The following is a 72,089-nucleotide window of genomic DNA, read 5'->3' on the forward strand; positions in this document are numbered from 1 at the left end:
CTACATATTCTCCAATAGAATGCATTACAGTTTGATGAATAGCCTAGGGATAATTTTTTATTATCCCACCTTTAGTAACATAATCAGAAATATTATATAGTTGTACTGGTCACTCATTTCTTAGCTTCATTTGCAGCAAGCTTCATCTATACACGCATTCTGATTAATGAAACAAAAGTAGCACCATAAATAACTGGAAAAGTATCCATTCAACATATGAAGCATATCTTTCTTCAGCTTTCAAATTAGAGCAACTCAGAGACCATCTTGGACTATTAAGTAGATGTATGAGGACAATGGCAAGAATTCAGGATCTCAAATGGATTTGTTAATCTGTCCTCCTTGTGTCAGATTTCATGCCTACTAATCAAATGTTATTATTTATTAATTTTATTCATTATATTTTTAGATTATATGTATATGGTATAGCTTATTACTAGAGTGTTTGCCCAGCATGCATGAGACCATGGTTTCAATTCCCAGGACTACATAACCAGGCATGGAGGTACACATCTGTAATCTTAGCACTCAGGGAATGAAGAAAGGAGAATAAAAAGTTCAAAGTCAACCACATCTTTGTAACACGTTTGAGGCCAAACTTGTATACTGGAGCTTGTCTCAAAAATATATTTGTCTCAAAAATAGATAGATATATGATGGATGGATGGATGGATAGATAGATAGTAGATAGATTGATAGATAGATGGATGGCTAAAGGTAGATGATATAATATTTGAGAGAGATCATACTACAGATAAATCTACATGAAGGAGAAAACAATTTTCAAAGAAAACATGATTATTGTACTTTTAATATTCAGCCTATAAGGACCAAGTAAAGCATCTAACCAAGAATTTTTATCTATTTTATCTATTTTAATACATGTAAAATCAGAAAAAAAGAAAGCAATGATACCACTATAGATTGGTATCTTCTGATGGAGCCACATGTATGTGAAAGACCTCTTGAATTACTAACTACAATTTCTTGATTGTGGGGAGATGTAGTATTGAAGATTAAGAGAAAGATATCTCATTATATTTACATTTCTTTTTTATTTAAAAGGTTATTTTTCAATTTACATACAAACCCCAGTTTTCCCTCAATTCCCACCCTCCTCCCCCTCTCCCACCCTCCTCTTCATAGAGTGTAAGACCTTCCTTGGGAAGTCAATAAAGTCTGGCAAACCAAGTTGAGGCAGGACTGAGTCCCCCCACCTCGCATCAAGGCTGAGCAAGGTAAACCTCCATAATGAATGGGCTCCAAAAAGCCAGTTCATGCCCTTGGGATGGGTCCTGGTGTCATTGCCAGCCCCCCCCAACAGATCAAGTCATGTAACTGTCACCCAAATTCAAAGTGTTTTGTTCGGTCCCATGAAGGTTCCCAGCTGTCAGTGCATAGTCCCTGAGCTCCCACTAGCTCTAGTCAACTGTCTCTGTGGTTTTACCCATTATGGTCTTGACCCCCCCTTGTTCATATGATTCCTCCTCCCTCTCTTCAACTAAACTCCAGGAGCTCAGCCCAGTGCTTGGCTGTAGGTCACTGCATCTATTTCCATCAGTTACTGGATGTAGTAATAGCTATTTATTGCCAAGCTCTATAGAATGTCTAATATTTTTGTGATTAATAATTTTTTGAAATGTACTGTTAGACAACATACACTAGTCTTTACTAACCCTACAGCTAAAAGTATTGTAAGATAACATCTGAAATGAATTGAAAATATTCCCCTGCTCTGCTTCAGGCCACCTACCTTGTGCTTCACCAATGTATTATGAAACTTTTTATTTACAGTTCTTTGTTGTTTTGTGACATTAAAAGTACATGTAACTTCTTCCAGTATGTACTATGTGGCAGAATATATTCCATTGGTTAAGTTGCCTGTTTACATCACCTAGTAACTCTTCCTTTAAGTCATGTCTTGATCATTCTAATTTACCTTCAGGATTAATACTAAAATTCTATGTCATTTGTAAATTTCATACCAGATACAGAAGGAGAAAAACACAGACCTGGAGTTTGTTGGCTAACAGCTCTGATATGATACAGATCAAGGGATATATTCTTCAATGTCTCTAGCTGCTATTTCTTCTCAGAGGACTAATTTCCTGAAAATGCAGTCTCCTCTTTCTGAGATCATATGAATGAGTCTTCCATACACATCATTTGGTCTCCACAAGCACAAAAAAATGATGCTCAGAGCTGGAGAGGTGGCTCTGTGACATAGTGTTCTTGCTGCTCTTTCAAAGGACCTGGGTCCAATTCCCAGCATCCTCGTAGTGGCTTACATCCATCTTGTAACTACAATTCAAGGGATTCTGATACTGTCTTCTAACTTCTATAACACCAGGCACATACATGGTTCACATACATCCATTCAGAAAAAAATACCCGTACACTTAAAATAAATACATCTTTTTTAAATGTGTACTTGGACTAAAGGACGAACTATGGACCGAATTTCTCTGTGTTTAAAATTCCGATTATTTATTTTTGACAAGAACATTATGACTATGGAGAGTAGGAGTGTTGCAGACCAAATTAAAAATTACATTGAACTATCATTACTCTCTTTGATAGCCATTTACTACTAACTTCTGTATCTAACTAAATACTCTTATTACCAATAAACTTCTGAAGTGTGCTATAAAACATAGCAGAGCTCTGCCTTCCCCTAATTCTAAAGTTAAGCGAGTTATAACTTACTATAATCTGTTAGCAATGATTTTCAAGTAGCCGAGGGTTGCAAGTGCACACCTGAGATTATTTAACCTCTGGTAGTTCATGTAAGGAATCACAATTATTAGGTTGAGAAGTCATTCTAAAAGTGGACAGCACCAGTCCCTGTGCTGCATAGAAGCGGAAAACCTAGCTGAGTACCAGCATTCATAACCCACTACATTCCAGATTACAATGCATTGTGACCAATTGCTTCAAGCTCCTGATGCATTTGCTTCTCTACCACAAGGGACTGTATCTTGAAAATTGAGCCAAAACAAACCTTAAGCTGTTCCAAACAACAGAAAAGCAACCAAGACACATATGAAACCTACAAAAGACATTTTACTCTCCACTGCAGCCAACCTACCTGAATCTCCACAATGTATTTTGATAAATATATTGATTTATGAGTTTTCTCTTGTTATGTGGCAAAAAGTTTTCCACAGTGAAACATGATCCCATTGCTGGGCCATGCTCACTCATATTTGGCTCAGAATAAACTATCTCTTATTATTTCTGGAGCTAAAGCTATGTTTTGCATTGAAAATTTTGGAGCCCAATATTTGATATTCATAAGTTATTTCTTTTGAGCACTAAGCTAAAAGTCCTGGGCAATAAACCAGGAAATTAGTAAGAAAAAGTATACTTTAATTGAAATTTTATAGCATCCAAGAAAAATGATAGCGATGTTCACTTATAAAAACTTTGTTTTGGAGATTACTAAAATGTTACAAAGATGTGAGAATAAGAAATTAATTTTAAAAATTTAGAGGTTGCATCAAACTACAGATAAATACTAATTTTCTAAAATCCCTGCTCCCATCTACACTCTGTGCTTGTCTTCTTCATGAAAAAATGGTTTGTGCATTCTCCTGTGCCACAATCCCCTCCTACTCTCTTCTCTAGCATTTACCAAAGGTGAAGTTTCATAAAAAATGGAAATATTGTTATGACCTCATTTAAGATAAAACCTAAAGGAACAGGAGAGCCTTGTACTGGCTATGTTCTCTAAACAAAAGAGTGGCGAGAGTTTATGGGGTTTTCTGATTTTTTACAGGACCTACTTGTGTTTTCCAAAATAGATAGGAACATCTTTCTGACTCATGAGCAATGATTTGCTGACTTATATAAGTTACTACAGCTATTGGCTTCAGGAAACAATGCTTAGGATTGGCCCTGCTTAGGAAAGTGTAGAAAGACTGAAAGTACTTAAACAAAAATTGATGTGAATGGTAAAAACTGCCTACAAAACACTAAGATAAGATACTTACTCTGCACTCTGGTACCAAAAATATACCCAGAAGCTACTCATGAGGTCAGATAGATTGTAAGATAAGGCCAAGAGAAACTATAACCTACTTGCCAATGTCCTTTGATTGTTTTATATGAGACTTTTGCACACATGTATGTCTGTGTACTCTGTGGATACCTGGTGCTGGCAAAGGCCAGAGGTCAGACAGACTTGGCTAGAAAGAAGACAGGGTTGGGCATTATAAGTAAGAAAAATAATATTTTAATATCAATTGTTTTAATTTTTATTTTAATATTAATATATTTTATTGATTAGCAGTAAAATTTAATAATTAGCAGAAAAACAGCTAAGCTGTCAGGAAAATGGACCTACAGGTGATTTCAATACCAAAAGTTATTTATTCATAACTGTTATAGAAAAGCTGGCCCATCCAAGAAAGATTTGTGAAGCTAACTTAATTAAGTGCTGTTCTGAATTGAACAATAGACCTGTGAGTGAAAATTTGAGTAAAAGGAAAGGACAAAATATGGCCACTCTGGAGTAACTTGGGAATGTATTCCTTTCCTTCTTAATAGCATCTCAGGAAAAAGAATTTTTTAACCAGGAGGTAAGAAAAGTCCTAGTGGGTACATGGGCAATATTTTACATCCCACCAATTTGGAGCTGGAGATGTGGTCTATATATAGTATGGCACTTGTCTCCCCTGAGCAACACGCTAGGTTCAATTCCCATTACTGGAAAAAGAAAGAAAGAAAGAAAGAAAGAAAGGAAGGAAGGAAGGAAGGAAGGAAGGAAGAAAAACTTCCAATCATAAGCATAAGACACAAGCTCTAGACTAGCCTGTGCTTATCTCTAAGAACATTTCTTAAAGTAGCAAAAAATATATATATATATCCTAATGTGCTTTAAAAACTCCTCCATTAAAGATAGAACTAGAAGGAAACCATCCTGAGTGACATAACCCAGTCACAAAAAGACAAACACAGTATGTACTCACTCATATATGGTTTTTAGACATAGAGCAAAGGATCACCAGCCTACAATCCACACTGCCAGAGAAGCTAGGAAACAAGGAGGGCCCTAAGAGAGACATGCATGGTCCCCTGGAGAAAGGGAAACAGACAAAATCTCCCAAGCAAATTGGGAGCATGGGAGGAAGGAGGGAGTTAGGAGGAAGAGGAGGGGAGAGGTGGGCAAGAGGGAACAGGATGATTGAGTCAGGGAAAGAATATAGGAGAGCAATAAAAGAGATACCATAATATAGGGAGCCATTATAGGTTTTAAGAGAAATCTGGCACTAGGGAAATGCCCAGATATCTACAAGGATGGCCCCAACTAACAATCTAAGCAATAGTGGAGAGGCTACTTTAAATGCCCTTCCACTATAACGGGATTGATGACTACCTTATATGCCATCCTAGAGCTTTGATGCAGTAGCTGATGGAAGCAAAAGCAGACACCCACAGCTAAACACTGAGCCAAACTCTTGGAATCCAGTTGCAGACAGGGAGGAGCAAAGAGGTCAAGACCAGGCTGGACAAACCCACAGAAACTGGGGAGGTCATGGACTCCAGTCTGATAGCTGGGAAACCAGCATAGGACAGACCCAAATTCACTAAATGTGGTGTTAGTTGGGAGGACTGGGCAGTCTATGTGGCCTCTGGTAGTGGATCAGTATTTATTCCTAGTATATGAATGGATTAATGGATTTTGGAAGCCCATTCCACATAGAGAGACACTCCCTCAGCCAAGACACATGGGGAAGGGCCTGGGCCCTGCTCCAAATGATAAGACAGACTCTGAAGACTCCCTATGGAAGGCTTCACCCTCCCTGGGGAGCAGAAAGGGGATGGGATGGGGGTTGGCGGGTGGAACAGGGGAGGACAGGAGGGTGTGGGAACTGGGATTGACATGTAAAACAAGCTTGTTTCAAATTTGAATAAAAAATACTAAAAATCTCCTCTATTAAAAGAGCAATTCAAATGGTAGGAAATCATACTCACATACAGCTGTTTTTAAAAGAAAGTAACATCTTAATTTGATGAAACTGTCGGATATCATATTTTTCTAATTATATAATACCATTTAGTTATTGGAGAGTGACATTTTGGAAACAAAGATTAAAATTTCCCTCTTTCAAAAGACAGAAATAGGAACTGGAATGATATTCTGTTTTGAAATATTAGTTTAAGATGTGCTATATTTGTTTATGCTGTGGGGCATTTGTTTAATGATGCATTCTTTTATATTTCTTTAACTTATTTCTGTGAAGCTTTGTTACTTTGCCTACCTAAAACACCTGATTGGACTAATAAAGAGATGAATGATCAGTAGCTAGGCAGGGCAGAAGAGAGGATAAATGGGGCTGCCAGGCAGAGAGAATAAATAGGAGGAGAAACCTAGAGTAGGGTGAGGAAAGAGAAGAAGAAAAGGAGAGAAGAACACCAGGGGCCAGCTACAGAGTAAGGAAGGAAGGCAGGCAGGCAGGCAGGCAGACAGACAGACCGACAGACATAGAATAAGGAAAGATAAATAGCCCAGAGGAAAAATGTACTTAAAGAGAAACAGGATAATTTAAGTTAGAAAAGCTGTCTAGAAATAAGCCCAGCTGAGGCCAGGCATTCATTAGTAAAAATAAGTCTCCATGTCTTTATTTTAGGATCTCAGTAGTGGGCCCCCAAAGAGGAAAACAAAACAGAACAAAAAAATAACTACAATGCTCAGTGATTGAAAACACTGGCTGTTCTTCCAAATGAAACAAGTTTGTTCCCAGGCACCCATAAAAAGACTACCTACCTGTAATTCCAGTCACAGAGGTTCAGACACTCTCTTCTGGCCTCCATGGTTACCAGGTACACATGTGGTGCACATATATATCTATATCTATATATACATATACTATACATATACATATACATGCAGGCAAAACACTCACATACATAAAATAACTACAAACTACATAAAACAATAATATTAGAAAGAAAACACAGCATTGGAGATACTTAGTATCTACAGCTAGCAATATATTCGCTGCCTTTTACAAAGGAGTTAAAAAATGACAACACAAGCAAATATCAAGAGAGTCTGTCACCAGTAAAACATGAGGAAAAGACATTGGTACCTAAGCACATTGTTATGCCATTTTAGCATTCTATTCTAATTATGGTACTTTTATATTATAGCTCTATATGAGTAACTATGATTCTTTCAGTTCTCCTCCCTTCTCAAGGCTACTATCAATATCTGGGGTCTTCTCTGACTTCATGTGAACTCTAGGTTGTTTTTCACTTTTATATGAAAAATGTTTCGGAATTTTTTATTTATTCTATGAATTGGCTTGTGAAGTATTGATATTTTAACAATCCAAAGTCTCCTAACCCATGAACACAGAATATATTTCCATTTGTGTGTGTGTTTATGTGAAAATGTACAAATACATCCCTTTTACATTCCCCTACCTTGTTCTCTTCTAATATCCACAATATCAGACATAGCATATTATTTATTTTTAGCAGCTATATTTTACATGTATGAGTATTTTCCTGCATGTCTGTATGTGTACCAGCCTTTCATTTGTCAAGGTTTCTGACATTTACATATCATTTTAACATGAGATAAAGAATGAGATCATCACTAAATGCTTTCTTAAGGAATAGATAGTTGGGAAACCACATATTCCATGCAGTTATCAAGTTGAACTCACATTGTTGGAAACCCAGAGAAGGGTCACCGAAACTGAAACCTGAAAAGCACCATTACTTACTTTGGGGCATATAAGATAATACTTAAACTGTGCATAGAAATGGGAAAAGTCACCATCAGGCAAATGTTTAAGCAAAGTTGACAACATGTGAAATTATCAAGCCTGAGAAGTAAAGTTTTTTTCAAAACACACACACACAACCTAATACATTTGTGCTACACCCCCAAGAGATCCAAAATAAGACAGGAATACAAGGAGTAGGAAGACAATTTGACAGGAATTCCCAGACCAGATTTAAGAAAAGATACAAATTTCCAAGTTCCTAACTTGAATGACTATGAAGTAAAAAAAAAGCAAAAGATATAAACATTACAGTATTTTGAAAATAAAATAAAGAGAAATGTAATAGTAGCAAGCATTATATGCAAATACCCCAGAAAGTTTATTTCTTCTTTATATAATTTTTTATTTAAATTTGAAACAACCTTATTTTACATATTAATCCCAGTTCTCAATGTTCCCCCCACCAATCCCCACCCCATCCCCTTTCTGCCCCCCAGGGAAGGTGAGGCCTTCTATGGTGAGTCTTCAAAGTCTATCATATCATTTGGAGCAGGAACAGAGCCCAGGCCTTCCCCAAAATCAATGCAATCCCCATCAAAATTCCAGCACAATTATTTGCTGACCTTGAAACTTTATATGGAAACTTTATATGGAAAAACAAAAGACCCAGGATAGCCAAAACAACCCTGTACAATAAAGGAACTTCAGGAGGCATCACCGTCCATGAATTCAAGCTCTACTATAGAGCTATAATCCTGAAAACAGCTTGATATTGGCACAAAAATAGACAGGTAGACCAATGGAATAGAATTGAAAACCCTGATATTACTCACACACCTATGAACACCTCATTTTTGACAAAGAAACTAAAATTATACAATGGAAAAAAGAAAGCATCTTCCACAAATGGTGCTCACATAACTGGATGCTGCCGATAGATCCATATCTATTGACATGCACAAAACTTAAGTTCAAATGGATCAAAGACCTCAACGTAAATCCAGCCACACCGAATCCCTTAGAAGAGAAAGTGAGAGATACCCTTGAACAAATTGTTACAGGAGACCGCTTCCTGAACATAACACCAGTAGCACAGACACTGAGATCGACAATTAATAAATGGAACCCCCTGAAACAGAAAATCTTCTGTAAGGGAAAGCACACAGTCAATAAGACAAAACAGCAGTCCACAGAATGGGAAAAGATCTTCACCAACCCTACATCTGACAGAGAACTGATCTCCATAATATACAAAGAACTCAAGAATCTAGTTACCAAAACACCAAATAATCCGATTAAAAAGTGGGATATGGAACTAAATAGAAAGTTTTTTTCTAAGGTGGTACCTCAAAGATTAGAAGATACTGAGATAATATATTTAAAGTGCCAAAAGACATGGTCCACTGAAAATCATGTATTCAGGAAAAAAAAGTATTTAAATTAAAGAGTACCAAACATGGTAGCAAATGCCCAAACATGGTAGCAAATGCCCTTAATCCCAGCACTTGAGAAACAGAGGCAGGCCAATTTTCTGTGAGTTCAAGGCCAGGCTTGTCAACATAGTAAGTTCCAGCTTAACTAGAGATACATAGTAAGACTTATTCTTAAAAATAAAATGAAATAAAGAAATAAAGACGTTTTCAGATTTTAACAAAGTCAAATTATTTAATTACCACAAGACTTGGCCTGCATGAACTACCCTGAGTTGAAATCAAAGGCCACTGGACAGTAATTTACAACATGAAAACAATAAAGTAGTTTGATAAAAGTAAATAGATGAGCAAGAATAAAAAATACAAATTTAGTTTGTGTATCTTTTATTTTCTTTGCACTACAGTATTTTTAAAAAGACACAAGTACAAAATACCTTTATGTTAGCTATATGTGGTAACTTGAATTTAATTGGTCACCATAATCTCATAAGAAGTGGCACTATTAGGACATGTAGGAAGGGGTATGGCCTTAGTGAAGAAGGTGTGTCATTGTGAGGGTAGGCTTTTAGGTTTCCTATGCTCGGGATACTGTCCAGTGTCTCAGTCAACTTCCTGTTGTATACAAGAAGTAAGATAGGACTCCAGCACCCTGTCTGCCTGCATACTACCATGCTCCCTGTCGTGATGATAATGGATTGAACCTCTGAAACAATAAGCAAGGCACTCCAATTAAATGTTTTCTTTATAAGAGTTGTCATGGTTATGGTGTCTTTTCACAGCAATAGAAACCCTAAGACAACATATATATATATATATATATATATATATATATATATATGCATTTATGGCATTAACAATATAAAGAAAGGTTAAAGAATCTCTAAAGTAATCTATTTATTTATGTACTTAAGAAGTAATGAAGTTGGAGATATTGCTCAGTGGTTGAATGCTGCTCATCTAGGAGAACAGAGGTTGTTTCCCAGCAACATTTGACAGTGCACTACCACCTGGAACTCCAGGAGAACCAGTGTCCACTGTGGGCGGGCACACACACACACACACACACACACACACACACACACACACAGGGGTGGGGGGAAGACAGAGAGAAAGAGAGAGGAAGGAGTCCTTAGAGTTGGAGAGATGACTTGGGAGTTTAGAGCATTGATTTCACTTTGATTGGGCCTGGGATCAGTTCTCAGCACCGACATGGCAACTAACAATAGGCTGTAACTCGAGTTCCAGGAGATCTGGTCCTTCTTGATTCCTGGAACACTAAGCATGTGTATGCTACACACACATATATGCAGACAATCAATTATACATACACCTACAATATTTTGTATAAATTCAAAATTTAAAAATTGAAATTTTAAAAAAAAGCAATGAACGCATGCCATATTTTCATCTACTTCTGAATGGATAATAAAATATACTAAATATACATAATGAGATTTTACACAGCTATAATGAAAAATGAAACAATGAAATGGATGACACTGAGAGAAAGAAAACAATTTGCTGAGCAAGGAAACACCTGCCTAATGACAAATGTTGGATGTTCTAGCTCATATGTCAATCCAGCTTTGACACTTTGATTGTGGTTTTTTAACACAATGTACTTGTGTTAAAAAAAAAAGTTGGGAAAGAGATATGAGGAGACTGCCTTAAGTAGAGGTGTACAGTAGAACATAGGTGAAAGGAAAGAGACAGAATAGCGATGGGGAATAGGCTTTAAGCAGAAAGGGAGGTAGGAGTATTGAGAAGAAAAGTCTGCAAAAAGAGGGAGGATTAATAAGGACAAAGGTAGTGTAAAGAAGCCAAGAGGAAGCCCACTGTCTTGTAACCCAAATAAAAAATATAAAAGAGAGATTGAAGATAGTCACCCAGCATGACTTGATGGCAATGCTCCTAGATAATACGGATTACTGAACATAGTTCCCAGATATCATATACCTCCACAGGAGTGGGTCAAGGAAGCCACAGACGCTCTCAAAACAATACAAGCTCTTGCCAATCCTCTTGGCTACCCACCAGAAATAAAGGATAAGATCACATTATGGAAGAGACCACATATCTTGGTTGTAAGATACAGAGAAAACCGGCTGGCACTGAGCTATAAACTTCCTCCATGTTGGCTAGCAGTCAAACTACCTGGGGGTACTGAGTAGGCAGCTGAGGGAAAAGACACCATTGGTTTTGATGAGCTATGAACTCTTTGAACCAGAATTACAGCCAGCTGGGCAAGATATGGCCACCTGAATGAGAGGGTTGACTGTGGTGAGTATAGCGAATGGCCCTCTAATTGGCTTTAAGACCCACTCCATGGCAGAGTAGGGCAGGCAGCACATGTCTGGTACTCTGAGCCCTGGAATTAATCAAAGCCTTGGCAGGTTTTAGGCCCAGAAAGGGAACTTATTACTTGATATTTAACAGAGTCAACAAAGAAAAAAAAACTGCTTTCATTTTTTCTTCTTACTTATGCAATACATTCTGACCACAGGTTCCCCTTCCTCCATTCCTCCCACCCCACCCCACCTAACATCTGTCTCCCCAGATCCACTGCTTCTTGTGTTTCCCTTCAGAAAGGAGCAGGTCTCCCAGTGATATCAACTGAACACAGAATAACAATATACAATAAGACTAGGCACAAACCCTCATATCAAGGCTGGGCAAGGCAACCCAGCAGGAGATAAAGGGTCCTAAGACTAGGCAAAAGGGTCATTCCCACTGTTAGGAGTCTCACAAAAACTCCAAGATAAATAACCACAGTATCTATGTACAGATCCATGTAGACTCTGTGATGGCTACTTCAGTCTCTGTGAGCCTCCATGAGAACTGCTTAGTTGATTCTGTGGGCCATGTTCCCCTGGTGTTCTCGACCCCTCTGGCTCCTACAATCCATCCACCCCCTCTTCTGTGGGGTTCACTGAGCTCCACCTAATGTCTGGGTGTGGACCTCTGCTTTTGCTTCATCTGTTGCTGGGAGAAGCCTTCTTGATAATGACTGGACTAAACCCTAAGCTGTGTAAAGAATATTTTTAAGAATAATTTTATTGATTTTGGGGGGGGTTTGGTTCTACCCTAGGTCTCTAAGCCATCTAGCTTCCAGTTCTTGGCCCTCCAGACAAAGTGGGGCATGGGCTCCCTCTAATGGAATGGGCCTCAAGTGAGACCAATCAAGTTGGACACTTCCACAAGCGGAGCCACCATTAAGACTCATTGATCTCCCTGGGAGAGGGAAAAAGAGTAGACTTTACTAGCAGACTAGGACAAGATAGTGTCAGAAGGAGGAATCAGGTGAGCAGATATGAGGGTGAGAGACAGCTGGAACTGGGGAAGCATTTGGGGGGTAGTGTGGAAACCTAATGCAGTGGAAAATTCCCTTAAATCTATGATGGTGGTCCTAGTGAACACTCTTAGTAATAGGGGGATAGAGAGTATCAATTGGCCATCTCTTGTAGTTAGGCAAGGCTTCCTAACGGGTCTGGGTTGCGTTCAATTGAGTTGTTGGTCAAGGGGGTCCCATGAAAATCCCCAACACATCCCAGACTGTCGCTAAATCAGTGGGTTTCTCTCTGTAAATTGACAGAGGGGCCCCATTGCTGAGGATATCGCCTACACAACTCATTGAACATAGAGTGCTTCTTAAAAACAACAACAACAACAAAAAACAGCTTATTCAGCAAGGGCAAGCATCTTTAAAGAACAAAGGAGCAATGAATGCTTTATATTTCACACATTTGATGGATCTGCTTATAAACTCGGCATCGTTCTAATGAAATTCCACGCCTGTTCTCTCTTTCCCTCTAGCGGAACAACCTAATCCAACACCCAGTCAAGCAGTGCCCAGGGCGTTTCCCTTTCCTGCCGGCCAGAATGGTTCTGCCAGAGGGGATTATGGGGTCACAATAAAGAATGCTGAAGTCACCTTCAGCATATAAGGCAGGGCTGCGGGCAACTCAGGCCAGTTATCACTAAGCGGTGTAAAGAAGAGAGCTCTTGAGCCTTGACTCCCACCACCTTGCCTGACAGTTTCAGGGCAATTGCTCCCTCTGCTGAGGCAGACACCAGGGAACGGCCATGAACATCGTATTCATCCTCGTGAGCAGTGTTATAGTCGCTTTTGTTCTTTCAGTGTTGAAAATACTATACCAGGTAAGCCGACTAAGATTAGACTGCCCTAAGATTAAACTAGCTGGATATGTGGATGGGCATGTGATTGTAAGACTATAAAAAGAGGAAAAGAAACGAGGGGAGAGGATCAATCGCCACTTGCTGTCTCTATAGAGTTCTGGCATTGCTTGTCCCATGCATGAGTTTCCTTCCCAAGTGCTTGCCGTTTTATTCCATGGTTATGGTCAGTTAGAAGATAGACATAGGTCGCTAATGATTTTGTCAACTCTCCAGGGAACCTCTCACTAACCACAAGAGAACAAGAGAGCTGTTAAGTGCCAGTTCCCTACCATCACCATCTCTTGTTAAAAAAATGGCCCCTTCTCCCAGTGGAATGGGGGGGATGGGAGGGTGGTGGTGAGGCATGGAAGGGAGGGAGAGGGGGAGGGAAGGAAGGGAGGGAAGGAAAGGAAGGAGGGAGGAAGGGAGGGAGGGAAGGAAAGGAAGGAGGGAGGGAAGGAGGGAGAGAAGAAAGGAAGGAGGGAGGGAAGGAGGGGGAGGGAGGAAAGGAAGGAGGGAGGGAAGGAGGGAGGGAGGAAAGGAAGGAGGGAGGAAGGAAGGGAGGGAAGGAAGGGAGGGAGGGAAGGAGGGAGGGGAGGAAAAGGAGGGCTTAAGGAAGAGAGGAAAGGAAGGAGGGAGGGAGGAAAGGAAGGAGGGAGGAAGGGAGGGAGGGAAAGGAGAAAGGGAGGGAGGGAAGGAAGAAGGAGGAAGGGAGGGAGGGAAGGAAAGGAAGGAGGGAGGGGAGGGAAGAAAAGGAAGGGAGGGAGGGAGGAAAAGGAGGGAGTAAGGGAGAGAGGGAGGGAAGGAGGGAAGAAAGGAGGGAGGGAGGGAAGGAAAGGAAGGAGGGAGGGAGGAAAAGGAGGGAGTAAGGGAGAGAGGAAAGGAAGGAGGGGGGAGGGAAGGAGAGAAGAAATGAGGGAGGGAGGGAAGGAAAGGATGGAGGGAGAGAAGGAGGGAGGGAAGAAAAGAAGGAGGAAGGGAGAGAGGAAAAGAAGGAGGGAGGGAGGGAGGGAAGAAAGGAGGTAAGAAAGGAGGGAGGGAAGGAAAGGAAGGAGGGAGGGAGGGAAGGAAGAAAGGAGGGAGGAAAGGAAGGAGGGAAGGAGGGAGGGGGAAGGAAAAAAGAAGGGAGGGAGAAAGGAAGGGAGGGGTAACTGGGATCAATGCACAAAATAAGAAAAAAAAAACGAAAGGAAGGAAGGAAGGAAGAAAGAAAGAAAAGAAATTGGCCCCTTCTTTTCCTCAGCTTCACCCCTTGCATCTTATACCATCCCACTGGGAACTTTATGGGGGCTCACAATTATTTCTTGTTTACACTCGAGTGTTCTGGTATTTAAAATCTAAAGTAATGTGTTTTCAGGGAGGATTAGTGACAGGGACAGAGGCAACTACCATACTGCCCAAGACAAAAACAAAGCTCTTTTGGCTTTCTAAGGTGACCTCCGCGTATTTTTCCTTGACTCTGAACCTGCACAAAACACACTTGTTAATCAGTTTCCTTTCAACATATTTCTCTGTTTTCATTTTTATTTATTTGACACCCAGACCACAGTTTCCCCACCCTCGTCTCCTCACACTCCCTCTCCCCACCTCCTCCCTCAATCCATTCCTCTCTTTTCAGAAAGGGGCAGGGCCTCCCATGGGTATCAGCAAAGCATAGCACATCAAGTTATGGTAAGACTAAGCACCTCCCCTTGTGTTCAGGTTGGGCAAGGCGATCCAGGATGAGGAATAGATTCTCAAGAGCCAGCCAAAGGACCAGGGGCAGCCCTGCTCCTTTTGCCAGGAATCCCGCAACTAGGCCATACGTCACAATGGTCACATGGATACAGAGGGCCTAGATCTTGGGCCGCGTCACCGCTGCACTCATCCCCCGCAGCCATGTCATAAGTGTAGCCTGCGTAGGTCGCTAGAAGCTGTGGACACCTGTCAATCACAGACAAACAAGCGGTCGTGAGGCCAGAGACAGGAATACATATTCCCTGGTTGTTTGTTCAGACTCTGTGAGGTCCCATGAGCCAGATTAGTTGTTTCTGCTGGTTTCCTTGCCATGTTCTTGACCACTGTGGCTCCTACAATCCTTCTTCCCTCTCTTTAGCAAGATTTCCCAAGCTGGCCCTAGTGCTTGGCTCTGGGTCTCTGCATCTGTTTCCATCAGTTATTGGATGAAGGCCCACTGATGGAGTAGTTACCAATTTGATCACAGGAAATGACCAGTTCATACTACTTATCCACTACTACTAGGAGTGCTAGTTGGGGTCATTTGAATATATTTCTAATCTCTAGGTGTTAGCAGGAGGGAACCTGTGAATTTGCCTAACTAGATTATCATGAGGTAGAATTTGGAACTTTCCTGGCTGCAGTAAACTATTTAGTATAATAAATAAATGACTTATCTATAATTTCCTTTATAGATAACCATATATGAAACCACCACTGGCCCATTTATTTTATTTTTTATAACAATATGAAAAGTATTGGGTATCATTATGTCATTTTCAAACAAAGCGTGTTACAGTTATTTGGTTCTCCTTGGGTATCTCTTCATTATCCCCATCTCCTTCTTGCCTACCTTCTTGAACCCCCCCCCACCCTCATTTTCAGCTTTTCAGTCATATATATTCTCTATGCTTCCCTCTACTGGGGAATCTCAATTTCCTATCTGTTCTGTTCTTTCTAGATGCATTGACTTTGCCTATGTTTATACCCATTTTTAGGTATGCATGTACAGATTACATACTAAAGTCTGCTTGTGAGAAAGAATATGCCATTTTTGTCTTTCAGAATTTGGGTCACTTTAGTTAGTATTAAAACGTCTAGATACATCCATTTGCATGCAAATTTCATTTTTCCTTACATCTGAGTGAAATTTCATTGCATATATGTACCAACTTTTCACTACCCATTTATTTCTTAGTGGAAATCTATGCTGGTTCCATTTCTTAGCTATTGTGAATAAAGAGCAAAATTCATGAATGTGCAATAATCTTCTTGGTAAGATATGGAGACCTTTTGGAAGTATGCTAAAGAATGGCAAATCTAGGTAACATGAAACTTTAAGTTTTAGAGAAATCTCAATATTGATTTTTGTATTTACTAGTTTTCATGCCCACCAGCAGTGACTATGGGTCACTCTTTCCCTACATCTTAGGCAATTCTGTTCTCATTTGTTTTATTGATGGTAGCCATTCTCACTGGCCTGAGAGTCTTTCTAACTTGCATTGCCTTAATGATTAGGGGAATGAACTACTTTTGAAAATGTTTATTGGCCAATAATTCTTTTGAAAACTATATATTCCACTGGCCTGTTTGTTGCTTCACAGGAGACTTTAGCAGCTCCAATTTGGAAGTTCTTTGTAAAACCTGGAAATTAGTTCCATCTTTGACATATATTGCTGGAAAAGATTTCCTCCCATTCTGCAAGCTATTTGTCCCACTGATAATGTACTTCCTATGCAAAAACATTTCCACTCCATGTAGTCTGTTAATACTTGGAGCTCTTCCCTGTTCTGTTGCAGTCTCACTTCAGAAGGTTCCTGCCTATACCCATATCTTGAAGTATATTTCCTAGCTTTTACCATGACCAAATATTAATCCAAAGTGGACCAACTATCTTAATTTAAAACCACAATTTCGTTTCAGGAATCAACCCCTTTCTTAGTTCATTTTTTTTCTATTTCACTCTAAGCCACCCCATCCCATGGCTAAGTTACTGTTTTCTTTTTCTTCTGCCAAGCCTCCATTAAATTATGCAAGTGTAATTACCTTTACAGGCAACTGCATGAATGGCCACCATGATTCCATTTATTTTACTTTTTATTAGCTTGCTAAGTGGGAACATTATGTATATTCAGCTATTTCAGGTCTAAATGTGGATCTCTTGGTCTTTAAAGTTTCAAGTGAAGTACTTTAACATAAAAGACAAGGGAATGGATGGAGGCTACTACTGGACTTCAGAAGATTTCTAAGTACAGCACTTTAGTATTACATGACAACTTCTGTGGCCTTTTCCCCCTCAGTCTGTACATAAGCCAAACATACTTGTGAATCAAGGTCACCCTTCAAAACATTTTTAATCTCTAGCTCTTAGGGTGAATCAGTTGGTTTATATAATTAAATTGGTATGAGGTAAGATCCAGAAATTGCCATGCTCTGATAAACCACAATGGTAAAATTTCTTTTACAGTTAATTACATATAAAAAGCCACCCAAGACTTCTCATCCCGAATGGAGAAATACTGCTTCATCCTTCAAGAACAACAAAATGTACATTCCAGTCAACGCCTTCAACCACAATATTTTAACTGCTTCCACTCAAACAACTGCTGATGAACAGAAAATTTTCCTCAATATGAAAATAATGGAATACCAGCACAACAAACTTGATAACACCGTTTTCATCAGGGGTTTATATGGTTGTGTTAAAATCCTGAAAATTCCCACTGTACAAGTTCTGAATGATGACAGTGATACTAATGAATAAAATCATGATTGGATTCAGCTGATTATGTCTTGAAAAAGAGATTTTATTTAAAGGAGTGGGCATGTCAAGTACAGATTCCACACACTTACTGCTTTGCTTACATTTTATTTTAAGACTCAATTACATGGCCAATATAGATTACAGAAGAGGGATGTAGAAGTACAGAAAAGGAAAGGCAGTTCAAAAGTTTATAGCTGACATAAAAAGCAATGATATCTTCATTTAAGTTTGAAATCTAATGGCTTGCAGCCTAATACTGCAATTGTCTACAAGTTTAATCAAAGTGAGAAGAATTACATGGAGCTGTTTATTATGCAGATGACTGCTTACTATTAGTATGAAATCTTTATAATATAAAGATCATTTGCCACCTTGCAACATAAGTTTTTCCATAAATTAAGATGGTGATTAAGATCTATTTTTCTTCACACTTGATAGTAGTGATACAAGTCTTTCAGCTTTTGAAAAAAAATTCTCTCTGCCCAAATTTTCTCTACAGATTCCAAATGTCACCTAAAATTTGCATGCATATATTTAATTAGTGCAAACCCCAACCCTCAAATATGTGGGAGAATGTTTCAATACAGTTTGAATTTCAATGAAAATTTTTTTCCAAATTTTAGTCCATCATCTGGCTCACATAGTATACTATAAAAACATTAACTGAGACTTAGGTTCTTTAATCTGGCTCACAGCATTGAATTTATCCACAAAGATAGCCTTCAAAGTATCAAGACAAGTTCATCTTATATGTGAATCATTGAGACAAGTTACTTATAGGTCTATTGTGATGCCTTCATGCCACCTCTTTTCCAAATCACTCACTTCTACTAATTAAAGAGATACATTAACCAGTTTGCTCATTTGATCTTTGATCAAAAGAAAAAGGAAGGAGAAGATTTGATGCATGAAAAAAAGGAGTTCCTTCTTGGTACACAGTTGCCAAGTACAAATTAGGTGGCAGTACATGGTTAAGTTTCTTTCTTGAGTTACAAGTTCCTTTGACATTTTCATGAAAACAATGGACTCACTCTCTCCCCCCAAATGCAAATCTACATCCAAAGAAAATGATACAGTTTTAGTCTTGTGAGCTCCTAAAGCTCAGCATGACTCTTGAAATGTTCCCTACTTAAGGTAAGTTTCATTATCCTAAGCTGTGATTTTAAATTATATGTCAAAAATATATAATAAAGCACAAGGTGTCATCATTTGTGAGGAAACAAGAGTATAAACTTTTTATTAGTGACAACTAATTAACAATTAACATTAATATATAAATGTTTTATTACTCTTAGGCAAAAAGGAATCCATAAAAGAATATTATTACTCTTGAACTGTTAGGCATATATCATTATCAAAATGCCAGATCAATAAGAATTTCATCCAAATTCTATATATAATTGAATCTATAATTCAGAGAATGTAATGAAATACTTATTTTTTTGAAACTCAATAGAAATTTAATGAGTGGTTTTTATTCCAAATACAACCTAAAGAGTAAAGTTTACATAGAAAATCTGAATCATAATAAGTGAATGACATGTTTAGACATATTTGGATCATAGGTATTATACAGTCCTCATATCATATACAGCCCCTCTCCCTACATGTTTGTTATATGTCTTTTTTTTAAAAAGATATTCATTTTTATTTTCTGTGTATAGGTGTTTTGCCTGCATGTATGTAAACCATATGCATTCAGTGTCATGGGGGTCAGAAGAAGACATTGGATGCCTTAGAACTGGAGTTACAGATAGTATTAGTCACTATGAGGATGCTGAGAATTGAACCTACATCCTCTGCCAGATCTCTTAACCATTGAGCAATCTTTCCAAGCCCCATTTGTGACTTTTATACATGATACTTCACTCGTGTAACACTTGCCTGTAACTACACTGACTCATTGTTTGCCCATCCTATGAATCAGAAAAGTGCATTAAGACTAGTGAAACAAATGTTGTTTAAATCGCCAAGTACAAAGCATCACTACTTCACAGGAAACCAGTATACTAAAAAAAAAAAAAAAAGAAATGTTAGTAATATTTACAAAATGTCATTGTAAAACAGAACTGGGTATATGTATTAACAAATAGCTAATCCTTAAGGGAAACAAGCACATTATTAAACATTCATAAATTCACATTTTTATATTTCATTCTTGATTGGATAAAAAAGTACTTAACAACTCTATACTGAGTGTGACATGTATATTTACCTGCTTGATTGACACACAAATAAATAAAAAAATCCCCTACTCTACAAATCACATTGTATAACAATCAGATATTTTCAATAGGGATATCTTATTCTGGTTTTCTACTGCCACTAATAGTAGGTATTTCGTGGTCAGTTTCCTTTGCAGGTTCAACCATGTTTTTGTATCTCTCCCCACGATGTTTTTCCAGGTATGGGCCCCAATTAGATGCTGGTCTACAGCAGCTTATGATACGCTGAAATGCAACAACAAAATCTTGTGTTAGAATTTAATTGCTATCATTGGTTTATAAAAGCAAATATTAAACTACACTTTTATTGTGATGTAACAACCACAAAAATATAAAGAAGTGATAACCTAAACAACGCCACTGAACAAATTGTCAAATAAATTGTTGTTAATTGTTAATTGTTCTACTAAACCAAAACTAGTGATTTCAAAAGAAAGGTGTCTGAGGCCATGCTGTCACTCTAGGCAGCTTTCCTGAATTCATTTTAGTCCCTATTTCAGAAGGTCAGATTGAGAGGTAAACTATTGTGCATTTGAATATGGAAAACCACAGAGACAGCTGAACCAAGGTGTGAATTGACAGTTGGAGAACCTGCATGGTACCACACTAGACAATCTAAATGTGGGTGAAAGTTATATGTCTTGGTCTGTTTGGTGGCTTCCTGGCAGTGTCACCAAGATGTATCCCAGGGGCAAGAACTGGCATTTTGGAGCCCATTCCCTATGGTGGGATGCTTCACTCAGTCTTGATACAGGGAAGAGGGACTTGGTCCTGCCTCAACTTGGTATGCCAGACTAGTTGACTCCTCAAGGAAGGCCTTATTCTCTCTGAGGAGTGGATGGGGGATGAGAAATGGGCAGGTGGGGGAGAAGGGGAAGGAGGGGGAACTGGAGTTGGTATGTAGAATGAAAAACAAATTTTTTAAATAAAAAAATAGTGAGATAAGGGACTTCCAGGTGCCAAACAATTTATTTGGATCTGTTCTTAGTTATACACAGGAATTTACTGAAATAGAGTCTCCTAAGCCTACCTTGTCATTGCTCTAGTATGAAGACTTAAGTCTATCACCCTAAGCCTCTGCAGAAGAAAGATGATTCAAGGGCTATAAGGGATGCAAGACAATTTAAGCTCCTTCAGTTTAGATACACTTAGGATTTGCATTATACCCAGATGAGGATTCAAAAGAGATTACATATAGAAAAAACAAATGAGTCATATGATTTTTGACAGAGATCACAATTGTTACATGCTGAAGAGTATAATAGTGCCTGAAGATACAGTAACGAACTTTAAAAAAAAAAAACTTATAATGAAATACAATATATATAACAGAAATAATATTGGGTATAGAAGCAGTCAGAGGGAAGGGTGGTTATTTTCATCCCATGTACTCTCTTATCTCTTCCTACACACCTGCATTTTATCACAAATGCTTATACAAAATAAGAATTGAATATGCTTACCTGCAGGATGTTTCCTTCAGCCTGAACTATTTTTATGATTGCCATAATTGGTATCCAAACAATGCAGAAAATAATCATACACCAGCCTAGAGCAACCCCCCAGTCAGGATATGGGATGTCAGCATACTTAGGTCTGTGAAATTTCACCAGTGACCAGACTAGAATGGCCTAAGAAAGCAACACAAGGAAAAGATCATGTTAGACTAAAGGATTAGACTTGGTATTAACAGTAAGTCATAGTTTGAAATTTATCAAGCAATAAAATGGGGACCTAAGATAAATTGGTAACAAGACAGAAGACAGCAATATAATGTGAACCAAATTTCTATTTTTATTTTGAAGAAATTCTGAAAACTTTAAAACCTCCACTTATTTATAAAAGAACTATTTACTCAACCTATATTCAAAACCCTTGATTATACATGAATAAAGTAAATTTGAGGTGTGTTTTAATGCCAAGCCGTTGATGTGTTTTCTTTTGTGTTATTTCATGTGTGTGAATGTTTTGCCTGCATGTATGTCTGTGCACCATGTGCATGCCTGGTGACCACAGATACCAGAAGAGGACAACAGAGGCCATGTAACTCGATTTGCAGTTGTAAGCTGCTGTGTGCATGCTGGGAATGTAACCTAGTTCTTTTGAAAAAGCAGGAAGTGCTTTTACCCAATGGGTCATCTCTCTAGTCTAACTTTTTTCTTTTGTTTTTGGAAATAGGTTTCTCCTGTATATCCCTGGCTGGCCTGGATGTAGACCAGGCTGGCCTTAACTCAAAAACCTATTTCTGCTTCTGGCATTTGAGTGCTGGGATTAAATATGTCTACCACTGTGCCTGGCCACTTCCTTTTTAACAGATAATCAAAAGTATAAAACTTGACATAAGTGTGGTACCATATTATATTTTCAAATGTGAACATGCTATATAGTATGTATACCAGGCTAAATACTTACTTTCTCAAACTTTATCCTTTATGGCAACTTTCATAGCTCCTTCTCCTATTATAAAGTTTGAAATTATGTAGGACATTATTGTCCATTTTTGCTCCTATTAAATTATATAGCAGAGTTCCTTATTCCAATTGAACTGTAACTTAGTATGTACTCTCCAGACCCCACCACCAGTGTTCAAGATTTCTGATTATTGTCATTCTATTTTCACTTCAACCAGATAACTTATTTATGTTCCTCATCTGAGTGAATTTCTGAAGTATTACTTGTACTATGCCTGGCTCGCTCCACTTAATATCCTTCCCTTCAATTCATGTCAAAATTGTAAAGATTTATTCATTATATTGCTGAATAGAATTCAGTGTATACATACATGTACCACATTTGCTTTTTTTTTTTACTTTTGTCTGTTTCTTTTTTTTATTTAAATTTGCAACAAGCTTGTTTTACAAGTTAAGTCCAGTTCCCTCACCTCTCCTCCTCCCTTTTGTTTTGCTATGTAGTCTAACTCTACAGCTCAGGCTGGTCTTGACCTTACTCTGAAACCATGGAACCCATTCTGTATTAATTTTCTGAATGTTTTCTGTGCCAGTATGGACAACCATGCCTGGTATCTATACTAAGTTTCTCGTTGGCTTCATATAGTCATCATTTGGCAGACAGGTCAGCTCTTTTCATTCCTTGGCTGGTAGTGAACACTGAAGTACACATAGCTTTACAACATATTGACTTAATATCTTTGAATATATCCAATAGTGGAACTGTTTACATGGCTGTGGAATAAAGAGAACTCTTGCATACTATTTTTCAGAATGTAAATTACTACAATCACTATAGAAAACATTATAGAGTTGTTTATTCATCACCCCTCTTGTGGGTACATATACAAGAAGATTGAACAGTTAGCATGGCTTCATTCTATACCATAAGCTTGCCAACATATACATTAAAAATTCAGTAAGAATGAACATACACTAAAGAGATACATTTCTGACCTTCCTTAACAACTGCTTATTATGCCACCCATTCAAATTTAAACACATAGTACTGGCACATGTTTACCAAGGCAAATTCCCTCCTAGCCTCTTCTTGACCAAAAAAGTTTGATGATGTAAGTTCAAGTAGTGTGGAAAAATAAAGTGAGATTGATCTGAAATCTCAGCGTTGAAATGATGGAGGCAGGAGGAGGATCAGGAGTTCAAAGTAATGCTCAGCTACATTCTGATTTCAAGGCCAGCCTGAAATACAGAAGACCCTGTCTCAAAAAAAAAAAGGTGATAAAATTCAATAATCACTTCTCAACCAGTAGGTTGTAACCCTTTGGGAGTCAATTGACCCTTTCACGGGAGTCACCTAAGACCATTGGAAAACAGAGATATTTACAGTACTATTCATAAAAGTAGCAAAATTACAATTATGACGTAGTGATGAAAATAATTTTTTGTTTGGGAGGTCACCACAACATAAGGAATGATATTAAATGGTTACAGCATTAGGAACTTTGAAAAATACTGTTTAAATGATTTTAGATAGGTTTTTAAATTAATTTTTATTTAAATTAAAAACAATCTTATTTTACATACCAATCTCATTTCCCTATCTCTTCCCATCACCCCACTTCCCATCATGTCCCTTTACCCCCTCCATCCACACCCCAGGGAGGGTGAGGCCTCCCATGGGGGAATCATCAAAGTCTGAAACATCATTTGGGGCAGGATCTAGGCTCTCCCCCATGTATCTAGACTGAGAGAGTATCCCTCCATAGGATACTTTTCAAAATTCACTAAAAGTAAGGCATTTAGGAGATTCTCTTGGAGCTAATATTTGACTTATACTATTCTTTTCCCAAAATAAACATATTTCACTACTGAACTGATACACACACACACACACACACACACACACACACACACACACACACACACATGCAATCCACACTTACATATAGGAAAAGAAGATATTCAGTTGGAGCTGGTAAGGGAATTATTGAGAACAAATAAAATCATACACGTATACACACATAGGAAGATTCATGTATTTACTAACAAAATTAATTTTGAAAAGCTACCAATCAGGCCTTATATGGGGGGAAATCCATTAATCCCAGCATTCAGGAGGTAGGAGCATGCAGATACTTGAGCTTTCAAGGCCAGCCTGATGTACATAATGAATGCCAGACCAGTCAGAGATACATAGTAATACTCTGTCTCGAAAAACAAACACAACCTGTTATCAACCTTTACTCAAGGAGTACTAATAATATGTTTTATTTCTTTGCTTTGGTCTATTTTGATTCCCACCCAAGGAGAATGTGTCAAAGATTCAGTTCTTTAACTTTCAGAGATACTTCCACTATGAGAGACTAGAGTCTAACTTCTATGAGTCTGAGGTGTATCTTTATTGTGAGCACATCTGCAGTTTTGGGGCATCAGTTGGGAAGCTGAGATAAATCTCTGTTGCAAGTTTTTTCAGTGCCATATAAAGTGGCTAAATAGAATAGTAATTAAATAAAAAGAGTAGGTTAGTAATGAATATACTCTATTCTAAAGAGAGGGAGATTGAAAGGTTATCATAAAATTTAAAAAGGAAGGGAGCTTGACACAAAGACTGAGGACATGAGTTCAATCCCTAGAACCTGCAAGGAGAAAAGAGAGAAGTGACTCTCACATGTTGTCCTCTGACCAAGAGTGCTTCCCCCCTCTCTCTGTAGTTTAAGAAATAAGTGCTAGAACAGCTGGGAAATGTAGGGAAGCAGAAGATGACATGGTGAAATGGAGTGGGCTATACATAGCTAGCCAGTGTGGGGAAGAGAAACAGAAGCCCAATCTAAGTGGCAAACCACATAACTCTGATGAAAATGTTTGGCAATCCTAATTATATCACATGCCAACAGTTCTCACAAGTCTTGGATCTATTTACAGCATTTGATGAAACAGTGACTCATCCTGTGTCAGCATTGGAGAGGAAATCCATTTTGTTACTCCCCATGTCTGGTAGGGCTATGACTATGAACCATCTAGACTTAATATGCCCACCAAAGTGTCACACTTGATAATTGCAGACACAGCCTCAAGCCAAGTTTAAGTGAACAGCCCAATGGCTGTCTGCCACCTGGGTCACTACAAGCAAAGAGGAAAGCTTCCTCAATCCGGGTTTTCATCCTCTACTGCTTTCTCAACATTCCCTAAGGTGTTTGAAGTTTAGCAGGATTTCATAGCACACAAGCTTGAGTATACAAACTAGAGATTATGGTCCATGGCTAGATCTGCCAATGGTATACAAAGCTAAGTGTAGCTAGCAGAGATTCCTGGTATACAAAGAAGGGAAACTCATAAAAATAAGAAGTACTGCTAGATATTTGACCCTGAACTAGCTAAGGATAAGCCCACAAGGTAAGAAAGACCAGAGACTCATTGAACCCACACCTCCATATAGCAGACTACAGATAAAAGAAAACCAGAAAGAAAGGGTGTTCTAATACTTGGTAATCTTTTGTGGTAAATACAAACAATAGAGTTTTATTAAGTCATAATGAAGAACAAAATTACAATATTTGTGGAAAATAAGTATAATTGGAGATCGTTGTGCTAAGCAAAATAAAGTGGGCTCAGAAACATCAAATTTCCCATCATGAAGAAGGGAATACCACTCAGTGGTAGACTTCTTCCTTAGATAAGAAAAGTCCTAGTTGCAATCACCAGTAGGATCAGAAAAGAAAAGGTTAAGAAGTCTATTTAGACTTTGTAAGTTTACAGGATGATTATTTTACTGAAAAAAAAAACTTTTCAAATAAGGACAATGATATTCAGTGGCACTTCCAAAGACATCTAGCAAGTCTATGAAGCATACAAATGTTTAGATTCTTCATATATATTCTACTCACTACCTAAAATGATATCAAAATGTTAAATACAAAATCTAGCACATCTAAAAACAATCAAATATTATGCCATGAAAGTGAATCAAATGTAACTATTTCATGGTGTTCTCTAGGAAGTCCTTCCTTTGACTGTCATGATTGTAATAACACATCTTCAAAACTTTGCTACTCTCTACCTGTGTGATTAACTTGGGACCATAGTAATTGTCCATCTTGAGAACTGTTCAATTTTGGCACTTGGAAACTAATTTACTGGACTGATCTTTGAAGATCTTAGATCTATGTGTCAAAGAAGCCATTGTTCACTTTTCTCAGCTCCTATGTAGTGTCAATCATTAAATTTTGTATATAAACCATTATACATACTGACAAAAGTGAGCTTCTTTTTGTAATTTCAGATAATAAATACCTCAGCAATCAACTAAAAAGTACAAACTAATATTTTAATGTTATTTTTTAAACATTTTATTTATTTAAAGACCTCATTTGGCTGAGCAGTAGTAGCACACTTGGGAGGGAGAAATAGGCAGATTTCTGTTAATTTCAGGCCAGCCTGTGCTACAGAACAAGTTCCAGGACAGCCAGAACTACACAGACATATCTCAAAAACCCAAAACAATAAAAAAATAACAAAATAAAGACATCATCTGATTCTTCTCTGGCTTTGTAGTTTCTGGCAGAGAAGTTAATAAATATCTCACCATATCTTTCAGATAATGATTAAATTTATGATTTTCTTTTATTTATCTTACTGATATTTTTATCCTATTGGTCATTTTTAGTTGCTGATATCTTTAATTTTATAGAGAGCTCTTTATTGTCTCAAAAGGGCAATGTTCAAACCCATGGCCTCAAAAATAATACTGCAAGAGCATTTTAATTCAGTCAGTGTGAAGACACCTGCAGTAAAAACTACAAATTTGAAAATGACTTGTCCCCCAAATTAGTTACTTATTTTCTCAATGGGAATTGTTCTCCGAGTTCCTTACTAACATCTAAAGATATGAGTTATATTGGCTATATCAAATTCATTGTATAATGCTACTTACAGACAACAATATAGGTGTGATGACAAACCAGCAAGCTTTCCACCAGAGCCAGAATATCCATCTCTTTGCTCCAATCATCATTTCTATGTCTTCAATGAATCTATTCCCTCCTAAAGAAAACAATTTCAGACTATGAGCCCTTTCATATAGGGTTCCATTGAGATTATCATAAGTATTTTCTTCCTTCATTTAAACACATTGCTAAACAGCAACAGTGAATCATACACCTGGAACTCCATTTCATTCATAATGCATTTTGCTCAACAGGTCACATTTTACTATTATATGTGTAATTACAATTGAATGACTACATAATCTTAATGAAAAGAAAAGCAAATGATGTTGTATAAGTCTTATAAACAAATGTGCGATCAACACTTACCATAAATCCAGATGATTCCTGCAATTTCCAAGATAGCTGCAATCAAAATCCCCCATCCAGCACAGAAGTGATCAATCAAGTTAACCCAATAAATTCCAGCCTGCAAGAAAACAAAACAAAAAAAGAAAACCAAACTCACACCAGTTTTTCACAATCATATTTTAACTATTTTTTCATTTTTGTGAAGTATTTAAGTAGAATACATTTAAACAATACATGAAAAGTATGTTTCATGTATAAACTTAGATATGGGTTTAATTACCTAAAATAAGTTTTTTTCTAATATACTACAACATTAACAAAATGTAAGCATTTAGAAAAGTTAATATAAATGGCCTATAGTAGCTATGATCTCTGTATCTATAGTATCTATGAGTATCTATAGTACTTACAGTATGTAGGTATTACATACTATATACTATACTATGAATTCTGTAAAAGCCACCAAGAAAAATACAGTTTATAATCATTTTGTTATTTGGAAAAATGTTACTATTGGACCTCCTCCTCCTCTGAGAAACATGTACTAGAAAAGATACAAAGGAGAGAAACCAGCATTGGACTGACTCAGACCCCCTGAACAAGGGTCTCAGTTAGAAGGCCTGGACAGTCTAAGGAACCTCTGACAGTGGAACCAGGATGTATCCCTGGTGCACAAAAGGACTTTGGGAGCATATTCCCCATGGAGGGACACTCCCTTAACCTAGAGGCAGGAGGGAGGGCCTAGTCCCTACTCCAAATGACTTGACAGATTTTGTTGATACTTCCTGGAAGGCACCACCCTCCTTGTGGAGTGGGGGGGGGATTGAATGGAAGGGTGGTCAGGAGGCATGAAAGGGAGGGAAAGGGAACTGGGACCAATTAGAACAAGAAGAAGAAGAGGAGACATATATATATATATATATATATATATATATATATATATATATGTTAAGTGAATATATATATATATATATACATACACACACACACACACACACACACACACACACACACACACATATATATATATATATATATATATATATATATGAAAAAAGATACAAAGGAGAAAATATCCTGGATAGAAATACACTTGTCACAAAACACCCCCTTGAACCTTAACATATTTTTATTTAAAAGTATATTCCAAATAATATCTGTCTACAGAAGTTAAACATTATACTGTACCTGAGTCACACAGACAAGACCAAGAAGAAACAGAATCAAGCAGCAACCCAAAGTGATAGGAACCCTCATGCGTTTCATTGCTTTGGGAAACAAATCTTGAATTGTTGTTGTAATTGTTTCTAGAGGAGATGGAATGAGTTGTTACGTTTCAATGAAGTAAGACTGGTCACAGAACTCAGTATCTATTAATGAAATTTACACATATGAACTGGAAGTATACTCTGGGAATTACTCTTTTCTAACAGTCAAGAAGGTTCTCTCTCTATTCTTCCCCACCCCTTACCCCTTGTGTGTGTGTGTGTGTGTGTGTGTGTGTGTGTGTGTGTGTGTGTGTGTGTTCAGCCTCAAATGGGACATCTGTAGCACATACACACACAGACACACAGACAAACACACACACACACACCAAGATTTAGGGACCATCACAGAAGAGAGAACAGAAAGGTTTGATCATGACAGAAGCAATGAGCTGACAGCAGCTATGCCTGTCTACAAAAGATCAAGTCAATCAACATTCCGGCCCAGAGGGAGAGAGAGTTAAGAGTTTTCTGTAAAGGTATGGCAGTTGGTGGGTCATCAGTACTCAGATTATGTATATGGGCAGGACAAATTGGACTTAGTACCTTATTAAAGAAAAACAAAGATGTGAAATCCAGAAGGATATAGAAGTGAGGGTTGATTTGGGATGAGTTGGATTTTCATTTGATCTAATACATTGTATGAAATACTCAAATATAAAAATAAAATAATAAACTTGTTTTAAATTTTCTAGTTGTAAACCTTCAGGAAATATCTTTTGTACACATAGAACCATATTTTTATTGCGTTTATTGTGTGAAGTGTGTGTGTGTGTGTGTGTGTGTGTGTGTGTGTACAAGCATATATGTAGTGGTGCATGTACACCAGTGTGTTCCATGTAAGTAGGCAGAGGTCGATCTCATTTGTTGTTTCTCAAGTGCTTTTTGAGGCAGTTTTTCACTGAACCTATAGCTCACAAATGGACTCTACTAGCTAACTAGTGACCACACCCCTAAGGGCTGCTCCTGTCTCCATCTCTCCAGGATTGGGATTACAGGGATGTGCCACATTACCCAGATTTTATAAGTATACTGGACATTACACTAAGGTCATAATGACTGAACAGCAATGACTTTTCCAATTAGGACTACTTCCCAACTTCAGTGTATAGAGTTTTTAAAAGAGGAATCAAAATACCCATCAATATGGCAATATGTTATCAATTAAATAGGCCCTTACATCTTGGTAAGTAGCATATATACTTAAATCTGTGTTACTCATATACATTCATATGTATGTATGAATACACACATGCCAAATTATTGCCTCTACAAAAAAATGAGAAATTGTAAGAATTTTGTTAAAACTCAAGCAAGAATCAAGTTTCCAGGGAGAAATGAGGTTGTCCAGGGCACTGTTCCCAAGTAGAGAGGGCAGGGAAGAGAAAATGGTAGCCATTTTTCCATTGCTTTGAATAGTGCACATTGAATTAAGAAACAAATACAAAATTCTGACTAAAGGAACCAAAACATGAGCCCCTTCAAAAGACTTATCTGGAGAAAATATACTACAGCATTATTTTTTTTAGTGTCAAGTATATAAATATATATATTTTATAGATATATAATATTTTATATATTTAAGTTTTAAATTAAAATAACACATAAAATTCATTCTGTTAATAGCACTTAAAAGGAAATACCATGACAATAAAACAGGATGCTCTCAAATAAGGGAAATGGGAATAAAATATCAGAGACAGTTAACACCAAAAGTACTACTTACCAATAGAAGCAAATTGAGAATCCAGACCCAATGTTAAAAGCATAAAGAAAAATAATACAGACCAAAATGGACCACCTGGGAGTTGGGCTAGAGCTTCTGGATAGGCAATGAATGCCAAATCAAAACCTAGAAAAATGTGGCATATTTTAAATTAATTGCCAAGAAAAATTACAAATTCAAACATTTTTCAGAATATTGTACTTTTCAAATTCTATCATTTGACAATGCATTCCATGACATGTACTTTTTACCAATTAATTCTTACAATGTTTTATTTGGAAGCCAGAAAGGTGGATTATTGGGTAAAAGCACTTGTCACTCAAGCTTGATGACCTGAGATGGATCCCCAGAACTCAGAGTGGAAGGAGAGAATACATTTTCGAAAGTTGTCCTCTGACCTCCACACAAACACTGTGACATGAATACTCACTTTCTCTCTCTCTCTCTCTCTCTCTCTCTCTCTCTCTCTCTCTCTCTCTCTCTTTCTCTTTCTCTCATGCCCTTACCCTCTTTCTCTCCTTCAGTCTATCTATCCCTCTCTCTAATACATAGTAATAATAAATATACAAAATGTTAATAAATATACAAAATGTTTGAATTATTATACAAATGTGAACGTGTGACATGAGTTAAGCTAGTACAATTTTTCTCAAGAAACTTGCTTTAGAATTTTAAATCGTGTGTGTGTGTGTGTGTGTGTGTGTGTGTGTGTGTGTGTGTGTGTGTGTATTCATTCATGCATGAGTTCAGGAATCCAAGTGCCTTAGAGTGCATATGCAAAGAACAACCTTGAATGTTGGTCTTTGCTTTCTGTCTACTTGAAATGTGGCCTCTGTTGTTTTTCTGCTGTATATTCCCAGGTATTTGGCTCATGAGAAAGAATTCTCTTACCTTTGCCTCTCATCTCCACATTGAAGTTCTGTATTACAGATTTTCAAACTGTACATAGGCACACTGTGTGTGTGTGTGTGTGTGTGTGTGTGTGTGTGTGTGTGTGTGTGTGTGTATTTGGGAGATTTGAACTCAGGTCCTCATGCATAGATAGCAACTGGCTTTATCAAGTCCTTCATCAACTGATTGACGGAAGGTGTGATGACACACACCTGTTATCCCAGGATCAGGATGTAGGGGAAAGGAGGATCAGGAATTCAATGTCATCCTTCACCTATACTGAATTTGACACCAGTTTGAGCTAGTCACACCATTTTGCCAAATGCTTACCCAGAATTATTTCAGTTTACAGATACCTGCAAAGTTGAATATACTAAAAGTCCTAGAAGGAATCTCATTTTTGTTTGATATTATTTTTAAAAGCACTTTGTAGTTTATTCCCATTTTTCTATGTGACCCCCTCAGTTTTAAGTATTTTTAGTTGCTCTACCTTCCCAGGGGACTAACATAGAATTCAAACATTAGATTTGAAGAAAGCTCTATCGCTTTCTAAATATTTGCACTTGTGCAAGACATCTCCTTTATGTGTACCAGTCCACTATGAAGAAATTAACATGAAATGATCTCCAAAATCTGTGCTAATGCAGGGATTCCACTATCATTCATCAGTGTGCCCATAATATTTTACAAATATAATACATGTTTCCAAGGGGTTCCTACTTAAGAATCCTAGGATTCTTTTCCCACCAGGTGTTAGCTGGATAGTAAGCATCCATTAACTATTGTCTGGAAGATTAGAAAGTTTATTAATCAAATTCCTTGAAAACTGGACACAATTATGTGTATAGATACTCTAATCTTCCTTTACATTGATAAGTTTAAAAGTTCAAGCCCAATGCTGTAATTTCACATGGGGAAATTTGGTCATAATTGTTTCTCTTTTAAATAATGGAGCATTCTTAGTATAATACTTGAACCTTCTAATCATGTGTTGAGTGCTTTGTATTAAGGATTAAACAAAAATAAAGAAAAATGTCTTCTCTCATTTTTTTTTAGAAAGCCTCATGCAGCCTCAGAGGTTGGCCATTTCTCTTAGTAGATGAGGCCAGTCTTGACCTCCTAATCCTCCTAACTCGACTTCCTAAGTGCTGAGATTACATGCATATGACACAGCTCTTGGTTAATGAGGTTCTAGAAATAAAATCCAGGCCATTGTGCATGCTTGACAAGCACTCTACCAACTGAACTATGATCCCAATATTATGTCTTTTTTGAATAACTGTTCCCCAAAATACTCTTGTGTATTGAGATCTTTTAGGAACTATTATATTAAAATACAGATGAACCAAGAAACACAATAACTCTAATCATAAGTATAGATGACTGTAAATTTTACCACAGTTTCACAAGTGAGCTATATTCAATTAATCCTTGGGAACATCTAGAATTACATACCTGATTTTACAACTTGAGAGACTTCCTTTCCAGATATATGAGCCATGTGTCCTAATATAGAAAAAATAGCAAACCCAGCAAACACACTAGTAAGGCAGTTTGTCAAACAAACTACAATGGCATCAGAGTAACAGTTGTTGTTGAACTTGTTGTAAGATGATAGAGCGACTAGGCCACCCCAAGCCACGGAAAGGGAATAAAATATCTGGGTGGCAGCATCTTTCCAAACCTGTAAGAGAAATTTCAAAAGTTTAAACATGTTCTCTTAAATTTTACTCATGTAAAAGAATTCATAAGTAAATATGAGTGTATATTATAAAATAATGAAATGAATGTCTAAATGTCAACCATCAAGAGGAAGAAAACAATGGTAATGGTATGAGTCTTTAATGTCTCCATTAAAGTTTTTTTTCATATTCCACTAGTAACTGTGAGTAGCAACTCCTGCATATCAGATATTTATGCTATGATTCTTAACAGTAGGAAAATTACAGTTATGAAGTAACAACAAAATAATTTCCTGGTCACCACAACATGAGGAACTGTATTAAAGGGTCGCAGAATTAGGAAGATTGAGAATGACTGCATTAGCAACACTTTGTCAGAATTTTTCATTTGACCTAATAGAAGAGATTTGAATTAAGACATTGATTATAACCACTACTTACCAAAAGTTAGCATTTTCCTATTTTCCACAGGATTTACTTTTTGTAAAATTTCTCTTCACATTTCAAATACTTCACCTTTTGGATTATTTGCTTTATTCCTTTCTAGGAAATTCTCTCTCTCTTCTCTCTCTCTCTCTCTCTCTCTCTCTCTCTCTCTCTCTCTCTCTCTCTTTCTCTCCCTCTTTCTCTCTCTCTTTCTCAGTCTGAGTCTCTTTCTCTCTCATTGAAATGGGGTTTTTGCAGACGAAGGTGACCTGGGACACATAGAGTGCACATCTGTATGCTTCTGCCTCGAAAAGTATGTAGAGGAATTTAAGTTATGCATACCATACCACATCTAGGAATTCATTTTGAAATTGAATTCTAATCTTTTGTGTGTTGTATCTTGAGGACTTTCCCCTCCCAATCTGTTGCTTGTTTTTGTATTCTTCACTTTGTGTCCTTCAACAATCCAAAGTATTTTTTTATTGCTGTTTAATGTAGCTGAAATTATTCAGCTTTGCTTACCTGTGTGTTTCTTCATCTGGGTTGTCTGAAAACAAAGCTTAGCTCAAGGTTATAAGGATGTTATTCTATAACTTCTAAATGAAACACCTTTGTTTACAATATCAAAATTGCAATTCCCCTGCGATGTTATACATATGTTACACATAATTTATGCTACACATATTTGCACTTCGCATTATGTTCAATTGTTTAAGGGTAACCAACATTACAAATTATATCAATGACATCTAATGGATAATCTGTCCTTTCCAGATTGAAATGAGTTGTTATTTCTACTACATACCAAGCTTTGTTTCTTCATAAATATATTTTTGAGATTATTATTCTCTACCACCTACCTGAATATCTGTCCCTATGCTAAAACCTCATGATTCTAATTACTACAGTATTGTAGTGCTTTTTGTATTACTGTCTTCTATCTGACATGAGAATTTGTCCACACCTGTGTTGGGGGAATTTGATTGGAATTCTATTGATTCTATATACCAATGTGACATTAAAAACACATTAATTCTTAGCAAGGATGTTACTAGACATCCCACCCGGCTCTGTGCTCTTTGTCTGATTCCACTCCTTATCATTACTGACATCACAATTTGCCTTTCCTTCCTCTTTGTTAAAGGCCAACAGTTAAGTCAGAGATTTTCAGGATCATCTAGGTTAAGATTGGTAGGTGCAAACAATAACAACAATAATTAAAAATGCCCCACGGTAGTTATAATTGTTATTATGAGAAACAAATATCACCAAGTCTTTAGAATGTGCTTTTCATGCTAGATTATAGCATGGCTGCATGGAGGGAAAAAGATAGATGGGTAAATACATAGATAGATATATACAGAGAGGCACACATAGACCAAGATAATCTCATTTAGATATTGCAAAATCAGATTAGAAAGAAAATGTCCTTATTTCTTTGGTTCCTATTCATCTTAAGAGATGAATCTCATACTTATGTTGTTCGCTGAGCCTCAGCACCTAATATGTTATGCATGCATATGTGATGTAGGGGCTCATGTGGATGAGTCAGATCAGTATTGAGAAAGAATGCTAATCTGAGGGAAACTATTGTCATCACCAGCAAACCCAAAACACATGGAATGTGGTCATTTGCTCAGGGGAGTGGAGGAGTAAGAGAACTAAATTGCATGTTTCACAAGGAGCTTTAACTGCAGGTCTGATTCTTTCTTAATAATAGAGACACAGAAACAGAGACAAATGTAAAATGCTTATGAAAACTTCAAGATAGTTTTAGGAATTATAAGGTCCAAGTGTCTGAGACTTTAAAAAAGCCACTTAAGTGTATCAAAGGAGCTTTCCTCTGTGATCAAAGTTATGAGGTTTAAGGAAAATGGAAGGTATGGGCACTTCTTAGGGGAAAATGAAGTAATTATATTGTGATGTATCACCAATAGTTAAAATAATTGTATACCAGTTCACATTTACATAAGTTTTCTATTTCCACAACATATTAACTTATTTTTTATTGGGTTTAATAACCTAAAGAAAATGGTATCCTAGTTGGGAATAGATTAGTAAATGGTTAAAAGAGTAAGAGCTAAGACCAATTAAGAGAAGCATTAAAATAACCTGTGAACACATCAAACACATTAATCTCCAAGGCTATAATAATAAAGTGTCATGGTTCTACAATAATTAGAATTGGTGTGGTTAATCATGGAGTAAAAATAATTGGTCACAGCAAAAGAAAACAAAGATCATAAATTTACATTTCAATTTTTCAAAAGTTAAATGATAGGTTACCATGACTGAAACTGATCAACTTGACATTGGTTACCAAAAAGAAAAAGCCTCTACAGTTAAATAAATATCTGGAAGTAAGCATGTTTTTTATGTAAAAGACAATTGAAACAAACTATCCACTGTGGATAGCATTACTAATGTGGCAGGTAATATTAGCATAGTTTTAATATAAGATAAATATGTGCCAAGAATTTGATGCAACTACAAAAATGTGTAAGCCTCCTTGGGCTTGTATAAGTTTGTTATTAATGTTCTGCACAGTTATAATTGTAAAACATTTTATGCACCCATGATATACAGTCATTATCTGGAAATAGACTACATTCAGAAAAGAATGATTCAGGGACTGAGAGATGACTCTGTGAATAAGAACACATTCTGCTAAGTGTGATGACCCAAGTTCCCTGAAACTGAATAGTGGGAGGAGAGAGAATTGACTCCACACTCTGCCTTCCACATGTACACCATGTCAGGTGACCCTCCAACACACAAAATTACAATTTTAAAGTACAGTTTTTTTCAAATTTTTATTCAATTTATGTGTTCATAGTTCTAGTAGAAGTGATCATTTTATTTCTTGAATACTTAATCCACAATAAGCTTATGTTCTAGCTGAGCAAAAGTGTGTTCCACTGAACAAAATTTGATCTGCCCTTTGATATATTAACTTTTCAAGTTAACCAAATGTATAATCAGGTATTCTTTAAAGCTACAAAAAGATTGTCCAATAAGTCCCATAATCTTAGCATTAAATTTGTAGGTGCTAAAGTATGAAGTACTGTTTTATTCAAAATAGTAAACCCAAAAACCTATGGTCAAATAGAAAAAGTTACAATAGCACAGTGAACTTTAACACGATTAATTAATTGATCTTACTTCCAATGAGAGTGTTAGTGTCCTTACATATCTCAATCTGACATCCTAGTGGATATAAACTAATCATTTAACTACATATGCTTTTGGAAGATACTATAGTATAATATATGTGGAACAAACTTCATATATTTGCCTTTATGTTTTAACTTGTCAGGTAATTTTAAATCCAATCTTACCTCAGCTTCTCTGAGTTTTGTAAAATTTGACTGTGCTCCAATGTAATATGAAATGCCTTTTGATGCTCCCTCCAAAGTTGCACCTCGTATTAACAGAATGAGGAGAACCACATATGGGAAAAGAGCTGTAAAATATACCACCTACCAAACAGAACAAATAAAAGTTAATGCCACTTTTAAATCATGGTATAGAATTTTCTATGTGCAAAATTATCAGCCAATTGCCATTCATCAAGTAATTTATTCCAGCTTTCAAAAGATAAGTCCAATGATATAAGCACCAAATTTAGCCTAATTTCCTTCCTGTGTTCTCACTACTCTAAAATGGATCTGAGTTTAAAAATGCTTTGGTACAGGGAGCAGTATTTCTAAGGTTTGTGCTGTAAACAATACATCAGCAGTGATCATATGGAATCTAGGTGGAATGCTGACCTACATGGATCCTTATAAATGTCTGAGGGGAGGGACTGAATGTCTCCTTTCAGTAAACTGGGATGAAAATTGTAAAACTGGTAATGATGAATATATTCATTCCCGAAGACAAGGAAAATATCTCCTAGTACATGTCCAGAGCTCAGTGAATACTTGTTACGTAAAGCTTCCGGTAAGAGAAGTTGATAAGATACACATATGCAGACAACTCCTGTCTTAGATAACACAGGGTTTCGGATGAAAAATTGCCCTTGAGGCTGGCTACAATAAGGTGCAATTTCTTTGATCCATAGATATCCTATGTTTGATAATAAGCCCAAGGAGATGATTTAAATAAGTCACCGGAAAGACCAATAAGTTCCAAGTGCTGATTAAGCTGCCTTTAATGGACCTTTTGCAGGAAAACTTATTGCATCATAAATGAGCCAAGGGTTTAAAAGCTGTGCAAATGGAGCATATAGAAAAGTTTCCACTGAGTTTGAAATATTGCAGGTTATTTTTTCAAAAATAACATGTGTCATTGCATTAATTCAACATTCTGGGTATTGTATTAGGAATACAACAGTAAGTGTGTGAAATTATTTCTGCACTTGAACTTTTAGGTAGCAACACTCTGGTCAGTTAAAAACATGTAAAAACACACTTTTCCAGATAGTTGCAATTCTTCACTGGGAAATGTTTCTGCTGCTCTTTAAGTTTCATCTAGCCTCTCTGAATTTTTTAAACCTGAAGGGGAAAAAGGAGAATGTTTCACAGAACAGAAACCTTGAGTAATAGAGAAGAGTCTACATCCATTAGGAAAGGCTAATTCAAAGGAATGGTTGCATATCATTTTTCTCTGTGCTTTCAACTGATGCTTTTTTCCTAGTAAACATTCTACAACAAACATCACATCATTCAAGCTTCTTATTGTGGAACAGAAAATTTTAAAATACGTTGTCAAGTCTCAGAATACTGTATCAGTTAGCAGAGTCTGAGTTTTAAACAAGTGCACAAGGCTTATATTCATTTTTGCTTTTTTAACAATAATACTGACCCTATGTATATGCATAAAACTAGAATGTCTTATGTAAACTATCTTTCAAGAATTTGAATGTTACTATTATTCAAAACTCTGTCAATAATTTTATATTTGATGAAACTGCAATGAAGTTGGAAAGTAACTACATCACTAATGAGTCTTCCAACTTACCTTGCCAGAGGACTTTATGCCTTTAAACAATGCTGCTCCAACTATGAGCCAAGCTAGAAGAAGACAAAGTGCTAAATACCACACAATTCCTCCAGTTTCATCCATTCCACTTGACCGCTGAAGTGTCACTTTACTGAAATACATAAGACCTTTTATAAGCACAGAATCAATTCTCTTTGTTCAAAAAAAAAAAAAAGGGAATCAATGGGCTTTGTAATGTGTTTCATCCAAAAGGAAAGTCCAGTATTGTAGCTTAGTCTTGTAAGCCTTCTATTGATAGATAATGTTGTGTGAAGGGATAAATATTATTCCTTCAAAAGTCAGGCTTTGAACTACAAGGTTACCCATAGGCAGTCCAAATTTCAAGCACCTAGAATAAAGCGTTACTCAAGATTTTCTCCCAACATTTTAATCTCCTTTACATAAAGAAATTAAACTTTTATCTGGGAGCTTCATGTGACTCAATATGGGATTTTCTCAAAATACATTCATGAATAACACTTATTCAAAACTTGTGCATACAAACAAACTAAAATGGCTTTATTCTACATACCTTCAAAGATTTTCTGGAAAACTCCATTATTTCCCAGAGTAACATGCATGAATTTGTAATTTCAGTTCTGAAGCTAGAGAGATGGTTCAAAGTTAAGAGTACTTTCTACTCTTCCAGCAGACATGAATTCGGTTCCCAACAGGTGTCTCAGAACCACCTATAATTCCCGCTCCAAGGAGATCTGAGACCTCTGTCCTTTGCAGGCATCTGCACTCTCTCCTCCATCTGTCTCTGTCTCTGGTTCTGGCTCTGTATCTCTCTCACTCACACACTTTAAAATAATAATAATAATCTCAATTTTTAGCACAACATTTCAAATATTTAAAGGCTGAAAATGTTAAAGCACCATGCAGGAGAAAACATTGAGCTTCCTCAAAAAAAAATTAAAAATATATCCATCATATCACCTACGAGTCCCACTATTTAGTGTATATTCCAAAGAAATGATTTCATGATGTCCAAGAAACAACAACACTGCCAAGTTTATCACATTATTCATAAGAGCCAATACAAACAACTTAAGTGTCCATCAAAATGATGAGTGGATACAGAAAATATAATACACACACACACACACACACACACCTCACTAGAATACTATTCATCCATATATATTTATTTTACACACACACACACACACAAACACACACACACATACACTCTTAAATATAACCATCTCAGTATGCATAAGACTACCTGCTTGTATGTTTCAGGACTGAATATTTGGCACTGGTGTGCTCCTTCCTGAGGACAACCAGCTCTTTTGTTCCCAGCTTTACTTGTTTTTCTATCATTTTTTTGTGTAAGGTTGAGGCCATGTGGGATTTCCCCCATCCACTTAGTCATGTCCATTGGTTTCATCTTTGTTCACCTCAGGTTTTTGGCAAATGTGTCATATGTGTAGCTTCTGACTTTATCAGGAGACATAATCTCACAGCAAACTACCCAGTCCTCTTGCTTTTTACAATCCTTTGGCCCCTTTTGTGAAATGTTCCCTGAGCTTTGAATGTGGGAATGGTGGTTGATAATTTTACGACTTGTTCATTGTATTTTATGTGTATGAAGGTTTTCCCTGACTATGTGTATATGAGCATATATGTATGCAACCATGCCCATGAAGGCTAAAAGAGGACAGCAGATTCCCTTGAATTGAAGTTACAGTTATAAGCCACCATGTGGGTCCTAGGAACCAAAATCTGGTCCTCTTATAAAACAGTAAATGCTCTTAACCTCTGAGTCATCTCTCCAGGTCCTACTTGTTTATCATTAGAATTATCATTATATTCATCTTTATTGTGTGTCTGTATGCACATTCCACTGCACATGAGTGGTAGTAAGAGAACACCTTCAGGAATCAGTTTTTCCTTCTATCATGTGGGTTCTAGGAATCAAACTTGGATTGTTAGGTTCAGAGGCAGGCATTTTTATGGGCTGAGCCATCTTACATGCACTGTAATTCTCTAACTTTAAATTTTAACTGGTAATTATCAATAAACTATTACTTAGGTGTTATATGCAGCAAACATTGTACTTGTAAAACATACATTGTCAACAATGAGCTAACTTTTCAAGTAGTTCAACTCAGCTACAACAGGTAAACATCTGAACCAAATGAAGTATTTATCTGTCATGGTTCTCCTTTTATTTATGGGAATTAAAATGAGGGAAGGTAAAGAGAAATATGTTCAACTCACAACATATACTTATATTTGTAACATATACGTTACAAAATAAAATGAGTAATAAAAGAAGCTGACCAATATTTTATCATGGTTCACAAAGCCTTTCAATAACACCTGTTTAAGAAGTCAATCAATACTTACTCCCAATACTGTTCACTGGGAAGTTGTCCTGGCCGAAAAACTTCACTACCATTCAAGCAGGTCAAGTTGTTGATATTTACCCAGCTTATATTCATAAACATCTCTCCTGCTCCTGTACTCACATTACATCCAACTGCTAAAAAAATGATATATAGATAGATAGATAGATAATCAGATAAATAGATAGAGATAGATAGATGTGCTTAATTGTAGAATAATACTTTTGTGGAAAGAAAATGGGTTTTAATGGGAAATACTTCCATTCTTATTTAAATTTTTACTTGGTAAAGGTAGAATAAATAAATTATAAATATAATAGAGCATGTTACGTTCAATGCATCAAATCTTCTCTACCACCAACTGGTGGTACTAGCTATCTATTTAAATTGTGGTCATTATTACAGTAATAATGGCTATAGAATAACAGGTCTCAGTTGAGAATGAGAACTTAAAAGAACTGTCAGTAGGGAAACTTGGCTAACTTGTATAGATATGCTGGCCCCTTTAAACCTTTCCAAAGCATTAAAGCTTCACCTGATTGGTATGAATAATACCAATTTCAATATCCACCAGTTTTAATGTTAAGTATCTCCTATTGACGTTGGCAGCACCTAATCTTTACAACTACTACTTAATGCTGTTAAATATAGCACACTTTTTTTTCAAAAACCACTCTCCCATTTCTTACTACCTCCTGATTATAACATAGGCTTTTAAGAATTACTTCTAGGTGTGGCTTTGCCTTTTGTAAAAGTATACTTTAGCTGGTTAGAAAATTACTTATTCATTTGAACTTATTTATAAAATATAACAGAATTATACAGTAAACAATATTTTAAAAGTTAGGCCAATGAAATTTACCAATTGGTGATCTGTTACAGTTATTGTCTGCCCAAGAAGAACAATTGGCCCATGGTAGTACACTTTGAAAAGAAGCAAACAGGTAGTAAAGACTGTAGGCGATTATGACGTTATAATAGATTGTCACAAAAATGGATATCAGGACCATCGTGATTCCCACTCCTGGAAAAAAAATAGTTAAAAGGTGAGATTTGTTTTGCTAATCCATGAAAAAAAAAGCTAAGTTCAATTTCCACAAAATCTTTACTATGCTAAAAGACCTTTCACATAAATATATGTTGTAATTCAGCAAAAAAGGTGTGCCTGAGGTGGGTGTTACTCTCTCAATACCTTTTTACCCCCAAAATCTAAAGGGCTTTCTTGTTATGATTTTTAATTGTATTTGCACTTATGCACACCTGTGACTTTGTGCTCACAAGTGTGGGTGCCTGCAGAGGATTGGATGGATTCCCTGTTGCTGGAGAAACAGGAAGCTTTGAAATGCCCAGTGTTGGGGCCTCTAGAAGAGCAGTAAGTGTTCTTAACTGCTGAGTCATCTCTTCAGCTCCTTCTTCCTAAATGTAAAATAATTTTTCTAACTGTCTTTTGGAGAATGTTTTTCAGTTGGTGAGAAAAGTTTACTACAGCTAAGGGGGAAACTTAGACTTAACCATAAAATTCACAAAATCCTGTATCAATCATTCCTTCTCAATGAGTCTTCCAATCCCTATCATAGCAGGAAATGCAAGTATTAAAAAGCTTTAATACTCATGGTCTATGGACTAATCCACTAAAATTCATATCTCTATCTGTGAAACAATAGTCAGATGGTAAAGGAAGATTTGGATGTAACATCCTTAAGGCCACACTCCAGTACTTCTACAAGAAAGTATGCAGAAAATGTACAAATTAAGAAACTATCTGAATTTCAGCCTCCAAACTTTCTGTAACTCAGTAAGTTCACAATGCACTTTAGCATAGTGATTATAACTCCCATTAATACTAGTATTTGAAATAGTGTCTCCAATCCTCCAGGAAAGCATCCTATTTACTTCATTATTAGTTATTTTCAATGTTGCATTGAGGCTTTTGCCAATAGTTTGCAGTGACTAGTGAGTGCTAAAATGATAGTCTTCAGAGATAAAGGAAGTCAATGTTTAACAACAATCAAGGAATTTTTTTTTTCAATCTGGACTATGCTCCTACAGTAAGTATCCAAGAGAAAATGGTGGCCTGCCCTTCTGCTTTCCTTGGTGAGGTTTTAGAAAAAGATATGCAAAGACTAAGACAAAACTGAACAAGAAGTATCTGAAAAGGCAGATAGTTGGGGCTGGAGCATATTGGGTAGCTCACAACTTCCTGAAGCACCAACTTCTAGAGCATTCAATGGCTTCTTCTGGCCTCTACAGGCACTCACACACATGTGACATATACTTATGTGCACATTTACAGAAATCAAACTAAAAATAATACGTGTTTAAAGGCACTGCCTTAAAGCTAATGCACAAGAAAATATGTGACAAAATAATGCAAAAGGTGAAAATTGTCAAATAATTGCATCATAACTATCATCTTTTTAGTGTTCTTCCTAACACTTTTTATCTGTGCTCCCAGTTAAGAAGAAAAGTTAACATGTGAAGGCTGGGGAGGTGGCTCTGTGGGTACAATGTTTGCTGTAGCTATAGAGGAATAAGTACCCGAGCTTAATTTCTAGCACCTGTGTTTTTTTATTATATCTTTTATTTTACGTGTCCATCCCAGTTCCCTCTCCCTCCCTCCCTCTTACCCTCTCTTCCCCCTCACATGCACCTGTGTTTTTTAAAAGCCTATTATAATAGTGAGCATCTAAAATCCCATCACTGATGAAGTCGAGACAGCATCTCTCCAGTGCTAACTGTCCATCCAGTCTAGCCAAACAATGAGCTCAGGTTCAATGAAAGACCATTTCAAAGTAATTAAGGAACATATGTGACATTGACTTTCATGCTCCACATGCATGCACACACATACAAGTACATGCACATGAATATGTATATGTGTATACACAAAATATATACAAAAGAAGCAATGTCATCTTTGCCCTAGCATGTCACATTTTACACTTTTAGTTGAAAGGGAAAACTATACTTTTATGTACTGTGTGATGCTTGTATTGCATGCATATTGTAAAATGAATTAATCATCTGATTTATAAGCATATTTCCCCAGATAAGTATCCTTTTATTTTGTAAGAATACTTAGTGAACACTGTATTTTTGAGATTACAATATATAAATATAATATTGTCTGTCATCAACTACAGAAAACATGCTGTGATTCTCATTTTTTTTCAGTTCTCCAATTTATAAATCATAGATTTTGGCTTTCTTAAACTTGTTTTTTTTTTCTGAGACAGGGTTTCTCGGTATAGCCCTGGCTGTCCTAGAACTCACTCTTTAGAACAGGATGGCCTCCAACTCAAGGATCTGCCTGCTTCTCCCTCCTAAGTGTCTGGATTAAAGGCATGTACCACCACACCCAGAAAATGTATTTGTCCTAACTATAACTATATCTTTTTTTTTTACAAATATGGCTTCTTCCTTCCTATCCACTTCTGCCTCTGTAAGCATTCTCTGCTCAACTTCTATGAGATTATATGTGACAGGGCTTTGACTTCTCTTTTCTTCCACAAAGTGAAAACAGTTATATGTGTATCTAGACCTACAATCATGATGATGAAAAGTCTTAAATACAAACCTTGAAACAATGGTAGAATCCTCCAAACTGAAACTGGACCTAAGCTAGCAAACTGACCCAATGAACATTCCAGGAAGAACAAAGGTAAACCAGCCAATGCTAGCATAATTGCATAGGGTATCAAGAAAGCACCTAAAAAGCAAAGAGATAAATATACAATTACATCTGAAAGTCTTCACGGCACTTTGACAAGGAGCATAACATTTTAAAGTGTCCTAATACAGTTGAATTGGATGGATTTGGTTTGAGGTCCAAGATTTATTACTTTTAGTTTATTATCTGTGTGTTTCCCATTAATTAAATGAGAATGGAAATGTGACTTAGTGAAGTTACTATAATTACCAAAACACTCCCTTATAAAAAAAAAGTCAGCCAGATCAGAGACCATGCAGCCAAATAGATCTACATTAAAATTCTGGGTCTGTTATCTATCAGTTATTTGATGGAAGAAGATTTACTAACAAGTGAACTTTTCCTTCTTATACAAGAGGGGCACAATACTAACTCATCAATTTCCATTATGAGTTCAAATACTGCACCTCTAGCAATTACAAATCAAATTTACTAATTTGCTGATCAAGCAGTGGCAGCACAGCAAGCACGGAACACGTTTCGGTGTTAGCTCCCCTCCCTCCCTTCCTTTCTCCTCTTTTCTTTCCTCCACCCCCCACCCCCACCCACTTTCCCTTAACAATCATGGGTGACTTTTAAAACTTAGGCTGTAAATGGTAAGTAGGGATCAGAATGCAAATTACTGCAATTAAGTTCATAATTCTTTTAAAAGTCACAAGGTTCTTTGGTCAATGTTAATCAGTCTTCTTCAGTTAACTTCCATTATCACAGCAACTAATCTCCCACATAAGAATGTCCAGCCGCTCCCATCATTTTAAACCTTTTGTTTTACTGTCCATATTTGGTTTATGATGCTGTGAATTAGAATTTTTCCCAGACTACCAGCTGAAACAGAGACATAATGTTAAATATCCTAGCCAAACAATGTAGAAATCTTGGCAGCACTTAATAAAAGCAAGATGGAGAGTGATGAATGGGGACAGGCTTTCTAATTGTGTACACTTCTGTCACAACTATCCTTAATTATTTTCCTTGCTACCCACGAATTAAAATGCATTTAGAGAATGTAGATTATCTATCACCTGAATGATGTGATCTTTAAAATTTGAGTATTGATGTGTGGTACTAACTTTTAGAGCAAACAGGAAAAAGAGGCAATAGCTTAGGAAAAAATAAAATTATTTCACTTGCAGTGCATTTCAAAATTCTCTATTAAAATGAGTTTAATTCATTTCCTACAAATGTATGATAATTATTGGGTGAAAGTATGATGTCAAGTTACAGGGTATATCTTATTGTAAACACAATTATAAAAAGCTCAAAGGAGCCTTAGGACATAGACACCAAAAAGGCAATGCTTATTGACTCTCTTTCCTGCTAATACTTAATGCAAAACCAACACTGGATGACCTAAGTCCGATAAGCTATCCACACTTAAAGTCTTTAATAAACAGAGCTCCTTTCTTAAGTCTCTGAGGGCCTGTGTGAATGTTATAATACACTCAATTAACAAACAAGGTGGTTGAAACATCACCACACACAATTCTATTGTGCCAAGAGAAAAATAATTATACTGGCAGAATTTCAATGCTGTCCAATTATGAAATATAAGCACATGTCACCTCTATACTTCTAAGAGAACCTGTAAGCACAAGTAAGTTAGAATGGTGTAAGGCAAAAGTTGTTTCTACATTACTAGACTATTGTGCAATTCATTTTCTTTTCCTTTGTGTGTCACCTTAGTTATTTTTGTGCTCTGATTGAGCCTACCTTAATGATCTATCATGCAATAATAAAACCACATACCATTGAACAAAATTCTATTTATATATTATTTATATTCTATATGCCAATGGAATTTGAAATATGTAGCTGAATATTAAAACTTAAAATATTAATTAATAATCATTTGGTTAAAAATGCCTTACTCTACTCTAGCTAAGAAGTTTCCTGGAGCTTTTTAAAAAGACCCAGATTTTCCACCTTTTTCATACTTCTAACTCAAGCAAAGTTCAACTTGAGTCTCAATACATTTTTGAAAGTCCTAGTGAATATTATACGATATCTCAAAGCAACTCAGAAGTACTTCATGTAACACTTTAATCAAGTTTATATCTGAGAGTTTTCTGAAACAGTTTCCAACCTTGAGCTAGTATCTCACTGTCAATTAGTAAATGTTTCACTTGGTTTTCATCCTCTTTACTAAGTCAATGCGTCATATAACTCTCTTTAGCTCATATCCCATTATATACAAGTGTGAAGTGAAATTCTCTCTAATTAGATCATATTGTATGACATATATACTTACATTGTTATATTACATAAATATTCATATATACACACACATATATATATACATATATATACATATATATGTTATGCAACATGTCACTGGAGGAAAAAGAACAGAAGGAAAAGCCTACCTCCACCATTGGTGTAGGTCAGGTATGGGAATCTCCACACATTTCCCAATCCCACTGCATATCCAACCATAGATAGAAGATAATCTGATTTTTTGGACCAGTTGCCACGGTCCATATTTTCATCATTTGCACCAACATGGAAGTTCTCAGATGAAGCCGTCACTTTCTAAAGAAGGAAAAAATTATCAATATCATCCCTTTCTGTTAAGAATTCAAAAGACACATAATTTCACAAGTCCCCAGAGTTGTAGAAAGTGGGGTGGCTGTGAAAAACTCATGGGGCATTCTTTTCAAAATCTAGGAGATTTCTTCCATCCAAGTACTAACCATAGACAAAACTTCTGCTGGTAGCTACCTTGTTTTTGTCTTGCAACTGTAATTTTATTTTCTTTTGTAAAAATAAGCTAGTAGTATAAATTGCTCCAGAAATCATAAAATTGAAATGTAATACACACAGAAGAAGCTTGTGAGGTTGGAGAGGGAGGGACAGAGGGTCTTAGAATTTTGGCAGATTGTACTAGCACCAACTGAGGTCACAGGAGCCAGACAGTGAGAACCGGGTTCGGCCTGCCACTCTGAGACTGCGAGGTGGGAAAACTCAACTGGGCACCAGACAGGAACATAGACTTCTTGGAGGCAGGTACCTTGAGTCCCTTTGAATGCAGGGGTGGGTAGCTATTTTACTTAGCATTTCCTTCTTTGAATTAAAGAAATCTTAAGTAGATACTTTTACTGCCCCTTCAACTATCCGAAGTTTAATGTCACACCAACATGAAGGGCAAATGAAAGTAGACAAGTCAAGTGTCAAATACAATAGATTTGAATATAAATTAGGAAGAATCAACATTCCAGAGATTATAGCAGATCATTGAGAAGTATTAAATGTAGATTCCAATTAGATGAAAATCAGTCCACACATTTTTTATGTGCTGATAGCTTGCCTCCCTGCCTTATAGCACATAATTACTGTTTTCCAAAAATCATGGAATAATATGCAGAGACAAGTTTTCCTGTCCCACCAGGAGAAGTAACTCTTTCTGTGTGTGTGTGTGTGTGTGTGTGTGTGTGTGTGTGTGTGTACCTTGTACCTGTCTCTGTCTCTGTCTCTCATTTTCTCCTTCTCCCTCTACTTGGGGAGGGGTTCTCTTCCAACCTGTCAGCTGCTTGAGTATGGAATGCTCCCAGGGTCAGATAAGGACAGTTCATTTCTCTGCAGCATATGAATACAGTGTAGAGAAACAGAAAGAACAGCCTTCTGTAGGTGTTCCCAAGGAACAGGGTGAGGTGCTCCTAAGTCTCCTAAATACCAGCATAAAAGTTGTTTTTCACATCGACTTTGTGGGAACATAGCAGGCATACTTGAGAAGAGTTGAAGAGAAAGAAATATGTAGAAAAGGAACGGCTACAGAAAGCATAAGCATAATTTGAGATTTCTCCGCCCCCCCAATTGTTTTTCTTGTCTGTCCCTCTACACCTCCAGAAGCTGCCAGACCCCTACCTCCTTCTCTCTGCACTTGAAGAAGCTCGGGCACTTCAATCTGTCCATGGTTCACTCACTCCCTTGGCTCTCCGCCTTGCCTCTTCTCACAGTCAGGCTGAGCTCGACTGGTGGCAGGTGCACACTCCCCCGTTGCTACCTGCCAAAGTGAGCCACCTTGCCCAGGGGTGGGGCCATTTATGGAGGGAAGCTCTCTCTCCTCCCACTCCCTGACGCCCAGTCCTTTCAATTACCGGAAGGGACCAAAGTGAGCCTCTGGTTTTTCCCCCAGGTAATCCTGAATGTAGCAATTCCCTGCCCCAGCCTTAGGAAAAAAGGGCTGGGCTGTGAGCGAGCTGTGCAGCCAAAGAAGACTGACAACTTTGACTCAGAGCTGTGCAGGTGCCTTAGCAATCTTGCCTTCTTTCCTGGATACCTGACTTCTCCTAAACTTGCTTCTCAGTCAGGTCTCTGTCCTGAGGCCAAGTGCTGATCTCCCCTGATGCTGCCGGTGGAGAGACCCAATCTGTGGGGCTCATGTTGTTTTGCTATGAATTTTGTGAACAGACCAGACAGCTCTGGGCTTCTGATTGTCCCAAGTTTTGCCCCTCAGTAAAAAGCCCTTCGTCACGTGGGTCAAATGCTGCTCCCAAAGGGGAAAGCCCCTGAATTGGGCACCTTGAAATGTAGCCAGTTAAGATAAAATTACCCAGCTGCCTGAAAAGAGCGACTTTGAATCTATGTCTTGAGCTCCTTTCTCAGCCTTTGGGACAGTTTTGCCTTTTACAAGGATTTCTTTGTGTGGTATTTCAAAGAAGCCAAACACAAACAAATTATTGAGCAGGTTTATGGGAAATCCGAACCCTAACAAAGGACTTCACTCAGCCAAGAAAGGTGAGGCCTAGAAAGTAAACTTTAAGGAAACAGCCTGGGTTACCACAGAGAAGAGCTTTACTGTAATTCTGATCATGAGTATAGCATCTCCATCAAAAATTCAAAAAAATCTACACTCACCCTGACCACATGGTCAGTTTTTACCAAACTGTATAAATTCATGCAAACCAAGGAACCAGCAGAGAGTCACATTGTCATCTATGTATAGTTCCTTTGTCCCATGCTAGCTGACAATAATTTTCCATTTGCAAAAGAAATATGCCCCCAGGGGATCAGGCCTATAAAGTAAAGTAGAGATGGATATAGAGAGATTGTGAGCAGAATGTATCAATGCCTTGACCTTGGTGATGACTATCACACAAGCTGGTTTGGGATATTATATGCACACATACTTACATCACACATAAACATAAATATATGTGGAGATAAAAAAGCCTTCAAATGCCCCCTTAATAGTATTTTAGATTACTGTTATGACATAAAGACTAAGAAAGAGGAATTATTAGCCTATCTTAGCTATAGAAGAAAAGGTAGTGTGAAGGGCTTTATAAAATAGCAAAATAGTAAATCAAACAATGTTCACCCAATGATCAAAGTCTCATAGAAAGGAAAGTAACCCACCATGGGCCAGTGTAAACAACTGGTAACCAAGGAAGTAGAAGAAGAAAATAATTCATAACAGCAGGTAAATTGTGGGGAATACAACATATATAGAACAGGCAACATTACACAGTAGAGAAGTTTCAGTCACTATTGAGATTAGAACAACTAAGGCACAAAATTTACAATAAAAGGTATTTTAGTGAATATGTATTTTGTGGTTGATTGGGAAAGAACATTTGTCCCATTACTAGGCATGGCATTTCGTGACCTGCCTAATGCCTACATATTTGCATGATAGCATCTCTTGTCATTCCTTGTCACTAACTCTTAAGCTTGTGTGTCCTACCCTGTATGTGGTGTTCCTCACCTATGTGACTTTACTCATGTTATTTTTTTTTCTTCTGGAAATTCCCATCCTCCTCTATATTTGGTAAACTACTACTCAGTCATCCTTTAAACTTGTGCTTCACTGTCATCTTCTCTGAACCTTTCCACAGAGTTAGATTTCGATGCTTCTCTTCTGTGTTTCTATGCTACCCTCCATTCTTGTGAAATTGTGTTCTTCGAGTTCAAGAAGCCTCCTTAGATTCTAAGTACCAGTGCCCAGTACAGTTCAGCAAGTGAATATCATTTGACTAAGACATGTGTGTGGTAATATGGTCTTGTAATCCTACTACTTGAGAGATTGAGGCAGGAGGAGCAGGAGTTTAATGTCATCCTTGTCTACACAAGGAGTTCAAGACCTGTCTGGGTTACATGGCATTTTATTTCAAAACAAACAAAAATGTGACTCAGTTAGGCCCTTTAATGACTTTACTACCAAAGCAAAGGAAAGCAAAACTAGTGTCAGGAATTCACTATCCAAGACAAGAGACATTGCTCAGCAGTTAAGAGGATTTGTTGTTCTGGCAGATGACGCAGGTTTACGTCTCAGCACCCACATTAGGCAGCTCACAACTCTCTGTAACCCCAACTCTAGACGATCCAATGCCTTATTCTCATCTCCTAGAGCACCTGCACCTACAAGGTACACATCCAGACAATCAGGCACATAAACATCCAAAACAAGTATTTTTTAGAGGAGTTCATTTCCAAGACATCATGTAGTGATAGAGAAATATTTTGTCTCATTTTGGGGTCTAACATATCAATTGAACAAACCACAGTTGTGAAGTGTGTATCTGGAAATTAGAAGGAAGATAGAAGTGGAGCTATGAAAACATCTAGAGGGTAAAGGTGCTTGCCAACAAGCCTGATGTCCTAAGTTCAATCCTCAGGACCTACCTGGTGATAAGGAAAAAACATACTCCTAAAAGTCATTTTCTAACTTCCATATATGCATAGTGTCACACACATATGCATGAACATACACACGTGCATGAGTACATTCACACAAATAAATTAAGTTTTAACTATAGAAAATGACTGGACAAAAGAGACAGAGAAGCACAGAAACACATTCACAGGGAATATCAATGAGCACATGCGGGATCTCTTAAGAGAAATATGTTGATAGTTGGAGTAACAAGAAATAAGGTTGGAGAAAGAGTGGATGGACATGGGCTGTGCAATGAAAACCTAAGCAATGGTCCAACAGGCAATAGCAAACTGATGACAAGCTCTGGTTTGGCTGTGAAAAAAAAAAAAAACCTAAGTGAAAAGTAATAACCCTTATTTACTGGGTTGTATAGTGCTGAGTTTTCAACTAAGGTCTTTCTCTTCCTTAATACATAAACAGAATATAAAGGTCTTACTGTTAGAAATAGGAAGATTTCTTTAAAAGTAAGTTGCCAGCAAGTGAAGATCCATTTCTAACTATAATTTTGTTCAGGAGACAAGGCTTATTTTCAAAAAAAAAAAAAAAAAAAAAAAAAAAAAACAAGATTTATTCACAAAAGATGGTCACAGGAATGCTTGTATAGCATGTGAAAGGTATTTGACTAAATTCTCAGAATCAGAGTGGGGGACATGGAGGAAGGGAAGGAGGGAAGGGCAGAGAAAATAAGAGAGAATGAGAAGAGAGAGAAAAGAGAGAGAGGCTATTAACTAGATCTTGCCATCAGAAAAAATATTATACCAATGAATAAATGAACAGATCATTCACACCATGCTCTCCTACAGAATATGAAGGCTAGCATGCCAAAGAAAGCTTGAAACAAAACAGTAGCTAGTGATGTCTAATCCATACCAGTTCTTTCTAAATTCAGGAGGTAAATCTCTAAAAGGTCATGATTTCTATTTTTACATTGGCTGTCACATACCACAATCCTTTCTTAAAGTTCAAACTAACTTTGTATGGAGGGGGGCATATATAACAAAAGTGCACAAGTTATGGCTGTACAACTTGATGAATTTTCACAAATCTCCTACTACTATCCAACTAGCAACATTTCAGGAAACAGTAATGCCAGCATATTAGAAGATTCTCTATTACCTTTTAACACTATAACTTTTGACAAATTGTGAGCTTTAGTACATGGAAAATGATAATGTATAGACTACATGAAAATTTATCTCTTACTTTTTCTTTTAGATTATTTTAATTCTTTTACTTTTATATACGTTGTTGTTTTGACTGCAGGTATGGCTGTATAAAGGCAATGGATTCCCCCTGGAATGGGAGTTACAGACAGTTGTGAGCTGTCATGTGGGTTCTGGGAATTGAACCCTGGTCCTCTGGAAGAGAAGCAGTGCTCTTAACCATTGTGCCATGTCTCCAGTCCCCTGTTTTTATTCTTAATTATGTGTTTTGTGCAGAGAGTATGTGCATGTATGTGCAGGTACCTATAGTATCTATAGACACCCAATGCCCCTAGAACTGGAGTTTTAGATCAGTTAGCATATTAAATGTTCTACTTAAATAAGAAGCTAAGGGCAACAACATCTTAGAAGATTTTCTGGGCATCCCTGAAGCATCAAGCTTGTTATTGAATTGGTGTTATGATAACATGAAATAATCAAGCATCACTTGATTTTCCATATCAAATAGAATATTACAAATGGAATTAAATTATATTTAACTTCTTTCTCAGTGAGACTAATATATGTCTCTGTGTGTAGTCTTTGTAAAAGATACAGCTTAGTCTACCTCTGTGCCTTCATTCTATGTGTGTCTCACATTGAGAATTTACAGGAGCCAACTCTGCAAAGTTGAGATGAAGCTGAGGCATATGAGCACAGTCAATCCTGGGTGCTCCAGGACAGCTAGATTCAAATCCAGACACATTTTCTCCAAAATATTACAGACAAAGAGTTTGGTACCTAAGGAACACATAGATGTACAGATAGCCATCAGACACAGCATACCATTTGCCTAAATCTCTTTCACCAAACTAAATCCTTAATGCGACATATTTGAATTAATTAAACAATGGAGATGATTTAGCTTTACAATTTAGTTAGTTAGAAAATAAACTAAAAGCTTTTCCTTCTGGGGATAGAAAAGTCCTTCTTCGGTGCCACAATATCCGTTCTTTCCTTCACACTGAAACTGAGTATTAGTAGCCACTAGGCGTACTCTTTAAGTTGTTAGGACCAGAGAATACTTTGCCTTGACCTGGATACTTGAAGCTATTGTAAAGAGGCATAAATGAATACCAGTAACACAAGCATTTCTCCTTTTAAATGTATTGCTGTAAGAGATGCTTGTATCCAGTTTACACACACAGTAGTTAACTTTGTCAGAAATACATGCTGTGGCTTTAAATTTAGGCCCTTAAGAAAGTAGGAGGCTGAATGTCTTGCCTTCCCACCTAAGAAAATCATTGACTTCATATGTTCTTGTAAGCTTCACATTGTTCTTGTGAGCTGCTTGAAAAGTAACCATGACAATTCCACTATGGACCTTACTCATAATCTTTCTAATAGATTAACATGAAGAGATAAAAATGAATCAAAACATACGAGCTGCTAATATTGTGTTAATGTACAATCGTTTTCACTCTCTTTCCATTCTAAAGCATTGTAAAAGGAAGTGTACAAAGCAATCATGTAAAAAAAAAAAAGTCCAGCTTTCATTTTTCTCACTTCACAGACACTCTCTAATGTGAAAGCGACTTGCAGTAGAATGTGAATGTGTGAGTAATACAATGTGATCTTATTTCTTGTTTGCCATGCCCCCAGCCAAGCTCTTTTTTGCTAAAATTGGCACCCAGAGGGCTATTCAAGGCATTCTTCATTAATGTGCTTTCTGTTCTTAATTGGTGTTATGGCCATTGTTTTGTTTGTACTTTAACACAGCCAGACAACATTGAACCTAATAGTAACAATGCGACGATCTGTAGCAGTAATAACTAACATTACCACCACCATAATATGAGCCTCTTTTGAACACCTACCATATACCATACCCTACATTAAGTGCTATTTTCTATCTTCAGAAGAGTTCTCCTCCCCAAAAGTGCTAGCTACCATTATTCCTATTTTTGCAGATGAACAAAACAGCCGCAGAGAAGTGAAGTAACTGTCTAAAATAGTAAAAGCTGAAAAATGTTGGGCTGGAATTCAGATTAGCTAACAAACCCTGACCTGTTCCCAAATAATTATACTGTGGTGTGTGAATGTGCCTCCTTCCCATTTTGGTGTTTTCTGATTATTCTCTAGCTTCTTTCCTGCCACTCAACATTCCTCCCTCTGGGTTACTTCTTCTACTGAGCCTCGCCTTACCCAGTCCTTGTTCCAAACTATTTTCCCTTCCTAGGTAGGCTTCCCTCTTCTATCCCTCCCCTTCTCAGGCTCCCCTTAAAACACAAACAAATGGCAATTAGAATGCACCACCAGGCTGAATAGATAACAGCTTAATGCTCACTGGTGTCTCTCTGCTAGTCAGGGTATCTTTCTTGGGAAACTCCTGAAGGGCACAAGGATGATCCCATGTATAAGCCCACTGAATCTATTTCTTTGGTTTTTTTGCCTACAGCCAGAGATTAGTTTATAATAAGCATACCCACGAGAAAAGTTACAAATAAAGTGAAGTACTTCTCTGTAGCTGGCACTCGTACAGTCCTTCATACACCAATCATTTACTAGCTCTGGGTGCCTGTGACCCTGTGTTATTGGGATATTGTTGTTTTCGGGCCAAAGCTGTGATACACCTGTCCTGTAATTACACAACACCAGCTAATGCCTCGGTGTGGGTTATGGCCTGACTCACTTGTTTAAAGCTTTTGTGTCTAGAAATGAAGGAAGCTGTGTAATTAAAACTTGCAAGAAAATATTACTTGAGAATACAGAAAATTAAAAGCCTCTTTAATACATTGCTAAGTCCTTTGACCAACTGTAGCTACTCATTCCAATGATGTTCACTGAGGGATATAGGTCTATTTGTCTAAATGGTTAAGAAAAAAATACTCATTTTGCTGGTATGAAAAGAAAGCTAGGGATCAATAAAATGCAAATTTTATGACACATTGCTTACTCTAACTAGATAGCTTCTTGGAAATATCCAGTTCATCAAGCAGCTGTAGGTACAAAAATGGGCTTTTTCTAAGTACTTCCTTATTCATTTCCTTTTTCTTTTCTTCAGAAAGAGGTTTCATTTGGCCTAGCTCACCAAGTAGGCAAGGATGACCTTGAACTTCTGATCCTCCTGTGTCCACTCCCAAAGTGCAGGGATTGCAGCTACTAGGCCTTGTTTATTCAGTGCTACAGTTTTGTACATGCTAGGCAAGCACTCTGTAAACTGAGCTATATCCCCAGCCTCACACCTCATCTCTAATATCTAAAAACACTTTCTCATCTTGTCACTTTTATATATTGAAAAATCCAAGCCAACCCTTCTACCCTTTTGTGTTCCCACTCCTTCCTGTTCACCCCACCCCAGTCCCTACTGACTACTATCCTACTCTGTTTTATGAGATTGCCAGTTCTGGCTTTCCACAATAGAATAAGGTAGCAACTGTCTACAATTGTATGCCTATGGGAGTGTACAATTTCTTGAGTTTATAGGGTTTGAAACGAAGCGGAGGCTGATACTTACAGGGAATGCATTCCGAGATAAACCCTCAACTATTTATTTTTATTATTTTAGTTTGAAAGAAGGTCTCACTAAGTTGCCCAGGATGGCTTCAAATTTGCTGTGTAGTTCATGCCAGCCTTGCACTTGCAATCCTCCCTATCCTTAGTAGCAGAGATGGTAACCATCACCACAAGTCAAGCAAATAATCAAACTAACAAGATGAGTACTAAGTGTCCAATGCTTAGACATGATTAACATTGGAGGAGAAGGAAGTATTCATTATATGACTAAAATCAATACTTGTTTATTGACTTTTCACTCTGCATTAAATAAACATGAACAATTCTTATAAATCAATGAAAACCTCTAAGTAGCCAGGCATGGTGGTACATACCTTTCATCCAAGCACTTGGGAGGTGGGGGGGGATGGCCTCTGTGAATTTAAGCAGCCTGGGCTGCTTAAGGAGACCTTGTGTCAAAACAAATATTTAAAGGAAAAAATCAGAAAGACTTTAGCCTGGTATCACCTTATATTAAAATATTTGTTCAGACCAGTGAGATGACACATAGGGTAGAGGTACCTGTTACTCATAAACTCAATTCCTGGGCCAATGGTGGAAGGAGAGAACTGACTCCCAGCAATTGTCCTCTTTTCTACACATGCACACGAACATTACACACACACACACACACACACTAGTGATGATGACGATATTATTTTTAAAACAAAATAGTCCAATAAAAAATTAAAAGTTTAAGTGCATGTAGCTCACTGTCTGTCTTCCTATCCCACTGCTACTGCCATGCTTCATTTCAAGGAGCTTGGCAAAGTTAAGGAATACAAATTGCTCTTTGATTTCTTACCTGTCTTAGAGAGTCCTGTTCTCTTCTGCAGGGTCAGAGGTGGGAAGAGTTATTGGCACAACCTGCGCTCACTGTCACCAAATCGCTGGCTACAAATGTCTGGTCATCAATGCCCACTACATGACAAAGATACATGTGTATGGGAAGTTTTGGGGGCTGTGTAAGCATGCAGTTTCTGCTGCATTTTTCTGGGACATCAAATTTCAACCACTTGGGCTAGAGGTATTGTTCAAAACAAACTTGCTTTTGAAAATATTATGAACTCGTTGATGTTTCTCTCAGCTTCCTTATCTTATGATCTTCAGAGGACCTCTGGCTGCAGAAAATACTTCCATCCATTAGCATCCCTCTTGAGTTACATATTAGCCAGAAAATTCAACCCTGGATCCCTTTGGTAATCCACTTGGCCAATAGGAAACATGTGCATGCTTTTGATACCAAACTTGAGTTCAGGCTGTTCTACTGACACCCCCATTCTTTATTCTGCCATCTAATATTTTCCTTTTTTTTTTTTTTTAACTAGCCATACAGAACTAAAAGGTCCTACTAGATAAGCAGTGGTTAAAAACAAAAACATGCCAATACCTCCTTTTCTCCAGGGAAGCAGTTATGTTGCTTTCCCCTTACTAGCTTTGAAATGCTTTAAGAAGAAAAGGTAAAGACCATGACACACATGTTTTACCATATAAATTATCATATCAGCTTCCTAATAACACCATGAAAAAAAGAGGAAAGAGGTCAGTGTCTCCTTTTCCCATAGTGAGAACCTAAAGCACAAGGAGTCTACTATTGTCTAGTATCCTATAAGGTATTTCATTTTCAACTCTTTTCAAGTACTAAACAGATGGCTCATTAGCTGAACTGACTTGATATTTTTACATATTTTTTCTTCGTTTACATATCAATCCCAGTTCCCTCTACCTCCCATCCTCCCATGCTTCCCACAAGCCCCCATCCCATCTCCCATCCACTCCCCCAGGGAGGGTAAGGCCTTCAATAAGGGATCATCAAAGTCCTGACTTGCTATTCTTCTTTTTTTCTTATTTTACATATCAATGCCAGTTCCCTCTCCCTCCCTCTCTGCCTCCCTCCCTCCCATGCCCCCTGCCCCAACCACCTTCCCATTCTATCCCCTACCCCACTCCACAGGTAGGATGATGCCTTCCATGAGAGATCATCAAAATCTGTTAAGGCATTTGGAATACAGACTAGGCCCTCCCACCCCCCACCCCCGCCTCTAGGCTAAGGGAGTGTCCCTCCATGGGGAATGTGCTCCCAAAATCCTTTCCTGCATCAGGGATACATCCAGGTTTCACTGTCAGGGGTCCCTTAGACGGCCCAGGCCTTCTAACTGAGACCCACATTCAGGGGTTCTGAGTTGGTCCAATGGTGGTTTCCCAGCTACCAGTCTTGGGGCCCATGAGCTCCCCCTTGTTCAGGTCAGCTGTCTCTGTGGGTTTCTGTAACCTGGTCTTGACCCCTTTTCTTATCACTCCTCTCTCTCTCTGCAACTGGATTCCAGGAGTTTGGCTCAGTGTTTAGCTGTAGGTGTCTTCTTCTGTTTCTATCAGCTACTAGATGAGGGCTCTATGATGGCATATAAGTTAGTTATCAATGTCATTATCAGGGAAGGGCATTTATGGTAGCCTTTCCACCATTGCTCAGATTGTTAGTTGGGGTCATCCTTGTAGGTCTCTGGACATTTCTCTAGAGTCAGTTTTCTCTTCAAACCTATAAAGGCTCCCTCTATTATGGTATCTCATTTTTTTCCTAGTCCCACATGTTCTCCTCTCCTCCCCTTCTCTTTCTCCTAACTCCCTACCCACTCCCAATATGCTCAAGAGATCTTGTTCCTTTCCCCTTCTATGAGGGACCTTGCATGAATCTCTTCAGTTACTCCTTGTCTACGGCCATACCACCCTGTGCCTAAGAAGGAAACTTTAGGATTCCTATCAAGAGAAAGAAACTCCTGTGAATTTTCAAAGGTACCCATCTTAGTTTGTTTTCTTCAGCTAAAACAGAATATCACAAACTAGATCAATTGTAGCTCAGTATTTTCTTTAGTTGTGAGTTTTGGTGGCTGAGACGATCAAAAGCATGGCACTGGAATTTGTTGCATCCTAAAATTGTTGAAAGGAAGAAAGTCTGTACAAGACAGAGAGGAAATAAGGCAGAACTAATTTTTTAATCAGGACTTCAAACCAATATTAAAAGTATAAGAGCAGAATGCTCCAGAGCTAATTACCACCCCCCATACCATTACAATGGTGAGAAAATTTCAACATAAATTTTGAAGGGGACATATAAACCTCAGCCTAATCACCCAGCACCATTGCAAATTCCATTTTGTATGCAGTGTCCATTCTATACCTTACTCTGTCTGAGAATGACTGGAAGTGAAGAGAAACTGTAGGACTGGAAAGACATCTCAGCAGTTAAACACTCGTTGCTCCACTGAAGGACCTAGGATAGATTCCCAGCACCCAAATAGCAGCTCATCACCATCTATAACTCTAGTTCTGACAAATCCAGTACCCTCTTCTGGCCTCCTTTGGCACCACACAGCACCAAACATGTATGTGGTGCACAGACATACAAACAGACAAAACATCCAAACATAAGAACTAAAATGTTTTTCAATTTTTAAGAAGAGAAGCTGTAGACCCTACTGTCCTGTATCTCCAAACCTCTTCATGTTTTCTTCTGTAACAGAAGAAGAGGTGGAGGCAGGAAAATCAGAAATTCAAGGTCATCCTCATCTATTTACCAAGTTCCAGGCCTATATGAATACAAGAGATATGTCAAAAATAACATAAAATGAAAAAAGGAAAATTAGGAACATGTGCATAAATATATTACAAAAATCCTAAAAGCTATTATGCCAAAATAGCAAAGAATGAATTTTCTCCAGGCGATTAGATTATTAATTTTGCGTATGTGTTTCATATGTAAAACTATATTGCTCACTTTCATTTTGAACCTGTATTTTATCCTACATTCTGGAAAAGCAAACTGTGAAAGGGAACATAGAAATAAATGATAATGGAGTGAAATGGAAGGGCACACATGTAGGTACTTATGGACTAGGCATAGATAACCTGAGTCTATTCCTGGGATAATTTTATAATTCTTTATGTATTTAATTTTTTTGGTCCTGAAGAGATATCCAAGCAAATACCCACGGGGGAAAAAAGGCAATGATTAGAAACAGAAGTTCAAATTACACCAGTCCACTTTCTGATGTCCCTAGAAAGAATGAGGGTGATTTGTGCAGTTCCAGGTAACAGAATCCCCTAGAATCTACCCAGTCCATTGTTCTGTTTCCTCATCATACTGTTGTTTGGAAACTTATTGTCGTTTCATAAAAATTTGATTTCATTTCATATATTTTGATAATATTGATTCCCCTACAAATCCTCCTCACCTCCCTACCCACCCAACTTACAGTCTTTCCCTCTCTGAAATAACCAAAACCCAAAACAAACAAAAGTCAATGATGTAAAAAATAACAAAACAAAACAAAAATGCACACACACACACACACACAATAGGGCACAAACCACAGAGTCCATTTTGTGTTAGTCATCTACTCCTGGACTTAGAGCCTGCCCTGGTGTATGATTAATATGTCCAGTGACACTCATTCCATTGGAAAAAACTGATTTTCCCTTTCACAGCATATATCAATTGCAACTGATTAGGGGTGGGACTTAATGCCCACTTCCTCTTCTCAGTGCTGTTTTTTTTTTTTGTTGTTGTTGTTGTTTTTTTTTTTGTTTTGTTTTTTGTTTTTGTTTTCTGTTTTGAACCTATGCAGGGCTGTCACTATCTCTCTGCCAGTTCATATGTTGAATCTGACCTGTTGTGTCTAGGTGACACTTTTTCCTTGGAGTCATTCACCACCTCTGTCTGTTTTTGTTTTGTTTTGGTTTGGTTTATTTCCTGCTTCCTCTTCCTTGTAGAGTCCTGCGCCTTGAAGGAAAGGATTTGATGAAGATATCCCATTTATGACTGAGTGCTCCAAAGTCACTTATGCTCTATGCTTTGTCTAGCTGGGGTTCTACATTCAAGGAAACGGTATCTAGGACTGTTGAGTGTTTGCTGTGCTCCTCTCCACTTGGTGATAGGGATTATTAGAAGATGGGGGTATCATCCTCAAGGGCACACTTCTTTGCTGGCTAACTCTCTGTGGATATCATCCAAGGTAATGACTGGGGAGCTGAAGGGAGAGTGGTTATTTTGCCCTTTCTTTCACCCTTGTTTCCATCTCCCATACTGTCAATTGCTCACAGACAGTCTCAGCTAGTTGGCGCATGAAACTACTACAGTGTGGCAATTCCAGGATAGAAACTATATGCTGATTAGATAAATTGATAGTGCACGAACTTATTATTTAAATTAGAGACAGCTTGCTTGTTAACTTGTCCTTTCAAGAAGCTGTTGCTTTAGATTTTTCTCCAAGGATAGACAATACATTTTTTGCCCTCTTCTTTCCTAATGAGCAACAGGCCTACCCCTCAGTACTAAGAGAAAAGTTGGTTTTTATCAAATACTCTATGATAGCTCATGACTGGAATCCTAATTAAGGAAGAAAGATTGCTGTGAGTTTGAGGCTATTGTTGGCCAACTTATGATAAAAACAGATCCTATTGTCAAGAGAAAGTGGTCCAAAACTTCATAGCATATAGGATGTGCATTACCTACTATTATGGAAGTTATCTGTTTGTTTATATTCTTAATAAAGTAAAAATTCAGAGTAAAACAAAACCCTCTGTAACTTCTTCACCCAAACATCCCCACTAGTGTTTAGTATGTATACACATACAAAATTTATATTATAAAAGTCTTAGTAGTCATTTTTGTATTTGGTATTATTCTTTGAGCCTTTTTTGTTTGTTTTGTAGTTGTGTGGATTGAATTTATGACCTTGTATAAGCTAGACAAGAACTCTACCACTGTGCTATATCTTCAAGAATTTCTTATGTGTTGTCAGTCTATCCTTTAATGGCTAACCAACAGTTGGAGACCCTGAATGGGACTGAACTAGGCCCTCTACATGTGGGAGACAGTGGTGCCCCTGTCAGTGGAACCAGGATCTATCCCTGTTGCATGAGTTGGCTTTTTGCAGCCCATTCCCCATGGCTGAATGTCTTGCTCAGCCTTGATGCAGGGGGGAAGGGGCTTTGTCCTGCCTCAACTTGATGGGCCAAGCTTTGTTGACTCCCTCTCTGGGGAGAGGATGGGGGAATAAGGTGGGGGGAAGCAGGAGAAAGGGGTAGGGAGAACTGTGGTTGGTATGTAAAATAGAAAAAAAATTAAAAAAAGAATTTCTTTTTATCTTTTCTTTTGAAAAAGATATATCTAAGTTCCCCAGGCTGGCCTTGAACTTATGAGTCTCCTGCTTCAGCCTTTTAAGTAGCTTAAATTATAGATCTAGACCTATTACGAGTACTGATTTTAAGCTTTTGATATGTTAATTTATTTTAAAGTGGATTGAAAGAATTCAATTAGATGTGTTACATTTTTACAAATTGAGAATTCCTTCATTTCCTCATTGATACAATATTAAGATCAATATCTTTTTATAGATTGCTATTGATTAGTTTCTCAAGATACAGTCTTAGAACTGTAATTAATTATCAAATTACATGATGATTTTAAAGTTTCAAACATAAAAGTCAATTACCAATCTGAGTTGTGGAAATTTCCACTACTAAAAAGCATATCAGAATACATTGACTGAACCATGGGGCAATATTTTCAGTACAGTTCAGAGAAATCTTGACCATATCTCAAATTTATAAGTATACCAATTTGTTGGCATTCCATACTTAATGCAGTATACTACTCAGGACCATAAAGATTTTCTGCAGCTCTCTCTATATATTTATGGGGGGGGGAAGCTTTTGCTGTGGCCATGAACTCAAACTAGTAGTTTTATATCTAATGCCTCTTAGTTACAATACTGGACAACTCAACCCATACTATATATTTTATGAAAATGTAATAACAACTATAGCCCAAATTTTCATGTGAAAATGTTTACAAATGGCTACTGTAGTCTCAGAATGAAAAACAGACTGTCAAAAATATGGAAAGGGTAATGGACTAAGTTCTGTGCATTAGGTTTGGTAAATTAAATGAATTTTCTTGAGTGATAACAAATACTAAGAGTAGTGCTTCTCAATTCACATGCATAACCCCACCACCACCTTAATCGCCACAAAGCTGTTAAGTGGAATTTTCGGTATACTATTTTGTTGGTGGGCTAACCAATCCTTAGAGAAGCTAAGTGACTCTAGTCCAATAAAAATTACAGAGCCCCTGGTAAGATCCAGATCAGTGAAGCCCCCAAACTAGTTTGACTTCAGTATAGAAAAGCTAAGTTAAAGCAGAAAGGAGAATGTGGTGGCACACCCCTTTAATCCCCAGCACTTGGGATGCAGAGGCAGGTGGATCTTTGTGAGTCTAATGCCAGCCTGGGCAACAAAGTGAGTTTCAGGACAGTCAGTCTACACAGTGAGACCTTTTCTGATAAAAAAAAAAAAAGGTAAAACAGATATGATATCCTATGATCAAAACTTTACAATTATCTTTCAACATCTCATACTGTGTTGTGTTTGATATTCAGCCAAAACCTTTCTTCCAATAACCAATAATACTCTGGAAATATTCTAAAGATGGACTAAGCATATTGGCAATCCAGTCACCTAATAACCCAGTCCAACTATCCAAAATATGTTAAAGCTGCTCTGCAAAGGATGAAATGATGGATAGCTATGTTTTGTATTAGGTCTATCTCTAGATATACACTTTTATTATTTTACAGCATCAAGTAAGAATATCTCTCCACAGATACCTTTGCTGAAATTCACTGGTGTCTAAAGAGTTCTGGTAAATATCTGGAGGAAGAATTTTTCTATCTGTATGTCAGAGTATCATATAGTAAAGATCATAGTGTAATGCACGAATCATCTCCCTTCCTCTTCCTCCCGTGTAAGGAGTGGTTTTCTCTTCAGTTGTTTGTTTCTTGTTTACTTGAATAAATTATTACTAACTACTTGTTTGAGAATCCTATATATGTTTGTGAAGCAGTCTTTGGGACAGACAGCCCTTTTTGTCTACAGAAGCAATCTTAGGTGCACTAAAGTTGTTGGAATTTATAAGAGAGCAGCCTAGTTACAGAACTGGTATTGTTTCAGAAAAGTTCATATAAAACTATAAAACCATTCTCAAGCATGCAACTCATGATTATCCCTCCAAGAGACTATCTCAATACTAGCATTATTGATGTTTGAGCCATTTTCCTTTTTATAATGTATTGAAAATAATTTTCAGTTTTATTGAGATATGATGGGAAAAGGCACACATATTTGATGTGTACAACATTGGAAAAGGCACACATATTTGATGTGTACAACATTGGAAAATGATTACTACATAAGTTAATCAACAAATGCAGCACCTCACATAATGCTGTTGTTCAACATGTCCTTCAAATGCTTTGGAAACTTAACCCCCATACTATCAATGCAAAGAAGCTGGAAGCTAAATGGGTGGCTAGATCAGGAGAATTCCATTGGGAAAATACTCTCAGAATCTTTATTCCTGTAAATTGACTTTTCTACAAGAATTACAGGTAAAAGAGCTCCAGAGCTAGAGTGTGGTGGTAAAATATAATAATTTCAATATGGCATCCAAAGTTTACATGTAGCAAACATAATCTCCAATGCAATTAACTGAGACATTTAAGAAGAGGTTGGGTCAGGAAGTCTCAACCTTCATAAATTAATGAATGACATTCTTGTAGGACTAAGCTCTTCAAGAGATTAATTTGGCCCTTTGTCTGTTTTTCCCATTATATATGGTCCATCAATAAGACCCTCACAAGATTTTGACTCCCCCTAATCTTGAACTTTACAACCTCTATAGCTGTGAACTAGTAAGTCACAAATTTCTGTTCATTATAAGATACCTAATCCACATAATTGTAATAAAAAGCAAATTACTCCACCTGTAGTATTTCATTACATCGTAGAATATCTAACACATATGGTTCTCTCTCTCCCTGTGTGTGTGTGTGTATGTGTATGTGTGTGTGTGTGTGTGTGTGTGTGTGTGTGTGTGTGTGTGTAAATTTCAGATACACTTTCAGAAAAGTTCCAGTATACAATATATAACCATATTAATGATGCTGTATATTAGTCACTCAGAATGTTTTCATCCAGTCCCTGGCTATGATCCTCATGTGCATGTGTGCATAGGATATTCAGTCACATTTCTGGATCCTTCCCAATAGATACCAATAACGCATCAAGTTGAGAGTGTCAACATTTTTCCATATATTTGCAAACAAGTCTGGAGGAAGAAGAAAATGAACTTTAATATCTCCTCTTGCTAATTGATAACTAATGATCTCTGTAAGGAGTCTTCAATATGTTTATGCTGAGGTATTGCCTCAGATTTCCTTGAGATTGGGTATGAGAACAAAATTAATTACCAAGAAAGAAATCCATGGTTTGAGAAGAAAAGGATAAGAAGTTTGAAAGGAAGAGCTTCTGCTCTTTATTTGAAGCTTGAAGTTGGGGTTAAAGAAGAGAGAAACAAGCCTGGCATGATGGTGCATGCCTTTAATCCCAGTACTTGGGAGACAGAAGCAAGTGGGTCTCTGTAAGTTCAAGGCCAACCTAGTCTACAGAGTGATTTCCAGGACAGCCAATTCTGTTACACAGAGAAACCATGTCTCAAAAAGGGGGGAAGAATAAGAGTAAAATGAAATCCATAATTCAGGCAAAAGGGTTTAAGTGGGTAGGGTATAGAAGGGTTGTATCTTACATGCTACAATAAGATATTTAACTCTAGTGCCCACAAATATGACTGACTGGCTTTCAAGATAGATCAATTAGAAGTCCCCTGTAGTACATCATTGAACAGCTTATTTAAGATTTCCTTTGCCAGTTTTCCTTTGTGTAGGAATATTCAAGTTAACAATTTAGGACAATATTATACTCCATAATTTCTTCTGTAGATGGATATGAAATTGCTTACCTGAAAGATTCTATTTCTCCTTGAAGGGTTACACATGCCTGTAATCCCAGAATTCGGGAGGCTGAAGCCAGAAGATCAAGAGTGCAAGGGAAGATCCGGCAACATACACAGACCTTGTTTCAAGAAAACATACATACATGCGTACATAGTGTGCATGCATTATTAAATAATAAATGCATCTGCACTGTGTTGGAATACTCACAAATTCCCTTTCCGTACTCATATGGGCCTTTGTGGGACTCTTGGTGCTCTAAACTTCCAACTGTGGACTAATCACTTAAGCAATCTGCTTCTCAGCTTTCTCTTATGTACAACGAGAACAAGGACATGGTACTTGTTTTACCAGATTGTTGTATGGATTCCTTACAAAATCATTTATAAAGTCCCAAACAGGTCAGGTGTCTCCAGTTATGTCAGCAACAACAAAAATGTCAGTTTAACTATTTCTTCTCACTTTCATATTTTGATTTGGAAAAAAAAAATCAGAAAAGTTTACTTTTATGAGCTAAGCCACAGATTCAGAACTTTACTGAGTATTCTTTTTTTTAGCAATTACCCCTGCCCAGATGGAATTTAACTTTCAAATTTGCATTAGAAAAATGGTTTCCTTAATTTTTACTTGTTGCACCAACACCTGAGGTTAGGTCACCAGCATAAGTCCCTGGTACAGCCCAGAGAACCAGTACTTCATTTGAGCCAGTGTACCCGGAAGTAGAAAGCTCCAGCCACTGTGGAACCACTACAAGGATTATTCAAATCTTCTGAGGTAAAAGATAGTGTAGCTGAGTCGAGCTGGCCTTTGGCCAGCAAAATCATGTTAGACCTGTTTGATTCATGTGTGGTTAAATGGGCTTGTGACAAAACACACAATTATGAGGCCAAAATGTTGACCTTTTGGGGACCACTGAGAAAAATCCAACTAAAATTTAAATATCAGAGTTGATGTGTATGTCCCAACTCTTTAAATCCAAGGTTCAAACACAAAGTAGGCAGTTAGAAATTTGAAGAGAGGAGAGAGAGAGACAGAGACAGAGACAGACAGAGAAACATCAGCTTCAACAGTGCACAGATTTGGTAGTGGCAAGCCATATGAATATGCACTATATCATTCAGTCATTCTGTTTTCATCCTCGTGTACAATGGCACTGCATCTAAGAACCCTTGAGGACTTTGAGAATAAAGTGAGAACGTTCTGTTCCTGACTCAGGTTCCCTAAGCCTCCGTTTCTTTGCAGACAGTACTACAAGAAAAAAAAGAAAGAAAGAAAAAAAAAAACATGCTGTACCTGGCAGAGGACAAAACACATACTGAACTTTGACAGTAGTCTCCTGGGCAGATCAAAAACAACCAGAAGTTTCTGCTGATGGATTAAATAATTACAACCTGAGGAAACCCTGAGCCATTTCTCTACCATCAGCCTATCTTGCTGGCCTGATTTAAATCAGCCCAGATTCCAGGGTTACTGTCAGAGTCTATATGATTTGTTCATGATTTTCAAGCATTTCTTTTCACATTGCTCTCACACTCAACAAGTGAAAGTAGAAAATTACTAAGAATATCACTAACCAAAACATAACGATTTAGTATATGAAAATTTAAGAGTTTTCAGAGTAGGCATTTGTTCTAAATAAACAGAAAATATCTTTAAAAATATCTGTCTAGGACCATCAAGTAGTGTCTGCTGCCAAGTCTGATGACCTGAGTTCGAGCTCTGCCACCCACACAGTGGACGGAAAGAACCAACTCCCAAAAGTTGTACTCTGACCTCCATACTCATGCTGTGACACACACATGAGAGTGAGAGAGAAAGAGACAGAGAGAGAGAGAATAAGTAAATTAAATGCAGTAAAATATTTTTAAACCTTAAAGTTTAACACACACAAAAAAAAAATCTGTGGTTGTAGCAGTGGCTCATGCCTCTAGTCAGCACTTAGGAAGCTAAGGCAAAGCACTTGAAATGAGTTTGAAACCAGCCTAAACTATATAGTAAATATGAGGCCAGCCAGAACAACATAAAACATCCCCATTTCGACCCCATTTCCCAAGATTTCATATATAGGCATATATGAGTGCATGTTGTTGCTTTCCTTATATTATATATTAGTTTTTGAAATTCAGTATATTTATGGGGAAACACGGATTAAGTATACAGCTCATTGAATTTTCTCAAAACAAACATACCCCTGTGTATTTATCATTGGTATTAATATTGTGAAACAAAACATCATGGCATTTCAGTGCTTTGTAAATCTCTCCATATCTCTCTATCTACAAACACTATCATGGCTCCTTCACTGTCTACTTGCCTTATATTTCCAAACTTTAAGTAAATGGTATTACAGAATATGAATTTGTTTTTTCTATCACCTTCTTTATGTCTCATAACCATTTATAAGATAAATCCGAGTGATAGCAGAGAGTTCCATTGTATAAATGTACAAATTATTCATTCATTAGAAACTTGATGAATATTTGGGTTGCTTCCAATACTTGGCTGTTAGAATTAAGGTTAGGAGCATTCCTTTATGTATATTTGACATATTCATGTTCACATTTTCTCTTGCATCTAATCAAGACAGGAATTAGTGGGTGGCTAAGGTACATTAGCTTAAGTATAGAGTCTAAGCAGTTTCCTGAGTGTGATGATATAAATGTACACCTGTGCCCCTAGCAGTTCAAGGAAGTCCCTGATGTTTTGCCTCCTCATGAATACTTGTTATCTGCCATTTGACAATAGCTTTCTGGATAATTGGATAATTTGCTTAATTGTGTGTATGTATATGTTGGTATGTGTTGTGATAACAGATGTCCACAATAGCTTTCTGATAGTTTGTTTAATTATGTGTATGTGTATGTTGGTATGTGTTGTGAGAGCAGATGCTCACAAAATCCAGAAGGGGGCATTGGATACCCTAGAACTGAAGTTACAGGCAGTTGTAAGTCAACTGACCTGGGTTCTGAGAGCCAAACTCAAGTCCACTGCAAGAGCAGCAAATGCTCTTAACCATTGAGCCATTTCTTCAGCCCCTCTGTGTGCTTTAATTTTCAATTTCCTGCCAACTGGTGATGTTGAGAAGTGTTTCATGTATCCAATGCCCATTTGAATATTTCCTCTTCAAAAGTATCTTATCAGGATTGGATATAGCTCAATGTTTGTAAGTGTTCAAACACATGCATCCCAAGCTTCCATCTGACTCCAGTATTCAGCACCACTAAAAACAATGCAGACTAATACATATAATAGCTAGCTGTGGTGATTCACACCTGTAATGTTAGCATTAATGAGACTGAAACAAGAGGACATCCATGAATTTGGCAGTATCCTTGGCTACATAAGAAGAATTTACTTCAAAAGGAACTTGATCAAGTAGTTTAGTCATTTGTCTATTACATTTGCCTGTCTTTGTTGATCTGTGGTTCTTTAGATATTCTAGTCTCATCACTTTTTATAAACATCTGCAGCTTATTGTTTTACTTTCTATGGTATTTTGATTAAAACAAATTCATAATGTTCAGTTTTACATCATCATTTTTATTAATAATGATTTTGTTGGCCAGTGAAATGGCTCAGTGAATAAAAGGTATTTGTTTCCAAATGTCATGACCTGAGTTTGATTCCCAGAGCCCACACAGTACAAGGCAAAAACTGATTCTTTCAAGATGGCCTCTGACCTCCACACAGGTGAAAAATGTAAAATAAAGAAATAATTTAAAAGAATGATTTCATATATTATTTCTAATAAAAAATTGCTCAAAGCCAACACACTACTCTTTAAATATTTTTGCCTTACACATATAGATTGTTGCTCCCTTTGTAATTAATCTTTATTATGATCTAGAAGTGAGAATTTTTTCCCATTCCTAACAATATGCTGATATTTTGCAACATTTTTTGAAGAACTCATCTTCTTATTTGTTTCTTAAATCAAGTATCTATGTTTGCCCACCTATTTGAAATTCTCTATTCTTCCCCATTGCTCCATTTACATAATTATGTGTAATAATGTTACATATTTAATCTTCCCTAGGATTTTGATTTTTATAGCAGGTGTTACTGCGATTGTGTTGTTGGAGAAAGTGTCTCACTATGAAGTCCTGCTTAGATCTGAAACTCTCTATGTAAACCAGTTTGGCCTTGACATCCCAGAGATCTACCTATGTCTGCCTCCTGAGTGTTGGGATTAAAGATGTGTGCCAGTCTAGACAGAAGGTTCAGCAGTTAAGAACACTTGTTATTCTGACAGTGGACCAGGTTTGAGTCTCAGCACCCATATGGCAGGTCAGATCCATCCATAATAACTCCAGTTCCAGGAAATCCACTACCCTCTTGTAACTACCGCGAGCACTAGGCATACTCACATACACAGACATACATGAAAGCAAAACAGTGTGTGTGTGTGTGTGTGTGTGTGTGTGTGTGTGTGTGTGTGTGTGTGCGCGCGCGCGTGTGTGTGCGCACGCTCACGCATGTGCGTGCATGCTAAACTAGAAAATAACCTGAAAAAATACTTCCTGAAATAAATGAATGTCTAAGGCAAATTCAGATACAAGAAAAAGGCAAGTAGGCAAGTGAAATCACAACCACTAGATTTCAACATCAGCTGCTGGTTGAAATACAAGGTTGTTTCGTGCAGTAACCATGTGTTTGTTTCTTCACCAATAAAATGAGGAAAGTAAATAAATGCAATATAAATGGATCACTATTACATGGCTTGTTGGGACAAGATAAATAAATCCTACTAATACCTCCTTTACAGAGTTGGCTAATAAGTGACAATTTATTTCATTTCTCTCTAGTTGAGTCTGACAGAAGTAGGGATGGGGGAGAAGAGAGAAGGGAGGGGAACAGAGGGGAAGAGAGAAGGAAGGGGAGTAGAGGGGAGGAGAGAAGAGAAGGGAGGAGGAGAGGGGAAAGGAGGAAAGGGGAGGAGAAGGGAGGAGAGGAGAAGAGAGAAGATGGGAGGGGAGGGGAGAAAAAAGCTGAGCAATTTCTTTCCTCTATTAGGATCTTCCGTGGTAGTAATTCTCTAGCGTAGCGCACGGAAACAAAAGTATTCTTCCCAGCTTATTAGGATGTATAATATTAAGGAGACATGCCTTCATCATCAGATGGTCTATGCAAATAGTTATCCGTGTGACTTTTCCACTCACCATACTAAGCATGTAGAACTTAGTCACATCAGTTAGAGGTGACTAATTAGGATCTGACTTGGTATCTCTTAGTTAGGAAATAATTGAGTCACTTGTACAGGCTACAACTTTTAATCTGATAGTTATGACATGAAATGAACAGGAAGAACTTTGGAAATACTCTTAGGCTCTTATGTCAGAGATGCCTTATGCTTCAAGGAAATCCTGAGTCTGTAGGGCAAAACCAAATGTGCTATTTCTGTAGCCTGTACGCTGATTCTAATTTTATCCTCTGGGGCTACAAGACTTTGTACAAAACTTATGTGACAACCTTTCAACTATTGAAAATGAGGGTTCATTTCTAACTTCATGATTTAATAAAGACAATTGTGGAAATTCAGTTTGTGAAGCTTATGAAAGCTCAGATATAGCATATTTTCAAGAAATAATTCGTGACTTATAGCTCTAAAGCATAGGGCCACTCACATGCTTATCAAACAATCCAAGTCAATGTGTTTTGTTGTTTCTTCTTTTTTTTTCAAGACAGGGTTTCTCTGTATTGCTTTGGAGGCTGTTCTGGAACTAGCTCTTGTAGATCAGGCTGCTCTTGAACTCACAGAGATCCACCTGCCTCTGCCTCCCTAGTGCTGGGATTAAAGGCATGTGTCATCACCACCTGATTGTTTTGTTGTTTCTTATAGTTGGGCCTGGATCTCACTATGAAGCACAAGCTGGCTTCAAACCCACAGTAATCCTCCTGTTTCAGTCTCCTCAATGCTGAAATCATAGGCACAAACCATGGCACCCTTCTTAATTTTAAAAATGGATGAAATTGACCATTTGTTAATGTTTTTTGCTATGTGTAGTATTAGCATTTGACTATTAATAAACTTTTGAGATGATTTACTAAATATTTGACTCATCAAAATCTTGAACTGACAACTTAGGAAAAGTAGTTGTGAA

The 72,089-nt window shown here is 37.3% G+C and overlaps 1 protein-coding gene across 1 annotated transcript; it reads right to left on the reverse strand.

Moving 5' to 3' along the window:
- Positions 1-19,462: 19,462 nt before the first annotated feature.
- On the reverse strand, positions 19,463-48,898 carry Slc6a14 (solute carrier family 6 member 14). Its single transcript, XM_051178884.1, has 14 exons — positions 48,653-48,898; positions 47,155-47,320; positions 44,660-44,791; positions 41,945-42,106; positions 41,084-41,219; positions 38,708-38,840; positions 37,084-37,224; positions 33,093-33,321; positions 30,747-30,872; positions 28,944-29,062; positions 27,774-27,873; positions 27,392-27,501; positions 21,517-21,684; positions 19,463-20,278 (listed from the first exon to the last, which is right to left on the reverse strand). Exons 1-14 carry the CDS (start codon positions 48,698-48,700, stop codon positions 20,132-20,134), a joined length of 1,917 nt encoding a protein of 638 aa, XP_051034841.1. The 5' UTR covers positions 48,701-48,898; the 3' UTR covers positions 19,463-20,131.
- Between the last annotated feature and the right edge of the window lie 23,191 nt (positions 48,899-72,089).

Source organism: Phodopus roborovskii, unplaced genomic scaffold (genome assembly GCF_943737965.1).
Source record: "Phodopus roborovskii unplaced genomic scaffold, PHOROB, whole genome shotgun sequence".
In the NCBI taxonomy this organism is placed as follows: Eukaryota; Metazoa; Chordata; class Mammalia; order Rodentia; family Cricetidae; genus Phodopus; species Phodopus roborovskii.

Coding starts and splice junctions, on each gene's coding strand:
- Slc6a14 (XM_051178884.1), bottom strand. CDS start 48,700: ATGGACAGATTGAAGTGCCCGAGCTTCTTCAAGTGCAGAGAGAAGGAG. Junction 29,063..30,746: donor TTCTCAATTTGCTTCTATTG/GTAAGTAGTACT, acceptor CATCTCCTCTAG/AAACAATTACAACAACAATT. Junction 20,279..21,516: donor CTGAAGGAAACATCCTGCAG/GTAAGCATATTC, acceptor GTTGCATTTCAG/CGTATCATAAGCTGCTGTAG.